Source organism: Manis pentadactyla, chromosome 15 (genome assembly GCF_030020395.1).
Source record: "Manis pentadactyla isolate mManPen7 chromosome 15, mManPen7.hap1, whole genome shotgun sequence".
NCBI classification, from domain to species: domain Eukaryota; kingdom Metazoa; phylum Chordata; class Mammalia; order Pholidota; family Manidae; genus Manis; species Manis pentadactyla.
The window spans coordinates 12088415-12160503 of NC_080033.1; the positions used below are offsets into that span (position 1 = coordinate 12088415).

Genomic DNA, 72089 nt, shown 5'->3' on the forward strand with positions numbered 1-72089 from the left:
AATCTCCATCTGCCTCATTCTTACAAGTATACCTGTCATTGTATTTAGGGCTTACACTTAATCTAAAATGATATTATTTCAAGATTCTGAACTTAATCCTTAATCAATATGTAAAGACTCTTTTCCCAAATTAGGTCATATTCACAGGTACTAGGAGTAAAGACTTGGCAATATCTTTTTGGAGGCCCCCATTCAACCCACTGTGTCTGGGAATAATGACTTTTATTTTCTTCCTTTCTAATCTTTATATCATTTTCCTTGCCTTATTCTACTAGCTAGGACCTACAATATAATTATGGAACAGAAATGAGTTTGAGCATTTGTAGAATGAGTGAATGTCTTGCCAATGGGTTTCAGCCCTGGGCAAGTTCACTATGGATTCACTGTGACCAAAGAAATGATAGTAGAATGTTCTTGGGGTGAAAGGGTTTATTACCTGGCTTGTTCTCCCGGCAGTAGGTCGAGCACTAGTGTTTCTCCCTCTGCCCAGAGCACTGGGCTGAGCTCTCTAAATAGTGCAATAATAGCTTATTGCCTATGGGTGTGGAAGCAGTAGCCTAGCGACAGGCCAGTTACATCATCAGGTGGTTTAAGTTCAGTGAGGATCCTGGCCATAGGAACCCCAACTTCCCCACAGTGAATAATAAAACTCAGTTGACATTTACTAAATGAATCATCTCAGTACTTCAGTTGGGGACAAAGAAAAGCAACACTGGCCATGCACAGGGAAATTGTAAACAGTGGTAGAGATATCTTGTGTTTGAGGGAACAACAGGTAATTGGAGAATGTGGAGGTATAAAATTGACATTTTTCCATTTATGCTTTTGACTGAGCAATGTTGGATGTACATTTGCTCCCCTTTGTAAGGTAAGTGATGTAGGAGAATATATTTAATCACTGTAGTAGGGTGAAAGAGTAGGGAAGATATAATTGTGATGTGATTTGGGGAAATTATACTCAGCTGCCTTCTTCAGTGACTTGTAGTATTTACTTTTATTCTCATCCTAAGTACTTTTTAATACAGTGGTTTATTTGTTCTACAATTATTTAACATTTACTGTGTGTTAGAGGTTGTTATTCAGTGGCAGGAATTGAAACAGATTGTGTCTGTACGTAAGGAATTTTAAGTATAAGAAAGTGCACAGAACAACAGATTAATGAGAAAATTAATGAGACATAATTGAGAAAAGTCATAGTACTAGGGCTGGAATATGGAATCAAGAACATGCACTGACTTAGATGTGCTTAGTAGGGACAGCCTTTCTAAGGAAGTGATATTTAACCTGAGACATGAGGGTAAGAAGGAGCCAGCCAGGCAAAAACAAAAGTCAGAGGATTCCTGGGAGAGGAAGTAGCCTGTAAAAAGCTTTAAGATATAGGAAAAGTTGTGGCATATTATAGGATCTGAAAGGTTGCATTGCAATAATAGATTGAGAACAAAGTTGAAGTGACTTCCACAGGTCTTACAGATCAGCTGGGTAATATGGTGGTAATATATTTATCTGTGGTAATACATTTGGATTTTATTCTAAGAGCAAAGAGAAACCTTTGGGGAAAAAAATTTGAGTACAGAGTCTTAAAATGATTTGCATCAGTATCATCTGATGAAAATGATTCAAGATATCCAGGACTGTTTCTACAGACTTTGATTCAGTTTGTCCAGGTTGGTGCCCAAAGAGCAGGTGTAAGGATATGTAAGGATAAGTGTATGTAAACAGCCACCCTAAAGAGGAGGACCACTGACTTGACTTTTTCCTCTCATCACCCAGTTTACCTTTTTTTTAAAGTCACATCATTTTCTGAGGTCTTTTTGCCTTCTTTCAAATTGCATTACAGTAATTTAGAGTTCTCGAATCCAGCAAACTACAGATAACTCATCATCTGCTCCTGTATGGCTCAGGCTAAAACTGGTTTTTACATTTTTAAGTGGTTGAGAACAAATCAAGAGTATTTTGTAAAACATAAAAATGTTATGAAATTCTAATTTCAGTGCCCATAAAGTGTTACTACAACACAGCTGCACTCATTCAATTAAATATTATCTATGGTTGCTTTTGTGCTGTAACAGCAGAGCTGAGTAATTGTAACTAAGACCATATGCCCTAAAATGCCTAAAATTTTTATTATGTGGCCCTCTCCAGGAAAAGTTTGCTGACCTCTGCCCTAAACCTTTACTACTGTGTTACTTTTAGTTTATCTTTTATTTTTACTCTGAGATGCAACCTCTCATCCTACCCACAACACAGAAAAACCACATTAGGGAATTTGTTTCCTTTTTGCTTTTTTCAGATTTGGAGTCTAAGTATGTCACCAAGAAGTTATTTCTAGAAAAGGATATTTGTGAAATATATTTATCTCAATTGCAGACAGTGGAAAAAAGTAAAGCCTACCTCCTTGAGGATAACATTTTCAGAAATGATTTGCAGTGTAAACATAAATTTGAAAGACAAGAAAGACATCAGATGGGATGCCTTAGTCAAATGATAATCCAAAAACATGTATCTCTTCCTCTACATCAGAAAATTCATTCTAGAGAGAAATCATATGAATGTAAGGAATGTAGGAAAGCTTTCCGACAACAGTCATACCTTATTCAGCATCTAAGAATTCACACTGGTGAGAGACCCTATAAATGTAAGGAGTGTGGAAAGGCCTTTTGTCGTGTGGGAGACCTTAGAGTGCATCAGACAATTCATGCTGGGGAGAGACCCTTTGAATGTAACGATTGTGGGAAGACATTTAGACTTCATTATCACCTTACTGAACATCAGAGAATACATTCTGGTGTGAAGCCCTTTGAGTGCAAGGAGTGTGGGAAGGCCTTTGGTCGTATTAGAGACCTCAGAGTACATCAGACAATTCATGCTGGGGAGAGACCTTATGCATGTAAAGAATGTGGGAAGGCCTTTAGACTTCATTATCAACTTACTGAACATCAAAGAATTCATACTGGTGAGAGGCCTTATGAATGTAAGATTTGTGGAAAGACCTTTAGAGTGCAACGACATATTAGTCAACATCAGAAAATTCATACTGGTGTAAAACCCTATAAATGTAATGAATGTGGAAAGGCCTTTAGTCATGTCTCTTACCTTGTTCAACATCAGAAAATTCATACTGGTAAGAAACCTTATGAATGTAAAGAATGTGGTAAGTCCTTTAGTTTTCATGCAGAACGTACTCGGCATCAGAGAATTCATACTGGTGAGAAACCCTATGAATGTAAAGAATGTGGAAAAGCTTTTCGTCTTCAAACAGAACTTACTCGGCATCATAGAATCCACACTGGTGAAAAACCCTATGAATGTAAGGAATGTGGGAAGGCCTTTATTTGTGGCTATCAACTTACTTTACATCTGAGAGCTCATACTGGTGAGATCCCCTATGAATGTAAGGAATGTGGGAAAACCTTCAGTAGTCGCTATCATCTTACTCAACATTACAGACTTCACACTGGTGAGAAACCCTACGGATGTAAAGAATGTGGGAAAGCCTTTCGTCTTCAAGCAGAACTTACCCGACATCACAGAATTCATACTTGTGAGAAACCCTGTGAATGTAAGGAATGTGGGAAGGCCTTTATTCGTAGCAATCAACTTATTTCACACCAGCGAATTCACACCAATGAGAACACTTATGAATGCAAGGAATGTGGGAAGATTTTTAGTCGTCGCTACAATCTTACCCAACATTATAAAATCCATACTGGTGAAAAACCCTATAAATGTAAAGAATGTGGAAAGGCCTTTCGTTTTCAAACAGAACTTACTCAGCATCACAGAATTCATACTGGTGAAAAACCCTATAAATGTCAGGAATGTGGGAAAGCCTTTATTCGTAGCAATCATCTTACTCAACATCACAGAATTCATACTGGTGAGAAACCCTATGAATGTAAGGAATGTGGGAAGACCTTTAGTCGTCACTATCATCTTACTCAACATCACAGAATCCATACTGGTGAAAAACCCTACATATGTAATGAATGTGGGAATGCTTTTATTTGTAGTTATCAACGTACCTTACATCAGAGAATTCACACTGGTGAGATTCCATATGAATGTAAGGAATGTGGAAAAACCTTTAGCCGTAGATATCATCTTACTCAACATTTTAGACTTCATACTGGTGAGAAACCCTATGGATGTAAAGAATGTGGGAATGCCTTTCGTCTTCAAGCAGAACTGACTCGACACCACACAATTCATACTGGTGAGAAACCTTATAAATGTAAAGAATGTGGGAAGGCCTTTAGTGTTAACTCAGAACTTACTCGACATCACAGAATTCATACTGGTGAGAAACCGTATAAATGTAAAAAATGTGGGAAAGCCTTTATTCGTAGTGATCAGCTTACTTTACATCAGAGAAATCATATTAGTGAGGAAACCCTATGCATAATGTAAAGAGGACACAATGGCCTTTAGAAAATGCCTTGCCTTTCATAACAGCAGAGAACCCATACTTAATTTTTTAAATGTTTTACTTGTTAGGGAAAATATGGGACTCCCTTTTATTTCATACTCGAATAGTTTTATACATACTGATTTAGAGTTGAAAAATTATAATGTCTACTCAGTCTTGTTTAAACTTGAGCAGACTGATACTGGTGCAGTGCATCTCAAACCAAGGTGAAGGACCTTTCCAAAACTGTAGTTGCCCATTACCTTTAGAAAATGCAATAGAATTGGATTATCAGAAAAATGCAATGGAAAGAAAGACATACAAAATGAAAGCCCCTATTTTTTTTATTACTGAATTTAATGGACATCAATTAGCTCTGTCAAATTGCTGTAAAGGTTACTAAATGCTCTCAGTGTCTATGCACCTTACTTAACTCATTGTAAACCAGAAGCAATCTGTGCAACATCAGTACATGGAATACACTTCATATAATACTGTAACAAGATATTTGTTAAAGTAATGAATGTGGGAAAAGATTTATGCCACAGCACATTTTTACTATAATTCTCATAATTCCACCTCTGCCTGTGTGGTATTTGGCAAAACACTTCTCCCCTCTGTGCCTCAGTTTTAAAATGGTGATAATAGTACCTACCAGTAGAAGGTTTGCAAGAATGACGTTAATAAAAACAAGACTTTTAGAAGAGTATGTGCTTGATAAAAGTTACTATTATCATTACTGAAATTAGTAAATTCATGTGAGAAGACCCTATGAGTGTAAGGAATGTGTAAGAACCTGTTACCTTTCACTCCTTACTTAGGCTGAAGTAATTAGTTGTGGATAAAATCCAGTAAAATAAAGCAAATCTCCATTTCTAAAATCAAAGCCAATCTCTGAAAACTAATGTGACAAAGACTCCTCTAGAGTTTATGAATGTAAAGATTACAAGAGGAAGGCTTTAAAAAATTTTTTTAGAATTTTGGTATCATTAATATACAATTACAGAAAGAACATTATGTTTACTAGGTTCCCCCCTTCACCAAGTCCCCCCCATACCCCCTTCACAGTCACTGTCCATCTGCGTAGTAAGATGCTGTAAAATCACTACTTGTCTTCTCTGTGTTGCGCAGCCCTCCCCGTGCCCCCCCCACACTATACATGCTAATCGTAATGCCCTCTTTCTTTTTCCCCGCCCTTATCCCTCCCTTCCCACCCATCCTCCCCAGTTCCTTTCCCTTTGGTAACTATTAGTCCATTCTTGGGTTCTGTGATTCTGCTGCTGTTTTGTTCCTTCAGTTTTCCTTTGTTCTTATACTCCACATATGAGTGAAATCATTTGGTACTTGTCCTTCTCTGCTTGGCTTATTTCACTGAGCATAATATCTTCTAGCTCCATCCATGTTGTTGTGAATGGTAGGATCTGTTTTTTTCTTATGGCTGCATAATATTCTATTGTGTATATGTACCACATCTTCTTTATCCATTCATCTACTGATGGGACATTTAGGTTGCTTCCGTATCTTGGCTATTGTAAATAGTGCTGTGATAAACATAGGGGTGCATCTGTCTTTTTCAAACTGGAGTGCTGCATTCTTAGGGTAAATTCCTAGAAGTGGAATTCCTGGGTCAAATGGTATTTCTATTTTGAGCATTCTGAGAAACCTCCATACTGCTTTCCACAATGGTTGAACTAGTTTACATTCCCACCAGCAGTGTAGGAGGGTTCCCCTTTCTCCACAACCTCGCCAACATTTGCTGTTGTTTGTCTTTTCGATGATGGCCATCCTTACTGGTGTGAGGTGATATCTCATTGTGGTTTTAATTTGCATTTCTCTGATGATTAGCGATGTGGAGCATCTTTTCATGTGCCTGTTGGCCATCTGGATTTCTTCTTTAGAGAACTGTCTATTCAGCTCCTTTGCCCATTTTTTAATTGGATTATTTGCTTTTTGTTTGTTGAGGTGTGTGAGCTCTTTATATATTTTGGATGTCAATCCTTTATCGGATCTGTCATTTATGAATATGTTCTCCCATACTGTAGAATACCTTTTTGTTCTACTGATGGTGTCCTTTGCTGTACAGAAGCTTTTTAGCTTGATATAGTCCCACTTTTTCATTTTTGCCTTTGTTTCCCTTGCCTGGGGAGATATGTTCATGAAGAAGTCACTCATGTTTATGTCCATGAGATTTTTGCCTATGTTTTTTTCTAAGAGTTTTATGGTTTCATGACTTACATTCAGGTCTTTGATCCATTTGGAGTTTACTTTTGTGTATGAGGTTAGTCAGTGATCCAGTTTCATTCTCTTACATGTAGCTGTCCAGTTTTGCCAGCACCATCTACTGAAGAGACTGTCATTTCCCCATTGTATGTCCATGGCTCCTTTATCAAATATTAATTGGCCATATATGTTTGGGTTAATGTCTGGAGTCTCTATTCTGTTCCACTGGTCTGTGGCTCTGTTCTTGTGCCAGTACCAAATTGTCTTGATTACTGTGGCTTTGTAGTAGAGCTTGAAGTTGGGGAGCAAGATCCCCCCCTCACTTTATTCTTCCTTCTCAGGATTGTGTTGGCTATTCGGGGTCTTTGACGGTTCCATATGAATTTTTGAACTATTTGTTCCAGTTCATTGAAGAATGCTGTTGGTAATTTGATAGGGATTGCATCGAATCTGTATATTGCTTTGGGGAGGATGGCCATTTTGACGATGTTAATTCTTCCTAGCCAGGAGCATGGGATGAGTTTCCATTTGTTAGTGACCTCTTTAATTTCTTTTAAGAGTGTCTTGTAGTTTTCAGGGTATAGGTCTTTCACTTCCTTGGTTAGGTTTATTCCTAGGTATTTTATTCTTTTTGATGCTATTGTGAATGGAATTCTTTTCCTGATTTCTCTTTCTATTAGTTCATTGTTAGTGTATAGGAAAGCTACAGATTTCTGTGTGTTAATTTTGTATCCTGCAACTTTGCTGAATTCCGACATTAGTTCTAGTAGTTTTGCAGTGGAGTCTTTAGGGTTTTTTATGTACAATATCATGTCATCTGCAAATAGTGACAGTTTAACTTCTTCTTTACCAATCTGGATTCCTTGTATTTCTTTGTTTTGTCTGATTGCCGTGGCTAGGACCTCCAGTACCACGTTGAATAACAGTGGGGAGAGTGGGCATCCCTGTCTTGTTCCCGATCTCAGAGGAAAAGCTTTCAGCCTCTCGCTGTTCAATATGATGTTAGCTGTGGGTTTATCATATATGGCCTTTATTATGTTGAGGTACTTGCCCTCTACGCCCATTTTGTTGAGAGTTTTTATCATGAATGGATGTTGAATTTTGTCGAATGCTTTTTCAGCATCTATGGAGATGATCATGTGGTTTTTGTCCTTCTTTTTGTTGATGTGGTGGATGATGTTGATGGATTTTTGAATGTTGTACCATCCCTGCATCCCTGGGATGAATCCCACTTGGTCATGGTGTATGATCCTCTTGATGTATTTTTGAATTCGGTTTGCTAATATTTTGTTGAGTATTTTTGCATCTACATTCATCAGGGATATTGGTCTGTAGTTTTCTTTTTTGGTGGGGTCTTTGACTGTTTTTGGTATTAGGTTGATGTTGGCTTCATAGAATGAGTTTGGGAGTATTCCTTCCTCTTCTGTTTTTTGGAAAACTTTAAGGAGAATAGGTGTTATGTCCTCTCTGTATGTTTGATAAAATTCTGAGGTAAATCCATCTGGCCTGGGGGTTTTGTTCTTGGGTAGTTTTTTTATTACCGATTCAATTTTGTTGCTGGTAATTGGTCTGTTTAGATTTTCTGTTTCTTTCTGGGTCAGTCTTGGAAGGTTCTATTTTTCTAAGAAGTTGTCCATTTCCAAGAGGAAGGCTTTTGAAGAATCAGAGAGAGTTGTAGTGTTTTTTCTTTTCATAATTCGAAAAGCAAGCAAGTTGCAGTGTGTTTTTTTCTGCCCAAAACATGATAAATTAGAAACTAACAACCAGCAGACCATTATCCTTTTGGGAAAATAAAAGAATGGTACAATGAACACTGGTATAGCCTTTCTAGATTCAGCAATTGTTAATACATTGTCATATTTGGTTTGCTTCTGTATAATTTTTTATATATTTTTGCTGTAGTGTTTGAATATAAATTATAGATGTCATGACATTTTGCCTTTCTATATAATCATGCAACTCCTAAGAATAAAGGTTGCCTCGTAATCACTGTAACTTTACAACTAAAGAGATTAATAATTCCATATCTGTAACACTACAGATAGATACCATTGACTTAACCCAACCTACTGAAAGAATGTTTCTGGGAACAGTAGTGTTTAATGCTACAAATCTTCCTTAACTTAGGATGCATTACTTCCCAATAAACCCATTGTAAAATGCATTTAATACACCATACCTAGCAAATATCACAGCTTAGCCTAGCCTACTTTAAAAGTGCTCAGAACACTTAAATTAGCCTACATTTGGGCAAATTCATCTAACATAAAGCCTATTGTATAATAGTGATGAATATCTCATGTAATTTATTGAATACTGTACTGAAAATGAAAACCAGAATGGTTGTATGGATACAGAATGGTGGTATGTGTATGGTTGTTACCCTCATGACTGTGTGGCTGACTCGGGCCTGCAGCTCACTGCCCTGCCCAGCATCACAGGATATCTTACCACATATCACTAGCCTGGGGAAGGATCCAAATTCAAAACTTGAAGTACAAGTTCTATTAAATGTGCGACCATTGTAAAGTCAAAACATTGTAAGTTGGGGATCATCTGTGCTTGAAACATGTTTTGTGGTCACAGGAGCTTACGAAATTTTGAATATTAAATTCCTTCTAAAGAAAAAATGCTTGTTACCGGGCTATCAAAAGACTAAGTATTCTACAATAAAGCATTTGCTTAACTTTATCACAGTGTATCTTAAACTTTACTAAGAAAAGTCCCATTCACAATAGCTAATATCTTTGGTATGTGAACCCACACTTAAAGTGCTGTCATAACCAAAAAAGAATAACCCTCAGGACAAACTATTCAGATATAATGGCAGATGGTTAGCTATTTTGAAAAAGGAAATGGATGGTGTATTTCTTTGCTGCTCACACTTGCCTCTGCAATCAATTGCTTGCTCTCTGAATGTAGAGCTGATACTTTATACAAAATTAAAAACCCATTTGGCCCAGTTTTTATATGAATATACCATAATGTATTTAAACCTTACTATTTAGTTTAGGTTTCAACCGTTTTCACTATTTCAGATATATGTCAGTGACAATCCTTGTCTGTGATCACTGGTTTCTGTGACCTAGAGTTTCTTTAATTGTATCCATATAAAAGTATAATTGCTCATACATTATATATTCTTTCAGTTATGTTAGTATTGCCAAGCTGTTTTTTTAGATTCCTGACAGTACTCAATTTGGCAGGAATACTCATCAAATTCAGTATTCCTATAGCCTCACTTTAGATAGATGTTTTAACATACACATATTTTTATAAATTCCAGTTTCAGTTGAGCATTTTTTCAAGTGTGCTTCTAGGTCAATCAACATTCTAATTTGACCTTCCTATTCTTGGCTTTTTTCACTGTTTTTGTTTTGTTTTCTATTTTGTTTTCTAATTTGCTTGAATGTAATTCTGGATACTTCATTTGCTATACTGATGCAATTATTTTCTGCTATGTTAAATATATCATTAGTTATAGATTGTACACTCTTTCTCTTTTTAAGAGAGATTTCTGGGTTATAAATTACATAACCTGGAAATAAAATTTATTTTCCAATACTTACATTTATTACTTTTACTTTTCTTATTATGATAGCTTAACTCTTCAGAAGAAGGTTGAATATTATGGTGATGGCAGGCATCACTTTCTCTACATTAAATGGGATTTTTTCTAACATTTTATCTTTTATTAAAATGTTCTCTATTTGGAGATAAATCCTCTTTGTTGTCTCTGAATAATTTCCTTCAATATATGTAGGGGATGCCTACATTGTTTGGTAGTGACTGCTAAATTTTGTCCAAGGCCATTTTGTTATCTATTGGTATAATCTCATATTTTTCACCTGAAGTTTATTGATATATTGATTTGCACTTAATAATTTCTTGAATTTTAAACATTTCTTGTAATATACTGTGATTTTTGTCATATTGCTTGAGTCCATTTGGCAATTATCTTATTTACAGTTTTTCCACCTATAGCATATGTGAGGCACTATTATGATTTCCTTTTTCTTTTATTGATAACATTTTGGAATGGCAATGAACTATTTAAAAACTAGAAACAAACTGTCTTTAAAATACAATGAATTTTTATATATTGGCCTTGTATTTTATGACCTTGCTAAATTCAGTTAGTTCTAGAAAGGTTTATTTTTTGTAGATTACTTAGAGTTTTCTGTAAGTACAATCAAGACATCTGTGAAGACAGCTCCTTTTTCATTTTTAGTTCCTTCACTTGCCTTGTTGCACAAGCTCGGACAGTGTTGACTAGCACTCAGACGAGCCCTTGTTTCTGGCCTTAGGGAAAATGCATTAAATATTTTATCATAAAGTGTTACATTAGCCATTCATTTCCATAAATATACTTTACCAAATTGTGAACATTTTATTTTAATTCTAACTTAATGAGAGTTTAATCATGAATAGTGTTCACTTTTGTCAAGTACATAAAAATCAACTACTGACATGATCTTTTGGTTTCTCCTTTAATGTGGTAGATTACTTTGATTAATTTTACAATGTCATTCTAGCCTTGTACTACTGGGTTATGCCCCCACCTCATCGAGATGTATTATCTTTTATATATGTTGCTGAATTACATTTGCTAATCTTTGATACTTTTGTATATGTTTATTATTGATACTGGTCTGTATTTTTTTCCCTTATCTTTCTCAGGTTTTCGTTGTCATAAAATGAGATGGGAATGTTCCTTTATACTTTCTGAAAGAAATATTGTAAGATTCATATTATTTCTTTATTAAATCTTGAGTCAAATTGCCATTGAAACCATCTGAGCCTGGAGTTTTCTTTGTGGGAAGGATTTATAGTTTCAAGAACAACATATGCCCCCAAATTGAATTTTTATATCACAGGAAACAAATGAAAATTAAATTTAAAAGTGAAAAGTTCCATTTTTAAAGGACATAAAATACTTAGGAATAAGTTTAACAAAACACATGCAGGACTATTACCTGAAAATTACACAATTTTGCTGAAAGGAGCTACAGAATACCTAAATAAATGGGAAGATATGCCATAATCATGGATGAGAAGACCCGAAAGTATCTGGAAGTCAGTTCTCCTCAAACTGATCTATATAGTCAATGGAATCTAATCAAAATCCCAAGAGGTTTTTTTTATTTTTGTAGGAACTGCTAAGTTGATTGCAAAATATGGAAATGCAAAGGAATTAGAATGCCCAGACAATATTTAAAAAGGAGAACATGGGGGCGTGTGGGGTGGGTGTTTGGGCTCCGCGCAGCAGCAGCAGCTAGTGCCCTAACGCTTGCTCGGGTGGCGCGGAGCCCCAATCCTTGGGCCCCAGCCTGGGGTCCCCAGCCATGTGTGAGGCAAAATGTTGCGGTGCAGCTTGGAAAACCGGGATACCCAAACCAGACAACTGCAAGATGCAGTCACAAATGTGGAGAAGCACTTTGGAGAGCTGTGCCAAATCTTTGCTGCTTAAGTGCGGAAAACTGCCAGACTGCAAGACAAAGCAGACCTCCTGGTAAATGAAATCAACGTGTATGCTTCTACAGAGACCCCAAATTTAAAGCAGGGCCTGAAAAACTTTGCTGACGAGTTTGCCAAACTTCAGAATTATCGACAAGCAGAGGCTGAAAGACTTGAAGCCAAATTAGTTGAACCTTTGAAAGCTTATGGAGCCATTGTAAAAATGAAATGTGATGACCTCAAAGCAGCATTAACAGCAAGGAATTGAGAAGCTAAACAATTAACTCAGAAAGAACACATCAGCAAAACCCATCTGATCGATATGTAATTTCACAGGCAGAAACAGAACTACAGAGAGCTACAATGGATGCTACCCAAACAACTTGTCATCTAGAGGAAACTTTTGGTAATTTTGAAAAGCAGAAAATAAAGGATATAAAGACTGCATTTTCAGAATTTATCACTACTGAAATGTTATTTCATGGCAAAGCTTTAGAAGTCTACACTGCTGCCTATGAAAATATACAAAAGATTGATGAAGAAGATGATTTAGAGGTTTTCCAAAATTCTCTGTATCTGTCAGATTATTCATCTCGTTTAGATATCGTAAGAGCAAATTCAAAATCACCTCTTCAGAGATCACTGTCAGTCAAGTGTGTATATGGAATAGGACAGGTATCCACCTGTCGATGAAGAAAGGATCAACAAGCAGAACATGATAATGAAGAGGATGAAGACTTAGATGTTACAGAAGAAAAAAATTAATTTTTGTAAGTAAACTTCACATTTCCATTTTCAGCTTAAAGGATCTGGAATCCAAAATTACTAAATTCTAAAACATTATATTGGCTTGATATGTTAAACCTATAAATGAGATCCCACTGAAAATGGAAAATAATTAAAGGCAATTTATTCTGAGCAAAAATGAGGGTGTTAAAAAATACTATAAACCAGTCATTTCAACATCCTATCTAGCATTATATAATCTTTTTGTATAGGTTCCATTTAAAAAAATTGTATTTCAAAAGTACTTCATATTAATGTACTATGCCTAGTTGAGGTTTCAATATAATTAGGTGAGAAAAAAAATCAAACAATTCTACTCATGGTTAAGATACAATGTTTTCATCAGAAAAGGGTCCTGGATAGTTATGGTTAAATAGAAATTCTGTTCTATAAAGCCTTAATCAAAAAAGCAAGTTTTTCTCCTTTCCTCTCCCCCCCACTGTTAGTACTTTAAATTTCATCTGATAAATAAATTTACTTTTACTTATTACTTTAAATTACCAACAAGAGGGTAATCACTCTTGATTAAAGGAAATGGGGCACTAAGATATCAGTGTGTTACAACTATACATAAAACATAAATTTTAGCTTTAAAAAAAAGCAACATTCAACACTCAGCCCAATTCTGGTTTTAAAATGAAAATTCTGTCATAATAAACCATTATACATGGTAGTACAATTTTGGAAAGCTCTAATTTGGTGGAATGTTGCCTAAGACATGGGAAACCATGAATCATTAACAATTCTATAAAAACCTTACCAAACTACCATCTAACTAATAAGAGTATACAGTCACTTTTATTTCTGAAAATATTAAACAATCAGAGCCTTCAGTGTGTCTGATGCTTTTTTTATTTGGGTGGGGAATTGTACTGTTGTTATTTCACGGACCCCAGTCAAGCACATAAAAAATTTTTTAACTTATAAAATCATAAAAGCAGTTAATTGTAACAGAAAAATAAAGACTTTCTACAAAAAAATAAATGAATAAATAAAAAGGAGAACAAAGCTGGGGGGTTTATACTATCTGAACTCAAGATTTACTATGAAGCAAAATAATCTATACAATGTAGTATTTCTATAATGATATATAAAGTGGAACACAATAAAGAAATAAGAAATAGGCCTGCACTTACACAGTTATTTGATTTTCCTAAAAAATTCTGAGGCAATTCAATGGGGAAAAAGACAAATTTTTCAAAAATGGTGCTGGAGCAACTTGGATACAGACTAGGTGGTGGAAGGGTGGGGTTGACTTCAACTTATACTCACACCATACACAAAACTTAAGTTGAGGTGGATTATAGATATATAAACAACTATAAAGCTTCCAGAATAAACTAGAATATCTTCATGACCTTGGAGTAAGCAAAAAGCTCTAACCTTAAAAAAAATAAATTGAACTTCAATAAAACTAAAAACTTCTCATCAAAATATACTAAGATAATAAAAATGAATTTTTATTCTGTCACAGACAGGAATACAATACATATATCCCCCCCCCAAAAGACTTCTATCTACAGTATCTAATGAACTCATAAAACTTTTTAAGAGGATGCAATTTTCTTTTAATGGGCAAAAGATGTGAACAGACACTTCAAAAATGAAGATGTACAAATGGCCAATAAGCACCCCCACCAAAAATCCACAGCATGAGTATTTCAAACATATGTTGAGTGAGGTATGGTGGTGCAGATCAAGAAAGAGAAACTGGAAAGATTTTTACAGTTTATTATACTCATAGTTCCCTGGGGAAAACACAGAACTCCACCAGCATCATTCAACAAAGTGTCAGTATTATATACAGGACAGAGGGAGAGAGGAAAACTGTGGCTAGGCACCTTTATTGTGGTTTCTGTGGGTAGGAATGGATGATGCAAGGTAGTTATGTTTAGGGTTGCTACTTGGAGTAATTTCAGCAGGTTCTGGAGAATAGGGGCTATCCCTGGCTGTCTGCTACCTGACCCTTGGGCAATGGGGACCAGTGTATAGTGGCCTGGAATGTTAGCCCAATAACGGAGGTGTTTAGGGTGTGGACTTAACCAGCTGCTCAAGAAGGGGAACTGACCAGCCACTAGCCAGGGTCTAAAATCTGGAATATTTATAAAAACTACATTATGATGAGTCATCAGGAAACAAAACCACAACGAGCAATGACAACATATAAACTAGAATCGTTAAAATTTAAAAGACTGGCCACTGCAAATGTTAATAAGGATGTAGAGAAACTGGAACTTCCATTTACTGCTTATGGGAGGGTGGTTTACAGGGTAATTTTAGTACAGAGTTCAGGGTCTTTTCTTCACAGGAGGAGGTAGAAGGAATCACATACAGTTCTTTATTACAGACCTACAAAAAATGATAGAATTGTATTTTTCCCTTGTTCAGGTTTCCTTTTCCTTCTTTTTCTTTTTATAGAAGAGCAACAGGAAGGGCAGAAAAAGATTGCGGCATGAGAAGTGAGGTAGAAACCTCCTACCAAAACCACATAAAACACAAAAATACAGCAAATACAACTAATCCTGAAAGATTGACCTGAAGACTGCCACAAACTGCCTATATCTGGGGAAAACCTCACAGAAAAAGGATCATAGCAAAGTCATGATCCAGTGAGACCCAAGCCCTCCCCCAACCCTAAATCACAGGCAGGAGGAAGAGAAATGGAGTGGGGAGGGAGTAGAAGCCCAGGACTGCTAAACACCCACACCTAGAGATCTGCTCCAGAAGCATAAACTCACATTACATAATGCTCTGAAGATTAGAGGGGTTGGAAAGCAAAGACAGGTGGAATACTCAGAGAGACTGAGATTCCAGCTGCTTGTGGAGAACAGGTACCCACAATCAGCTGCTCCGGGACAAAAGAAAGGTGGGTACTTTGAAAGACCTCCCAACAGCAAGAGGGGTGCTAAAAGAGCAAGGATTACAGAGTTTGCTGCTCAGGAGAAAGGACAGAAGGACTAAATCGTATTGGCACACTCAGCCCAGCAGGTTGGGAACTTTCAGGAGCTTCAGGAGCTCCATCCCCCAGGCTGGGAACGCAGCACTGAGATCCCTCACTGCCATATGCAGCCTACTGCTCCTTCCTCCTCTCCAACACCAGTTCACATACCTGCTGCCCCCGCCATCGCGCCAGGCTAGCCAGAGGGCAGCCCTGCCTATGGTAGCTATAGGGGCATAGCACAGAGGCTCCTCCCTATGTGCTCAGCCCACTGGCACTGGCAGTGGAGGGAGGCACTGCAGCTGGAAAGCAGGAAAGAGCTCTTTCCTCCCAGCAGGTGCCAACGCAGGAAGCCTGTGACCCCCGCCATCACTCCAGGTGCTGGGCAGTTCCAGAGAATAGAAATTCTAGGCACCAGAGGGCAACACCTATACAAAGTTATTATTCCATAGTAATCACTAGAAATATGAAACAACAAAAGAATCTTGTATAAACCACAATCCCTCAAACACTAGAAAGAGGGCCAAGTGAAACTGAAACCACCAATCTTCTTGATAAAGATTTCAAAATAAAAATCATAAACATGCTCATGGAGCTACAAGAAAATATTCAAGATCTCAGAGAGGACTTCCAGAAAGCGATAGAAACTTTGAACAATAGTGTCTGAAATGAAACTTAGAATGCCGGGAATTAAAAGTAGATTAGATGAGGTAGAGGAGATGGTAAATTAAATTGAAATCAGAGAACAGGAATGCAAAGAACCTGAGGCACAGAGATATAAAAGGATCTCTGGAATGAAAGAATGATAAGAGAACTGTGCGACCAATCCTGTCAGAACAATATTCGCATTATAGGGGTACCAGAAGAAAAAGAGAAAAGGGATAGAAAGTCTCTTTGAGGAAATAATTGCTGAACATTTCCCCAATCTGGGGAAGGAAATAGTCTCTCAGGCCATGGAAGTACAGAGATCTCCTAACACAAGGGGCCCAAAGAAGACAACACCAAGACATATAATAATTAAAATAACAAAAATCAAGGACAAGGTCAGAGTATTAAAAGCAGCCAGAGAGAAAAAACATCACACACAAAGGAAAGCCCATCAGGCTATCAAGTGACTTCTCAGCAGAAACCTTACAGGCCAGAAGGGAGTGGCATGATATATTTAATGCAATGAAACAGAAGGGCCTCCAACTAAGAATACTCTACCTAGCAAGATTATCATTTAAATTTGAAGCAGGGATTGAACAACTCCCAGATAAGCAAAAGTTGTATAAACCATCTCTACAGTGTATTTTCAAGAGACTGCTCTAGATGGAAGTGCTCCTAAGGCTAATGGCGATAGGCAGAGAAAATAAAACTACAGTAATGGAAGTAGACCAAATAATTACTAAGCAAATGCAAAAGTAAATCAACTACCCAAAATGTCAATCAAGGGATATACAAAGAGCACAGAATATGACACCTAATATATATGAGTGGAGGAGGAAGAAAAAGAAGGGAGGGAACATAAAAATAGAACCTTTAGACTGTGTTTGAAATAGCATAATAAGTGAGTTAGGTTACACTGTTTGTTAGACAGTAAAGGAGATGCCCTCGAATCTTTGGTAACCACAAAAACAAAGCCTGCAATGGCAATAAGTAATACCTATTGATAATAACCTTAAGTGTAAATGGACTGAATGCACCAATAAAAAGACATAGAGTTACAGAATGGATTAAAAAAAAACAAGACTCATCTATATGCTGACTATAAGAGACTCACTTCAAACAGAAAGACATTCATAGACTAAAAGTGAAGGGATGGAAAAGGTATTTCACACAAAGAATAGAGAAAAAAGCAGGAGTTGCAGTACTTGTATCAGACAAAATAGACTTCAAAACAAAGAAAGTAACGAGACAAAAAATGACATTACATAATGATAAATGGGTCAGTCCAACAAGGAAATAACCAATATAAATATCTATGCACCCAACACAGGATCACTTACATATGTGAAACTAATACTAACAGAATTAAAGGGGGAAAGAGTATCAAACCATTCATTCTAGGAGACTTCAACACACCACTCACTCCAAAGGACTGATCAACCAGACAGAAAATAAATAAGGAGACAGAGGCACTGAACATTAGAACAGATAACAGACATCTACAGAACTGTACACCCAAAAGCTGCAGGATACATATTCTTCTCAAGTGCACATGGAACATTTTCAAGAATAGATCATATACTAGAACACAAAAAGAGCCTTGGTAAATTCAAAAAGATTTAAATTGTACAAAATAACTTCTCAAACCACAAAGGTATGAAACCAGAAATAAATTACGCAAAGAAGATGAAGAAAACAAACACATGGAGGCTTAACAACATGCGCCTAAATAATCAATGGATTAATGACCAAATAAAAACACAGATCAGGCAGTATATGGAGACATATAACAATAATTCAAAACCACAAAATATGTGGAATGGAGAGAAGGCCATGCTAAGGGGGAAGTATATGGCAATACAGGCCTACCTCAGCAAAGAACAATCCCATATGGACAGTCCAAACTCACAATTAACAAAACTAGAGAAAGAACAAATGAAGCGCAAAGTCAGTAGAAGGAGAAACATAATAAAGATTAGAGAAGAAATAAATAAAATTGAGGCGATTAAAACAATAGAATCAATGAAAGCAGGAGCTGGACCTTCACGAAAATAAACAAAATAAAGCCCAAGAGAGACTTATGAAGGAAAAAGGAGTCTACACACATAAAAACAATCAGAAATGAGAAAGGAAAAATCACTACAGACACCACAGAAGTACAAAGAATTATTAAAGAATATTATGAAAAATTATATGCTAACAAACCGGATAACATAGAAGAAATGGACAACTTTCCAGAAAAATACAACCTTCCAAGGCTGACCCAGGAAGAAACAGAAAATCTGAACTGTCCAATTACCGGCAACAAAACTGAATTGGTAATCAAAAAACTACCTAATAACAAAAAGCCTGTACCAGATAGCTTCACAGCTGAATTTGATCAAACACTTAGTAAAGACCTAATAGGCATTCTCCTTAAACGTTCCCAAAAAGTAGAAGAGGAGGGAATATTTCCAAACTCATTCTATGAAGCCAGCATAACTAATACCAAAACCAGGTAAAGACACCACAAAAAAATAAAATTACAAATATCCCTGATGAACATAAATACAAAAATCCTCAATAAAATATTAGCAAACCGAATTCAAAACTACATGAAAAAGATCGTATGTCATGATAAAGTAGGATTGATTCCACAGAATCAAGCATGGTACAATATTCGAAAACTAGGAGGGTCATACACCACAACAAAAAGAAAGACAAAAACCACATGATCATCTCCATAGCTGCTGAAAAACCATTCGACAAGATTCAACAACCATTCATGATAAAAACTCTCAACAAAATCGGTATAGAGGGCAAGTACCTCAACATAATAAAGGCCATTTTTTAAAAACCCACAGCAAACATAATATGTAACAGTGAGAAGCTGAAAAACTTTTCCTTTAAGACTGAGAACAAGACAAGGATGCCCATTCTCCCCACTTTTATTCAACATAGTTCTGGAGGTCGTAGTCATAGCAATCACACAACACAAAGAAATAAAAGGCATCCAGATTGGTAAGGAAGAAGTTATACTGTCACTGTTTGCAGATGACAAGATATTGTACACAGAAAACCATAAAGTATCCACCCCAAAACTACTAGAACTAATATTTGAATTCAGCAAAGTTGCAGGACACAAAATTAATACACAAACAATACACTAATGATGACCTAGTAGAAAAAGAAATCAGGAAAACAATTCCATTCACAATTGCATCAAAAAGAATACCTAGGAATACTCCAAACCAAGGAAGTGAAAGACCTATACAATGAAAACTACAAGACACTGTTAAGAGAAATTAAAGAGGACACTAATTAATGGAAATTCATCCCATGCTCTTTGGTAGGAAGAATTAGTATTGTCAAAATGGCCATCCTGCCTAAACCAATCCAGAGATTCAACGCAATCCCTATCAAAATACCAACAGCATTATTCAATGAACTGGAACAAACAGTTCTAAAATTCATATGGAAGCACAAGAGACCCTGAATAGCCAAAGGAATCCTGAGAAGAAAGAAAAAAGCAGGGGGGAATTTCACTTCCCAACTCAACCTCTACTACAAAGCCTACAAATCAAGACTATTTGCTACTGGCACAAGAACAGACCCACAGAACAGTGGAACAAAACAGAGAGTCCAGATAGTAACCCAAACATATAGGGTCAAATAATATATGAAAAAGGAGCCATGGATATACAATGGGGAAATGACAGACTCTTTTAACAGCTGGTGTTGGCAAAACTGGAGAGCTACATGTAAGAGAAGGAAACAGGATTACTGTCTAACCCAATAAACGAAAGTAAACTCAAAATGAATCAAACATCTGAATGTAAGTCATGAAACCATAAAATTCTTAGAAAAAAAACACAGGCAAAAATCTCTTGGACATAAACATGAAAAACTTCTTCATGAACATACTCCACAGGCAAGGGAAATAAAAGCAAAACTGAACAAGTGGGACTCTATCAAACTAAAAAGCTTCTGTACAGCAAAGGACACCATCCGCAGAACAAAAAGATATCCTACAGTATGGGAAAATATACTCATAAATAACATATCCGATAAGGGTTTGACATCCAAAACATATAAACAGGTCATGCACCTGAACAAACAAAAAGCAAATAATCCAATTAAAAAATGGGCAGAGGATCTGAACAGACACCTCTCCAAAGAAGAAATTCAGATGGCCAACAGGCACATGAAAAGATGCTCCACATTGCTAATTATCAGGGAAATGCAAATTAAAACCACAGTGAGATATCACCTCACACCACTCAGGATGGCTAACATAGAGAAGACTAGGAACAACAAATGCTGGTGAGGATGCAGAGAAAGGGGAACCCTTCTATACTGCTGTTGGGAATGTAAACTAGTTCAGCCATTGTGGAAAGCAGTATGGAGGTTCCTCTAAAAACTAAAAAAAGAAATACCATTTCACCCAAAATTCCTCTCCTGGGAATTTACCCTAAGAATGTAGGAGCCGAGTTTCAAAAAGACATAAGCATCCCTATGTTTATCGCAGCACTATTTACAATAGCCAAGAAAGAGAAGCAACCTAAGTGTTCATCAGTAGATGAATGGATAAAGAAGATGTGGTGGTACATATACACAATGGAATATTATTCAGCCATAAGAAGAAAACAAATCCTACCATTTGCAACAACATGGATGGAGCTAGAGGGTATTATGCTCAGTGAAATAAGCCAGGCAGAGAAAGACAAGTACCAAATGATTTCACTCATCTGTGGAGTATAAGAACAAAGAAAAAACTGAAGGAATGAAACAGCAGCAGACTTACAGAACCCAAGAATGGACTAACAGTTACCAAAGGGAAAGGGACTAGGGAGGATGGGTGGGGAGGGAGGGATAAGGGCGAGGAAAAAGAAAGGGGGTATTACAAATAGCATGTATAATTAGCATGTAGGGGGGGCATGGGGAGGGCTGTGCAACACAGTGAAGACAAATAGTGATTCTACAGCATCTTACTACGCTGATGGACAGTGACTGTAATGGGGTGGGGGGGGGGGACTTGGTGAAGGGGGGAGCCTAGTAAACATAATGTTCTTCATGTAATTGTAGATTAATGATAACAAACAAACAAACAAACAAAAAAGAATGGACTAACAGTTACCAAAGGGAAAAGGACTGGGGAGGATGGGTAGGAAGGGAGAGATATGGGGGGAAAAGGGGCATTACAATAATCACACAAAATGTGGGGGAGGTATCATGGGGAAGGCAAGTACTGATTCTACAGCATCTTACTATGCTGATGGACAGTGACTGTAATGGGGTATGTGGTGGGGACTCGATATGGAGGGAGTCTAGTAAACATAATGCTGCTCAAATAATTGTACATTAATGATACTAAAATAAATAAATAAAAATACACCAGTCATTATTTTATCAAAATGCTTTATATTAAAAACAGAAGACTGACTTACTTACTCTGATAGTGTATTTATCAGGAACCAACAAACACAAAAAGGCAAACTGGGAAAAATATTAACATCTTATCAAAAAATACTATCTAACCAACTGTATGGGCCAGAAACTTGGAAGTCACCACCACTGTCAGCCATTTCTTCCTTACCCTCCTCCTCCTCAACCCACCACCAAGTTGGAAAAGGGCATTACCTAAGGATCTCCAGAATATGTTCACATCTTTCCACCAAAATGACCACCCCACATCCGAGCCACCATTATGCCTCTTCTACAAAAGCCTCCTAACTTGTCTCCTTGCTTCCACTCTTTCCTCTGCAATGTATTCTCCGCTCGGTGGCAAAACAATAGGTTGAAAATGCACATCTGATCATAGGCACACACTCACCCTCAACAAGAAGAGTTCAACAGTTTTCTGTTACTCTTAAGACAAAGTCTAAAACCTTAAAGAGGGGCGTGCATGACCTAGCTCCATACTTCCAGCTCCATTTTAATGCCATACTGCCCAGGTCCAGGCCCTTGGCCAGTCCCTCCAACACAGCACATGCTTTCCTGCTGTCAGTCTTTGCTCTTCCTCCCACCCAGGATTCACTCCCCAGTGTCCCTATCTGCTTAATACCTACTCCTCTGTCAGGTATCAGCTCAAATATCTGTATGGAAACCTCTAATCTCCATGATGAGGCCAAATCCTCCTATGAACATGTCCTCACTGTACCATGTCCCGTCCATCTTGGCAGTTGCTAGGGTTGTAATTCTACAGGCAATTATGTGATTCTCAAGTATCTAGTTCCTCCCTAAACTGGTAGGATTCAGTGAAGGCTGGTCAAGTCTCTTAGCCCACAGTCTCACAAGTATTACACATAGAAGATGCCTGAAAATACTTTCTGAATGAACATAAATTGGCACACTGTAGCAACATCCACAAAAACACAAGGGTATAAATTCTCTTACTCAGAAATTCCAATCTGAGTGAAACTGTCTTTGAGAAGAAGATATAATATTTACTGAAAGATGTTCATACAGGAAATATTTATTACTTCAATATTTTATAACAACTTGTGACTTTCATAAGTTCATCAGTAAGTGAAGGAGCAATGCAACCTTAAAAAAGAATGAGGTCTCCAAATACTTTAATAGGAAGATATCTAACATAAACTAAGTTATAAAGCAGGATATCTAAATATTATACCATTAACCTGAAACTAGTATGTCAACTATACTTCAGTGAAAAATTTTTAAATAAAAATAAAAATAAAATCCCTTCTCAAAAAAAGTAAATATTACACCATTAAAGTACATGTATTTGCTTGTGTCTGCATTTTTAAAGTCTGAAAAAATAGGTTAAGAGATCACTGGTGGTGTCTCTGGGTGGGCTTAAGACTGCTTTCTCCTTCATAAATTTCTACACTGGGTTTTGCAACTAGCTTACATTACTATAGTAAACCAAATAGCTCAAATAGGATTTCCCTCTCGCGGTTAGCAACTCACCCGCAGATGAGGTAGCCCGTGCTGTTTACACCATGGGTACAGTGGGCACCAATAAGTTTGTCTGTAAAACAGGGAATAGAGTTATATAAAGTCGAATTGACACACTACCAACAAGTGACGCACTTTTCTGAGGAGCAGCATTTCTTTGTCACACAATACTACCACTACCATGAAAAGGAGTAACTCTGAAGAGGAGTGTGTGTTTTTACAAACATACTATAAAGAATTATCTCACACAAAGTAAAAATTCACTGTCTCTGGGAAATTGTGCAGAACCCCCAGTTAGACACAAGCGTACAGATGGGAGAAGGTCTGGTCAGACCTAAGCAGCTAAACCATACTGAGACAAACCCATCTGTCTTAATAGGGAATGCCCATCAGTAATTGACTTAAGTACAGGAAAAGCGACTGGGAAAAAAAAACAAGCTAGAAGAAGAATGAAATTTGGTTTGAGTGACACAAATGGAATGCCCTCACTTTTGATGCTGAGTATTAAAAAGAACAGCTCCTGCAGTGCTCCCTTCAGGCCCCAAGGTCCTCCCGCTACTCCTCACCAGCGGCTCCCTGACCACCAGAGACCCTGTGCCCCATGAAGTACCCAAGTGAACACCTCTGTTCCTATTTTATGAAGAAAAAGCAAGACTTGGAAAAATGTAGGTCCAAGCTACACAGCAGGCAAGCAGAACAAAGACTAGAATCAAGTCTAACATTTCTCCAAGTATGCCACAGTATTACTTAGTCTATCACTTAAAATATATAGAGAGAAATTAAATTGAAAAACAGTAAAGTTTTCGGGAGTAAAGATGGTGGCATGAGAGGTGAGACAGGCCTCCTCCCAAAGCCACACAGAATATGAAAATATAATTAATACAATTAATCCTGAAAGATCAACAGGAGAGAAGGCTGTGACAGACTGCATAAACCTGGAGAAAAGAACAGACTTCACAGAACAGGGCACCAGGGCTGCTCCCCTGCGACCTGCATCAGGGGCTGAGCGGCTCCAGAGAGTAGAGTTTCTGGGCATGAGAGGGCGCCACATACAAATATGAAACGTCAAAGGAACCTGGTTCAACCCAAAATCCCACAAACACCAGAAAAAAGGGCCAAGTGAAACTGAACTCATTGATCTTCTTCAAGGAGATTTCAAAATACAAATCATAAACATCTTCATGGAGGTACAGAAAAATATCCAAGAACTCTGGGAAGAATTCTGATGGAGACTCGATCATTAAGGAATACAGTATCTGAAATGAAAAATACAATGGAGGGATTGAAAAGCAGATTAGATATAGTGGAGGAGACGGTAAGTGCAATAGAAATTAGAGAACAGGAATACAAAGAAGCTTAGGCACACAGAGAAAAAAAGGTTCTCTAGGAATGTAAGAATAGAGAGAAAACTGTGTGACCAATCCAAACAGAATATTTGCATTACAGGGCTACCAGAAGGAGAAGAGGGAGAAAAAGGGATAGAAAGTGTGTTTGAGGAGGTAATTGCTGAAAACTGCCCCAATCTGGGGAAGGAGATAAGTCTCTCAGGCCATGAAGGTGCACATATCTCCCAACACGAGGGACCCAAGGAAGACAACACCAAGATATATAATAATTAAAATGGCAAAGATCAAGGACTAGGACAGAATATTAAAAGCAGCCAGAGAGAGAAAAAAGACCACCTACAAAGGAAAACCCAACAGCCTATCATCAGACTTCTCAACAGAAACCTTACAGGCCAGAAGGGAGCGACATGATACATTTAATGCAACGAAGAAGAACAGGGGGAAAAAGAACTTTACATTGTGTTTGCAATAAAGTAAGTTAAGTTAGACTGTTAGATAGTAAAGAAGTTACCCTTGAACACTTGGTAACCACTAACCTAAAGCCTGCAATGGCAAGAAGCACACACCTATCGATTATCACCCTAAATGTAAATGGTCTGAATGCACCAATCAAAAGACACAGAGTCACTGAATGGATAAACAAAAACAAGATGCATCAACATGCTACCTATAACAGACTCACTTCAAATCCAAAGACATACACAGACTGAAAGTGAAGGGATGGAGAAAGATATTTCACGCAACTAACAGGGAGAAAAAAGCAGAAGTTGAGGTACTTGTATCAGACAAAATAGACTTCAAAACAAAGAAAGTCACAAGGGACAAAGAAGGACATTACATAATGATAAAGGGGTCAGTCCAACAAGAAGATATAACCACTACAGATATCTATGCACCCAACACAGAAGCCCCTACACATGTGAAACAAATACTAACAGAATTAAAGGAGGAAATAGAATGCAATGCATTCATTTTAGGAGACTTCAACACACCACTCACTCCAAAGGACACATCAACCAGAGGGAAAATAAGAAAGGACATACAGGCCCTGAACAACACACTAGAACAGATGGACCTAGCAGACATCTCCACAACTCTGCACCCAAAAGCAGCAGGGTACACATTCTTCTCAAGTGCACATGGAACATTGTCCAGAATAGCCCACATACTAGGCCACAAAAAGAGCCTCAGCAAATTAAAAAAGACTGAAATGCAACCAACCAACTTCTCAGATCACAAAGGTATAAAACTAGCAATAAATTGTACAAAGAAAACCAAAAGGCACAAAAACACATGGAGGCTTAACAACATCCTCCTAAATAATCAATGGATCAATGACCTATTTAAAACAGAGATCAAGCAATATATGGAGACAAATGAAAACAACAGCACAATGCTCCAACTTCTGTGGGACGCAGCAAAGACAGTTCTAAGAGGAAAGTGTATAGCAATGCAGGCCTATTTAAAGAAGGAAGAACAATCCCAAATGAAGAGTCTAAATTCACAATTACTGAAACTGGAAAAAGAAGAACAAATGAGGCCCAAAGTCAGCAGAAGGAGGGACATAATAAAGATCAGAGAAGAGATAAATAAAATTGAGAATAAAACAAAAGGAAAAAATTAATGAAACCAAGAGCTGGTTAAGAAAATAAATAAAATAGAAAAAGCCCTAGCCAGACTTAAGTTTAAGAAAAAAAGAGAATCTACACACACAAACAGAATCAGAAATGACAAAGGAAAAATCAAAACAGACACAACAGAAATACAAAAAATTATTAGAGAACACTGTGAAAAATTATCCACTAACAAAGTGGATAACGTAGAAGAAATGGACAACTTTCTAGAAAAATACAACCTTCCAAGTATGACCCAGAAGGAAACAGAAAATCTGAACACAACAATTCCAAGCAATGAAATTGATCTGGTAATCAAAAAACTATGCAAGAACAAAACACCCAGACAAGATGGATTCACTGCTGAATTTTATAAGACATTTATAGAAGATGGAACATCATACTTAACAGTGAAAAGCTGAAAGCTTTTCCTTTAAGAATCAGGAAAAAGAAAAGGATGCCCACTCTCTCCTCTTTTATTCAACCTAGTACTGGAGGTCCTAGCCACAGCAATCAGACAACACAAAGAAATAAAAGGCATCCAGATGGTTAGGGAAGTTTAACTGTCACTGTTTACAGATGACATGATAATCTACACAAAAAAACACTAAAGACTCCACTCCAAAACTACTAGAATATCTGAAAACAGCAAAGTTGCAGGATACAAAATTAATACACAGAAATCTGTTGCATTCCTATACACTAACAATGAACTAGTAGAAAGAGAAACCAGGAAAACAATTCCATTCACAATTGCATCAAAAAAACCCCAAAATACTTAGGAATAGACCTAATGAAGGAAGTGAAAGACCTATACCCTGAAAACTACAAGACACACTTAACAGAAATTAAATAAAACAACAAGAAATGGAAATACATCCTGTGTTCATGGATAGGAAGAATTAAAATATTGTCAAAATCACCATCCTGTCTAAAGCAATCTATAGATTCAATGCAATCCCTATCAAAATACTAACAGCATTCTTCAATGAACTAGAGCAAATAGTTCTATAATTCATATGGAGCCACAAAAGACCCCAAATCGCCAAAGCAATCCTGAGAAGGAAGAATAAAGCTCAGGGGATTATGCTCTCCAACCTCAAGCTCTACTAGAAAGCCACAGTAATCAAGACAATTTGGTCTTGGCACAAGAACAGACCCACTGACCAGTGGAACAGACTAGAGAGACCAGATATAAACCCACACATATATGGTGAATTAATATACAATAAAGGAGCCACGGACATATAAAGGGGAAATGACAGCCTCTTCAACAACTGGTGGTGGCAAAACTGGACAGCTACATGCAAGAGAATGAAACTGGATTATTGTCTAACTTCATCCTCACTTTTGACAGTTATTCTTCTATATCATACAGGAATTTTTAGATGTGATAACATATTACAATCATAAACCCTAGTTGTAAACACTAATATAGAATCAATACATATATTTGGAGTTCCAATCATACGCAGATACAATGTCATATAGTTTCAGTAAGGAAACACTTGTAACTAGGATGCTTTTTACTCACACTCCAGAGCAGTGTCATAATTTTCACTAAATACTCTGAGAGTCCCAAAGGCAATTTCCCTGGAATACAGTGGGATACATGAGATCTTCTTTTAATATCTGAAGTATCAAAAGACTCTCAAACCTCTGGACAAACAAAACACAAGAGCCAGACGACTTCACTGAAGAGCTCCACCAAACATTTAAAGAAGAATTAATACAGAACCCTCTCACCGTCCACAAAAATAGAAGAGGAGAAACACTTCTCAACTCATTTTAAGAGGCCTGACACCCAGAAAATTGCAAGCCAATATCCCTAATGAACATAGATGCAAACCCTCCAAAATGCTAGCAAAATGAATTCAACTATACATTAAAAGGATCACACATCATAATCAAGTGGGATTTATTCCAGCAATGCAAAGATGGTTCCACATCCACCAGTCAATGTTATACACCATGTTCAGAAATGAATAATAAAAATCATACGATCATCTCAACAGATACAGAAAAAGCATTTGAGAAATGCTTCAACATCTATTTATGACAAAAACTTCAAATAAAGTACGTATAGAGGGACTATATACCTCACCATAATAAAAGTCATATGTGGTAAGACAACAGCTAACATCATCAACAATGTGAAAAACTGAAAGCTTTTCCTCTAAGATCAGGAAGAAGACGAGGGTGCCACTCCTGTATTTTATTCAACAAAGTACTAGAAGTCCTAGCCAGAGCAATAAGTCAAGAAAAAGAAGCAAAAGGCATCCCAATCAGAACAAAAAAAGCAAAACCATCATTATCTGTATATGATATATTATATATATAATACCCTAAAGACTCAAAAAGCTGTTACAACTAACTGAAGTCAATAATATTGATAATGTAAAATCAATATACACAACTCAGCTGTGTTTCTACACACTAATAGTGAACTATCAGAAAGATATTAAGAAAATACTCCCATTTATACTTGCATTGAAAATAATAAAACACCCATGAGTAAATCTAACCGAGGTGAAAAATCTGTATGCTGAGAACTGTAAGACACTGATGAAAGAAGGTGAAGAATAAGTAAAGAAATGGAAAGAGTGTGTGCTCATAGACTGAAACGATTATCATGACATTCTACCCAAGCAATCCACAGATTCAAAACCCAGTGGCACTTTTCATGGAACTAGAACAAACCTAAAATGCATATGGAACCACAAAAGCCTGAATAGCCAAAGCAATCTTGAGAAGAAACAACAAAGCTGGAGGCATCAAGCTCCCTGATTTCAAACTATATTAATAGAGCTATAATAATCAAAACACTACAGGACAGACACCTGGATCCATGGAACAGAATAGAGAGTTCAGAGATAAACCCAATCATAGAGGGTTAATTAACTTACAACAAAGGAGCCAGGAATATACAGTGGGAAAGGACAGTCTTTTCGACACATGGTTGGGAAAACTGCACAACAGAATGAAACTGGATGATTATCTTACACCATACACAAAAAATCAACCCAAATTGGATCAAAGACTGAAACATTAAGACCTGAAGTCATAAACTTCCTAGAAGAAAACATAGAGCATAAGCTCACTGACACTGGTCTTGTTGATGGTTTTTTGAATTTGACACCAAGAGTGAAAAGGCAACGAATGTAAAAAGAAAAAGTAGGATTATACCAAACTGAAAGGCTTCTGTACAACAAAGGAAGGGATCGACAAAATAAAAATACAATCTATAGATTGAATGAAAAGATTTTCAAATCACATATCTGATAAGGGATTAATATCTAAAATATAGGAAGAATTAATACAGTTCAGTAGGGGGAAAAAACCCACCAAACAACCCAATTACAAAATGGGCAAAGATGTACATAGACATTTTTCCAAAGAAGGCATACAAATAGCCAATGGGTACATGAAAATGTGCTCAACATCACTAATCATCAAAGAAATGCACATCAAAACCACAATGAGATTATCACCTCATACCTCTTAGAATGTCTATTATCACAAAGGCAAGTAATACCAAGTGTTGGCGAGGATGTGGAGAAAAGGGTTCCCTTTAGATGCACTGTTAGAATGTAAATTGGTTCTGCTACTATCTAAAACAGTATGGAGCTTCAATAAAAAATAAAAATGGAACTACCACATGATCCAGCAATTCCACTTCCGAGTATTTATCCAAAGGAGGTGAAATCACAATCCTAAAATACCTGCTCTGTTCACTGCAGCATTGTGTACAATAGCCAGGACATAGAAACAATCTTAAGTGTCCACTGATGGATGAATGGACAAAGAAAATGTATATATATACACAATGGGATATTATTCAGTTACAAAAAAATGGAAATTCTGCCATTTGTAACAACATGGATGTACCCTAAGTGAAATAAGTCAAATACTGTATGATATCACTTACATTTGGTATATAAAACAAAACAAAACAGAGAATTCATACATACATAGAACAGACTGGTGAGTACCAGACAAAGCAGGGTGAGGGGTAGGGGTAGGCACAATGGGTGAAGGTCAAGTTACAAACTTCCAGTTACCAGACGCACAAGTCCTAGGATGTAATATATAGCATGGTGAATATAGTTAACAATGTTGTATTTGTATATTTACATGTTGAGAGAGTAGATATTAAAAGTTCTCATTCCAAGAAGGAAAGAATCCTAACTATATATAGTGATGGATGCTAACTAAACTTACTGCTCTAATCAGTGCACAATGTAAAATACATGTATCAAATCATTACGTTGTACACCTAAAACTAACACAATTATATATGTCAATATATCTCAATTATAAAACTATAATTTTAGAATTATCTAGCAGCACTTAAAAACTTACAATTACAGGCGCGCCATCCGGGAGGTGGGCGCAGGCAGGGCCGAGGGCGCCCCGGAGCGGTGCCAGGCGGTGGACAGGGCGGGCGCGCCGGGCGCGGCGAGCCGTCGGAGGCAGCTCGCTGCAGAGAAGCCTCGGTGGCTGTGCTCTCGCCGCCGGGCGCAGGCCTTCAGGAAACCTCGGCGGCGGCGGTGTGGGGGACGAGGCGGGCCGCCGCTTCCTGAGGAAGGAGGCGCGGGCGTCTGGGCGAGGCCAGGAGGGAGGCCTTCCCTCGCGCGCGCCCGCGCCCGCCTCGCTCGTCCCAGCGGCCCTAGCCGCCCGCTCCCGCTGCATCCCCGCCCAGAGATTCCTCGAGCTCACCCCAAAGGCTGGCCCGGGCGGCGGGGCCTCGGCGGCCAGCGCGACCTCGGGGTAACGAAGGCAGTAGGGTGCGTGCGCGCGCGTGTGAGCAGACGGGCCGGAGGGGCTGCCGCGCAGGCGCTGTGGTAGAATGACCCCGGGGTCAGCGCGGCGCGCTGCCTGAGGGAGGAGGCCGAGGAAGCCCGGCGGGAGCTCAAGCTGCTGCTGCTCGCCTCTTCGATCTTACCGGATGAAGACAGACCGGAATTACTGACTGACCTGTAGATGGTCACACACCTGTTTGATACCAAGCCTACAATCCTTTCACCTTTGTTAGGGAGGAAAATAGATATGAGCCGGGTGGAAGGAGAACAAGTTCAGTACACTAGAAAGGACTCAGTTAACCAGTTAAAACTAGAAATCCAGAAAAGACTCAGAGTTAATCAGTTAATCAGTTACAGTTCAAAAGGTGAAGAGCAACTTGGCGTTGAATGTTTGAATATTCCCCAGATAAAAGTATCTGAGCACAGCTCGTGTCTTCATTGTGTCAATTAGATTATTCTAAGATTTACTCTAGCCAGCTGAAGGCCTACCTATAAAAAGCATAATAAAGACAGGGAGATCCCACCTTAAAAGCCACAATTTCATTTTGAAAAAAACTCAGGAAGTTTAAGAAAGATTATTCTTAACATACTCTTAGCAAACCACAAATAACTCTCCCCACCTTGGAGAAAGGGCAGACAGTCTTGATTGATAAGCTAATTTTGCAGAATTACCTAGGGGGCTGACAGATAAGAAACTTAACATCTCATCAAAGATACTTAAGACCACTTAACAAGCCCACACCCTAGCCCTTTGTCAGATACCTGAAAAAATCCTTAAAAGGAGGAACCCTCAACCTCTCAGGGCGCTTCTCTCTCTGAGGTCGCCGGCCCTTAAGAGTGTGTCACTAACTTTTTCCAACCGTTCAGGGCGCTTCTCTCTTTGAGGTCGTGCGCACTAAGTGCCTAACTTGAAACACCAGTGTGGAGCCCCTGATATCAGTTTACTTAATTGTTTACAGCGTGCAGCATGATTGAAATTGTTATCAAATGATCCTGAAATACTAGCAGCAAGTCAGGGACAAGATGGGGCAGCTGCTACAGCAACAGTCCTGGGACCAAAAGTGAACCCAGAATCTATTGCAAATGTCTGTTTTTATCTCCCCATATGAGCACTTCTGTTTAATGCACCGTAATTTGGTTTAGAGCTATTCCTATTCCCAGATAATAGGAGTGCCTTTCAGCTTCTGCTGTAAGGTGATTTTTGGCCTCAGAATGCAAGATTATTTATATCTGTCTCTATAGAATTATAGCAAGGAACTAAAATTACTAGTTACCCCTGGTGATATAATGAGTTATAAGAAATACATATTTGGTCATTCAAATGACCAAATATGTATTTCCTAGGTGTATTTGGTCTTCATCCACAGTTCCTGAAAACACTGCAGTCTTAAAGGTAAAAGGGGTACTTTGTCATGTTAATGAGACTTTTGGACCCCCACCCAAGGGCAGGGGCTGGAGGCTGGATCAGCCAATGGCCAATAGTCAATCAGGACTTTGCTGTGAAGCCCTCACAAAACACATGAGATCACCTCTCAGCTCTCAGATCACTCCTCTGCTCTCGCTGTAGCTTATATTCTCTGCTACGTTGGATCCTGCTTCTTGGGAGAGTTACTATGCTTGGGGAACCAGAACACCTACAGGTGCCACCAAGCCAAGCCCCAAGCTTCACGAGGATAGAAGCTTCTTTGGGACCTTGTCCTGTGTCTCTCTTCATCTGGCTGTTCACTTGTATCCTTTATGGTGTCCTTAACTGGTATACATGTTTTCCTAAGTTCTGTGAGCAGCCCTAGCAAATTAATCAAACCTAAGGGGGAGGTCGTGAGAACCTCCAATCTGTAGCCGGTAGGTTAGAAGCACAGGCAACTGCCTGGGGCTTGCAGCCAGCATCTGGAGTGGTGGGTGGAGGGGAAGTCTTGTAGGACGTGGCCCTTAACCTGGGAATCTGGTGCTGTGTCTGGAAAGAGAGCATCACAATCAAACTGAGCTCTCCAACACCCTGCTGGTGTTTGAGAATTGCTTGGTGCACATATGTGTGGGAAGACCCCCCCCAACATATTTCCACACACTGGAATAGGGTCCGGTACCCGAATGAAGTTATTATACATTATACACTACAATTACTGCTGTGTATAATATTGTTACTGTTATACATATGTCTAGGGAAAAAATACACCATGGTATTTGGTGTCAGAGACGTTGCACTCCTCTAATAATGTATCCTGTTACCTAAGGCTGGGAATTCTTTTATTTAATATTTATGATTTTACAGACGGCCTAAAGATGGTAACAATGGACCTGTGTCTCCAACCTAGTCTGGGAGCTGCTTTACAGGAGCCACACACATCGCTATTGCAGGGATACTGGTCAGAAGCTGTGTTTGAAGCAACAAGTACACTGGATGCTGTGTTGCTTGGACCAGGAAAATTAGAATGCAGGATCATGATCTGTGGATGAGACTTTAATGCCTCAGAATAGCTACTGCTGACGTGGTAGAACAATGAGCCACTAAAGTCATTTGCTGGTGGTGCCCATGAATCATGGCATTACGAATTTCCTAATGTGATACTTTTCCATTAATTAGAACAAAGAGAAAGTAATCAGAGACAATATTTCAGATACATGTTGTAATATCATGGAACACATAAAAAGAATGGTAATAAATATGTAATTACCAAGAAAATCAGCTATTTATAACAATGACAAACATGGGTGAATCTCAGAAAAATAATATGCAAAAGAAACCAGACATAAGAGTATATATATAAAAAAAACACTACAGTATTGTAACCTCACAGGTAGCTCCCAGCTGATGAAGCCCTAAGACTTCTCATTGATAAAGAGAAGCCCGAGTTCCTTAATCATTACCCAGAGTGTAGGAATAAAACTGGGTGGTCAGAGATGAAGAAAATGGGAGTTTGCAAACCAGACACAGGCCTCTGAGTACCCCCTGAAGGCCACTGATAAGCTCTTGACTTGTGTATCTTTGAGATACTTTGCAGGACTTAGGCTGCCACCAAAGGGGCCACCTCCTGACAACACGTACTAAGCCCCAGATTGGGTTGATCCAGAAGACGGATAACCAAGACGCCTGAAAGATGCTTCGGTCATTTGACTTACGACCAACCAGAAGAGTGTGCACGAGTGGATCACACACCCTGCAACCCTTTCTCATAATTTTGCCCTTAAAACCCCCTGCTTGTAAGCCAACAGAGTTTGGGATCTTGAGCATTAGCTACCCATTCTCCTTGCTTGGCACGTGCAATAAACGCTCACTTTCTTTCACTACAACCCAATGTCAGTGTTTGGCATTGCTGTGGGTCAGGTGAGTGGACCCAGGTCAGGCAAGCAGAGCCAGGTTTGTTTGGTTTGGCATCCGTGTTAGGAATTCACCCCTAGGTGGTAAATCAAAAAGAAAAGGAAATGATTACCATAAATATCAGGATAGTAGTTACCTCTTGGTGGAAAGGACAGGTGATAAGAACAAGGGAAGGGTTCTGGGATACTGGAAACATTCACTTTTCAGTGGTGGTTACACGCATGTGCAGTTTGTGGTAAATCATTCAGCTGTGTATTTATTTTTGTATACTTTTCCGCATATATGTTCTATTTCACAAATAAAATTTAGAAAAACAAACATGCCCAACAATAGCCAACGCAATTTTAAAGATAAGTAGGGAACAGTATAAAGTTTTAGTAGTTAATAGGGTTGATATGGGTGAACACACACAAATGAATAAGTGGAAAAGAATAACGAACACTCCCCCTCAAAAAAAAACAGGAATCTAGACTACCTTGGTATATAATAGAGGTAGTATTTTAATCACCAGAGAATAAGGAGCTTAGAGGCGTTTTAGGATGAAACACTGGGAAAGCCAACAGGAAGCACTTTCGTGAGACTCTTCTTATAAACGTGAAGCTGGTGGAAAAGTAAAATATGACTACGCCTCAGACGTTTCTTTAGACCCGGTTCGGCTTCAGATGTCTTGGCGCTCCCGGCCGCTAGGTGGCACCTGGAGGAGTGCAGGCGCCATTGTGACGCAGGCGCAGTGCCCTTAGGTTTAGCCGTTCGCTCTACGTTCGCGCACACGTGTTCGCACACCGCCTTCGCCGGAGCGCTCCCCACGCGCCGTCACGGGCGCTCTCGTAATCGCGCCGCACTCCTCTTTCTCTGGGAGCGACCGAGCTGATCCCGAGCGACCCGAGATGTCCGAGCTGCCGGCGGACTGCAGTGTCCCGCACGACGCGGAGGACGGGGACCGCGACGCCCCGCAGGCGGAGGTAGGCGGCGGGCCGCGAGAGCCGTTCCGGGCGCAGCCTGAGGAACCCGGGGAAGGTCCGATGGCGGCGGCCAGGGCAGCTGGGGTGTCAGAGGTCGCCCGACTGTTGGCGGAGCTAGCGGAGGAAGAGCGTCGGGAGGGCAGGCCCGGGAACGGCCCAGGCCTGGCTGCGTCGCCTCATCGCCTTCGTCGCCTGTTTAGCCTTTTTGAACTTAATTACAGGCATTTTCCCCGCCTCTATCTGCCGCTCTCCCTGATGCCTCTGGCCAGAATGCAGGTGCTTGAACGCCGCAGGAGATCTGTGGAAGCCCGCAGAGCCAGGGAAGCGGCGTTTGATGCCGAGCATCTGTGGAATCCCCAGAGGCTGGCTTTTGGTAGTTTAACACATACCATAGCTCTGACTGCATCTGAAGTGATCGATCCTCTGGTAGAAGACTTGGCTGTGATAAGTTTATCAACAGAGAATAGTTTGGTGATGAAACTGCTTGCAGAAGAACCTCTGTACTTAAGACAACTTTATGCCAATCCTGGAACTTGATTTAAAAAAGGCAGTTGTATGCGCGTAAGGCAGTGCACAGTTGAGAAAACAAAGAAGGAAGCTTCTTGTGAAAAACATCAGAAAAGAAAAAAGCCGAAAGTGTTAGGACTCCTCTATTGTTCTTTGGGTTGGTGACTGATGGGGATTCTTCTCCGTGCGTTTGGAAGTGTGTTTCAAAATTGCTTCACTAAAAAGTGAAGAATGGTTCTATAAAATTGAGACTTTCTAAAGAAATGTTGCCAGTAATAAAACTCATAATAAGGAAAGTATCAAGTAGCAATAGTAGGAATAGGGAGTCAGCTGCGTTATCGGACTGGAAGACAGGAGCAAACTTGAAATTGTCAGAAAATGTGCTGTCTTCGTGTCAGATTGAACAGAAATTTTTAGTGTAAAGATAGATTTTGTTTTCTGAGGCATTTCCAATGACAAACAGTAAATGCTATATAACAAAATAAATCGTCTGAGAATATCTGAAATTGCTGATTCTTTTTTCTTTCATTCAATTTCTAATTTAAACTTTTATGGTAAATCTATTCACAAGCTCCCCCAAATATAAAATATGCAGTGAAAAGTCTTCCATCCCTGTCCCTCCACCCAGGACTACTGCAGCCCCCATCTGTGACCACTCCCTCTCCTGTCCTTCCGGTTTCCTCAGGTACACACAAGCAAATACAAACCTGGGTTTATTTTCTTCACAAAAGTTGACATATTATACTTATATATATCAATACTTTCCTGAGTAAGAACATGGCTTGAAGATCCTTCCAAACCACTACATTTTCTCGTTCTATTTAAGAGCTGCATTTTATTCCATTCTGTGATTATGTTGATGGGCATTTAGGTTCTCCCTTTTTTTAGATTATTATGTCAGAATGACCTCATTTATTTTAGAAAGTAATTCTTGGCAAAATCTAATTTTCAATTCACCAAATTACTTTTTAACTTTGAATTCCTTCACCTGTTTTCTATTGGCAAAAAGCAATGTGTGTGATAGAAAATACTTTGTGCATATCACATGGCATGTGCACAAATATAGTGTTGCTTCAATTCTAAATGCACTTTTCCTACTTTGGCATCTCTGCCATTGGGGTACACCTTGCATTTGATGGTATAATGAGCATTTTTTCCTCCAGTTTTCATGTTTTAAAAATGGTGCATATTATAATCAGCAATGTATCAAAGTCTGTTTTGTACATCATCTGTAGTATGAATTAACTGATAACTTTAGGCCAGAGGCACTCATTTTATAGATATTGCTAAGTCTTCTTCCATATAAATACCACTTTTCATTCCCACCAGCAACTGGTAAACATGGACAGTCTAGCCAACACAGTGAACCATCAAATACGTGGATTTTGCCCATCTATATAGCTGGAAAACTGTGTATCGATTTTGCTTCTCTTATGAGTGAAGTTGAGTATCTTCTCAAGAGTTACACAGTTGAACTTTGAAAGATGTGGGGGTTAGGGGCACTGATCCCCAGCACAGTGGAAAATCAACTTCTGACTTCCCAGAAACTTAATAGCCTACTATTGACCAGAAATCTTTTCCATAACATAGTCAATTGACACATACTTTGGATGTTTATGTATTATATATTGTCATCTTACAATAAAGTAAGCTAAAGAAAATATTTCAAATTGTCACAAATTAAAAAAAAATTCCCAGTTGTATTTGTTCAAAAAATAATCTGTGTAAGTGGACCCTTGAGGTTCAAATGCATGGTCTTCAAGGGTCAACTATATATATTCCATTTTCCATGAACTATCTGGCCATGTATTATCCATTTATGTCCTGAGTCCTTTCTTTACTAACATTAGTGTCTATGTGATATGTACTATGATAATAGCTGGAGTGTGAGTAATGGATATTTTTGTCCCATTTTGTTACTTGTCTTTGGTTTCCCTGGAAGCCTTTTGGCATGGAGAGTTATGCTTTGCTTTCGTTTCCTGTTTTATTTTAAACCTGCAAGATTTTGACTCTCAAGAAGGTTTGCTTCATGTATGTGTGCTGTTACATTGTTCATATTTGAATCTTTGAACCACTTGGAGTGCATCCCGATATACTTGGTATAAGTATGAGGTAGGAATCCAAAATTTCTTTTTTGCATGGCTACGGGTTGTCCAGTTGTCTAGTAACTCCTTTACTATTAGTCCATCTTTTCTGAACTTTCTTTAAAGATGCCTCTTCATCATATACTAAGCTGTTTTAAATGTGGTAATGCTATAATTACTTATTTTTCAGTGTTTCTGAATATATTCATTCATCTTTTATGTCAACCTCAAAGTCAGCTTACCTCATTTAAAACAAACCTTTTTTATTAGAATCACATTACACTTATTGAATTTAGGGATAACTGCTATCCCTAGTGTGCAAACCTAGTACTCAAACCTCTAAGCCTCAGTTGTTCTTTTCTTCCCAAATTAATTCACAAAAACCTTGGCCTAAGCACCTGAGAACTGTAGAAATCTGTTATTACAATTGTTACTGCAGTCAGATGGACCTGGAAAACCTACTCAAACCTCTAAGCCTCAGTTGTTCTTTTCTCCCCAAATTAAAATTAAATGATCTGTTTTTCAATTTTTTAAGAGACCTCCTTTATGTCCTCTGGAAGGCTGTTAATGTTTGTCCTTGAGTAATTCCTAAACTAGGGCTTTCACAGATCCAGTTATTCCAAGGTATTTTGTTTTTAGATAGTACATGAGGATTATTCCCATTACATTTCCTAAAAGCTTGCCTATGTATTTGAAAATAATTTCTGCATACTTATTGGATAGGCTGTTAACACACTGAATTCTCTTAATGTTTATGGTAGTTTTTCATTTTGTTTTCTTAGTTTGGGGAACCATGAAATGCAAACAATGATAGTATTAACTCTTGTACAATTTTGATATTTCTAGCTTATTTCTTTTTCCCTTGCTTAGTGCCTTTTGTCTAATGTAAAATAATGTGAGAGGTAGTGAAGCACCTTGTCTTGTTCCTAATTTTGTGGAAATTCTTCACATATCCCTCTATTACACTGTGTGTGTGTCTTATTAAAAATGACTGTTGAATTTTGTCAAAGGCCTTTTCAAAATCTATGAGGGTGGTCTTGGGGCTATTTTTTATATCCACCACCACCATGAGTTATATTTAGAATTATTGATAGTACATGATGCTTGCATTACTCAAATGATCCTTATATACAAATGGTCCTTATTACCCTTTTAATGTGCTGGATCTGTGGTTCCTTTAAGGATGTTTGCATTAGTGTTCGCGAGATTGCTATGTTGTTTTCTTGCACACTTTTAGACAGTAATGTTATCATTGTATCATATAAGTAATTTGGAAGTTTTCCTTTTCTAAGTTCTGGAATACTTTAAAATCCATTGGAATTATCTTTTTAAGGTTTAGTGGAACTTCCCTGTGGAACTGACTGGCCTGGTGCTGTAGGTGGTGAGGGGTGAGAGCCCTTTCACAACCTTCTGTTTTTTTCCCCACAGTAAAGCAGTAGATTGTTAGGTACTTTGAAGACAAACGTGTCCTCACTGAATCAGAATGTAGTACGTTTCTTGACTTCATTGATCACCTGCCTTTCTTTACACTTATTAGTAACAGAAGGGAGTTGTGGAACTTGGAGGGTGTTAGGCAATAAATGTCAGTGTATAACATATATACAATTCTGCAAAATAGTCTTCATGAAGCTTGGCTTTAGCCTTACCATATCTTTCTCTGCTATGGTGGGTATCTCAGGGTCATATCAGTCTCCTTCGATTCAGGAAATCAGCCCAGAGTTCTGCTTGTCAGGTTATGCAGGGAGGCTGCTTATTCTGAGAGTTCTTTGAGTAACTGGCTGAGACAGAAATTGCAGGTTTTTCCCTAAGGGGAAGTTGAACTCGCATTTCAAGAAAACGGGTTGTTGCCCAAACAGTAACAATTGTAATAACAGATTTCTACAGTTCTCAGCTGCCTAGCCCAACATTCTTGTGACTTAATTTGGGCAGAAAAGAACAACTGAGGCTTAGAGGTTTGAGTAGTTTTTCCAGGTCCAGATGTCTGCAGATCATGAGTTCTTCCCTCCAAAGAGCCCCAAGTACAGCACTTCCCTGAGTTCTGAGTCATCCTAGTGAATTACCAAATCTGATGGGGTAGTGGGAGCCCTCAACTTTGTAGCCCACTGGTCAGAAGAGCCAGTGGCCTGGGGTCCTGGAGCTTGTGGCTGGCGTCTGGAATAAGGGCAGCCTTATGGAGGACTTTGCCCTCAACCTGTGAGAGTCCAGGTCGTTAAGTGTCACCGCTGCATTGTAATGTCTATTGTGAATTTACACACCAGAAATTTGAGGAGGTTTCCCAGTTGGGGGTGTCGGGAGGGGCAGGCAAGGTCTGAACTCCTCTCATTAAGCATCGCCCTCTCCCTGAGAAATGCCATGTGTTCTGAGTCCACAGGTTCACCCACAGACCCTCTTCTTGACTGCAGCTGCTCTGGGTTAGCAGTGCCGATTCAGGAAGCTCCGAGTGGGGAGGGCTAATGGCAGCTTATGAGGCCTCACCTTGACCTTGTGTTCTGGGACCCAGAAGAAAACAGAACTCATTAAGTCCAACCTCCAAAGGTTCCTGTGGGGCCTCTATTTCCATAAGATTCTCTGGAAACACAGGATCCCTTGGGTCCTCAACTTTTCCAGCTGCCCTTCTCCTGCCTATTGCTTACTGAATTCATAATCTTTGCATCAGTTACCCTACTTCTGTCCATTGCATGTAAAAGTTCTTCAGAGAAATTCCAAAATCCTCAGAGTCATGGTTACAGGGCCGGAGTTATTATATGAAGAAGGGAGATATGCAGAGGCCTCCATTCTAACAGGGAGAGGGGTCAGGCACCAGAAAATGACCTCATATTCAGAGGTCACTAACTCGAATTTCTGCAGGAGTTAAGCGGACTTGAGTGTGGGAACAAGAGGGAGTGGTGGGGACTCTGGCAAACCAGGACTCAATTATGGCCAGTTGTGCCCTGTGTAAATACAACCCCAGTGCTGCTGCAGCTTCAGAGAAATTGAGAAAATAGATTTTGTGTGAAAACTGTTTATTTTCAAATTTTGGGATCTAATTCCAAAAAAATTTAAATACCATGAGATTAAAAGAACAAGTCATCTGAAACAGATACTGTTGTTGCTAATCTCAGGATTACTTCCTCCTACACTTTCTTGATTTTTGAACCACACACAGTATTGTATCGTTGTCCATATGCCTGGCCCAGGGAATGAAGCAAGATGGGTTGAACCAGCAGTTCTCTTGAGTGTAGTCTGGGAACCCCTGGGACTTTTCAGGAGGTTCACAAAGTCAGTACGATTTTCATAATAAAAATAGGATGGTATTTGCCTCTTCATTCTCATATATTTCATTGTGCACATGCCCTGGACTTTTCCAAAGGTTGCATGACATGTGCGATAGCAGTAGACTGGTAAAGAAGGAGACATGAGGATCAGCTATCTTCTTCTCAGCCAGGTATCAAAGAGATTCACAAAAATGTAAAACAATGCCACTGTCTCACTAAATTATTCTTTGTTTTCGAGAACATATTTTCCTTAAAAAAAAGTGTTATTTATATTAACACGTGTTGGACTTAATACTTTTAAATAAATTATTTTTAGAATTTCTCAGTTTTAATTCCTAAAATACAAATAAGAGTACATGTAATCCACATAAACAAAAGCTGGGGTCCCCAATAACTTTTAGAACTGTTAAGGGGTTCTGAGACTGAACAATTTTAGAGTGGCTGCACTGAATCTGGCAACCCATTCCCATTATCTAGGGACTGATTTCCCGGGGATGGGCATGTGACCCCACTATGGCCAGTCAGATTTAAGGGCAACTCTGCTAGGCCTTCTGGGAAGAATTTTCTTCTTGAAAAAGCAGAGTTTATTTTTAAGCCAACCAATAAGCAAGCCTTCAAGTGACTCCAGCCCCAGCCCTGAACAACCACCAGCTGAAACTGAGTGAAGCACACACAAGCTGACCCCACAGAGCCCTGCCCAGATTACAGACTTGTCAACAGAATAAATGTTATTCTTAAGTCACCAAGTTTTGGGGTGAATGGTTTCTCAGTTCTAGTAGCTGGAGCAAGCAAAGAAAATACCTGAGAATGAAGCCAACATGAAGTAGGCAGACTCAAGAGATGGAGAGACATAATCTGATGACAATGTTTAAGCCTCCTGATCCAGCCCTGCCTGAAACCAATCCTACTCCTGGATTCACTGGTTACATGAGTTGAACATGCCTTCTGTTCTTGCAAGCAGATGTGCCATAAATGATTTAACTTCCACATAGTTCTCATGCTGTGCTCTTCTAAGATTTTTACATACATAACTCATTTCTGCCTTCCAACGACCCTGTGAATTAAGTACTTGTAAGGAAAATGAAAGTTCCAATGGCCAGGATCCTCACCTGACTCTTAACTACTTGATGACGGAATTGGCCTACTTCTAGGCTAAGGCTTATACATGCTTTGGCAATGAGCCATTATTTTCAGTGTTACTATATTGAGAGCTCTGCTGGGTGCTCTCCTCTGGAGGCAGAGACAGGCTTGCTGTATGCAGACTGCCCCAGAGGCAGACGTGATTCCAGCACTCTACCTGCCACTGTGAGAATATAGCTTGATATAAACTCTTTTACCCTTAGCATTCCATTGTTATTTGGTCTCAGTGAATCCAGAGGAAACCTGCCTAGGGGCAATGCCCTGCAGGAGAGACAATTGGCGTCCTCAGCAGGATTTGCTGCAGACTAAAACAAAATGGAATAAGCTGCCCTCATGGGTACTTCAGAGGGCTGCCCCTATGGCTGGGGAGACACTTGGGTATCCCCCAATGGGCATGTGCTTCAAGGTGGCTTGTCTCTTAGTGGATTGGGCCCCTCTCCAGACTGGGGGGAGGTGGAGGTGATGTCTAAGGCAGTAGAGGAGACCCTCAGCAAAACAGGGAATTCCTTAAAGAAACAGAGTGCCCATGAGGCAGCAGGAACCATGGGTTGGCTATTCTTCAGTGTCAAGAGGACCATAAAGGAGAAGAACCCACCCCTGCAAGAAGCACAAGAAGAGGTAAAGGTCATGCAGGGAGAAAAAAATTCCTTGATGACTGCGATGGTGTCACCGCAAGGTGCAATGAAGACAGTAAAGGATACAATGGTAACAAAAGAAGAGACAGCACAAGAATGCAGGCTGTTAGGTACTGAGGAAAAGGTAAGAGTGCTGTTGAAGACTGAGACAGTGTCACTGTAAGGCACTGTGGAAAAGGCAAACAATCTACCAGAGGAGTTACTCTGCAGAATGAGAAAGCTGCCATCAGCCCCAGAAGTGGTGCAGGAACCAGGGGAGAACAGGGAGGTAGAGGTGGTGCTAGAGACATTAACCCCTTCTCTATTGAAATCTGGCCCAACTGCAGTCAGGAAAATGAAGACACAGCAACTGCAGGTCCCTCCGGGGCAGGCACAGCCCCCTCGCCAGGTCTTGGAGCACTCTCTGCTCTGCCACTATACACAGGCAGAGTTGCTGGATTTGGGATCCTGGTTTTGGCAGAAATCCTCAGAGTCCATATCAGCCTGGCTCCTGTGCCTTTGCAATGTAGGAGTGGATGGGATCATTCTGTCTGGATCAGAGATGCCTGGGGATTTTTCTGTCTTGAAAGCTGCTTTCCCTGACAACTCATCGTACCTTGTGGCAGCAGCTGCAGAACATGCACCAGGCCCCAGGGAACTATTCACTTCTCAAGGGGATAATGGCTACACTTCACACTGTATGGCCCCATCAGGGTGACTTCCCTTCTTCCCCCACTGTCTGGCAGATGTATACCAAGCTCCAACAGGTGTTATGGGAGGTAGGCATGAAAAATGCCATTTATAACCCAGTAAATTATGACACAGATGAGGAGCTGTTTATGGCAGGGATGAGGGACATGGTGCTGAAAACAGCTCCCCCATCCCTCTTTGGGTCCACAGTGGCCATTCTCCCCCTCACTTAGGACAGCCCATAAGTGCAGTTACCTGTACTGTGGCATATTTGGGGGAGGCTGAAGCAATGGAGGCACAGAAGGGAGTACAGTTCACTGTTCAGAGGAAGGCCTTAAAGTGCTCCGTGAAGGTCACAAGGACCCATATGTGGGTTGATTTGACAGGGGCAGGAGCAGACAGAGAAATTGGATGTGAAGCCAAATAAAATCTCACTGGAGATGTGGCAACAATTGAAGCTGGGCAGCAATTTCAGCCACTGTGAACCAAGAAACGGAGACTAGAGACAGAGCCACAAATCCAGCCTGTGCTCCTGCAAGACATCCTGCTGCAGGGTGAGCAATCTTGCCTGAACCCACACAGGAAGATGATTGGGTGATACGGTTTGACTGAGGGGCAGGTTGAGGCATGTGGCTTGGGGACCAAGTGGGGACTGGAGACCACATATTGAAATATCAATTCATTCACCCCCAGTGAATGTATAATATTTCCTAGCTCTGGCAGACACAGGAGCTGAACGCTGACTAATTTATGGCAACCCCAAGTGGTTTCCCGGGACCCCTGCTGTTATAGATGGATACAGGGGCAAAGCTATCATAGTGAAACAAGCCCAAATCCTGCTGGGAATAGGGTGTCTACCCCCAAAGGAGTATACTTTGTATATCTCTCCCATCCCCAAATATATTTTGGGGATAGCTATCCTGCAGGGCCTAGGTTGCAGACCACTGCAGGTGACTTCAGACCGAGGATACCAGTTCTGAGGGGACATGCTAGGCACCTGCCCGTAGCTTTGCCTGTGCCTTGGTGGATGACTAATACCATGCAATACAAATTGCCTGGAGGGCATAAAGAAATTGGGGAAACCCTCCAGGAACTGGAGTTGGGTATTATAAATCTCATCCATAGCCCTCTTAATTCCCTGATGTGGCCAGTAAAAAAGCCAGAGAGCTCCTGTCATATGACCATGGACTAAAGAGAACTGAATAAAGTCATACCCCCTCTGCATGCTGCCATGCCTTTTATTGCAGGCCTTATGGACACTGTCAGTCATGAACTAGGGACATCATTTTGTTCTAGATCTTGCTAATGCCTTCTTTTCCATTGACATGGAACAGGAAAGTCAGAGAACAGTTTGCCTTTACATGGGAAGGATGGCAATGGACTTTCACTGTTCTTCCACAGGGGTACTTCCACAGTCCCACCATCTGTCACAGACATGTAGCCCAGGATTTGGCAGCATGGGAGAAACTGCCAACAATGAAGCTGTACCGTTATATTGATGGTATCATGTTCATGTCTGATTCTCTTACAGAACTGGAAGGTGTAGCACCTGAACTGCTGCAATGTCTACAGGAAAAGGATGTGCTGTGCCAAGGTTCAGGGACCTTGTTTATCAAATTCTTGGGGGTTGTCTGGTTGAGTAAGACTAAAGTTATCCCACAGGCAGTCATAGATAAAGTCCAGGCTTTTCCTGTCCCTACAACTGTGGCATGGTTATAGGAGTTTTGGGATCCTTTGGGCTACTGGAGAGTGCTTATCCCACACTTGGCACAAATTTTGAAGCCCTTATAGTGTTTGGTACAAAAGGGCATCAGGTGGGACTGGGGGTGAGATGCGTGTGTCTGCTTTTACTGCTGCAAAATGGGCAGTCAAGGCTGTGCAGGCCGTGAGTGTGATAGACTCACCAAGGCCCTGTGAGCTGGATGTTCATGTTACCGAAGACAGTTATGGCTGGAGTCTCTGGCCAGCAGCTTGAATGAACTCGCCAACCTACTGGACTCTACTCACAACTCTGGAAAGGAGAAGACATATGGTACACCTTAATAGAGAGACAATTGGTTGCTGTGTACCATGCCTTGCTGGCTATGGAGCCCATCACTGGAACAGCCTCAGTAAAGGTAATAACCACTTATCCTTTCATAGGGTAGCTATGAGACTGGACCCAGTAGCCACAGAGTGGTGTGGCACAGACACCTACAGGAGTATAGTGCCCTCTCTACTAGCCCCTTGAGTGAAGAACTCCAATGCTTATTTGGGCCAGCGACATATACCAGTGAAAGGCAGGAAGAATTTGCTTTAGAGCCATTATTAGCAGAGAGCACTTAATGGGAGGAAAGAGCCCCTATACCCAAAGACGCATGGCACACAGATGGCTCCAGCCATAGGCAGCCCCTAAAATGGACGGCTGTACCTTTCAAGCTTAAGACTAAGCCATTATTGATGGAAGATGGTGAGGGGAAGAGCAGTCAAAGGGCAGAGCTGCAGGCAGTGTGGCTCGTGATCACCCAGGAGCCCTCCCCATTAGTTGTTTGCACTGACAGCTGGGACACCTATCGAGGGTTGACTCTGTGGCTACTGACATGGTATCATGCCAACTGGATGACCCCTTTCGGGGCAAGAATTGTGGCAAGACATGGGTCTCTAGTCAAACTAAAATAGTTACAGAATATCATGTGACAGACCATTTGCCACTGGCATCCTCAGAAAATGATGCAGAAAAATTGAGCCAGGTACACTGGCTAGAGGGAAAGCCTGCCTCTGATGTGGCCCAATAGTTACATCAACATTTGTTGCATGCAGGGCAGAAGACAATGTAGACTGTAGCCCATCAGTGGAGCCTGCCTTTAACCTTTGCAGGAGTCAGCAGAGCCTGGGCAGGAGTGCACTGTATGCTCTAAAAGGGACTTACACCAAGTCTCACAGAAACTTGGGATGATAGCTCAGAGGCCGATATGCCTAGTCAGGTGGCAGATAAAGACTATGTCGGGCCTCTGCCTGTGTCAGAAGGGTATCAATATGTCATGACTTGTGTGGACACAACTACTCTTCTTGCATGTTGCATGGACCAACAAACAAAAAGAGGCCTAGAGCACCTCTTTGTAGCCTATGGCCAACCGCAGGTAATTGAGAGTGATCAAGGCACCCACTTTACTGTACATGCACTACAAGAATGGGTGCAACAACTAGGGAAAAAGTGGAAGTTTCATATACTATATAATCCTACATGGGCAGGCATGATAGAGAGGTACAATGGTTTGTTAAAATCTGGCCTGAAGTCAGATACCAGTAGTCTACAGGGATGGTCAGTTGGCTTATGGACAGTGTTCTAGCATTTGAATGAGAAGCCCCAGAAGAGGGCATTGAACCCCACAGACATGCTAACACATGCTTCTACCTCCCCTATACAACTGCACATACAAACCAAGGAGGAATCTTTGAAGCCAGGGTTTGGCCACCAGAATATCTTGCTACTAGCACCAACTACAATAAATGCCAGAGACTGTTCAGTGGGCCTTAGATGTTTGGACACATGAACAAGTACTGCCTGGCCCTCCTGGCACCTTAGGGACAAGGCCAGGAGTCTTCCCTCCTATGTATTCCTGGAAGAATGACAGGGCTCTCAAAGACCGTGATAGTGTACCCTAAACAGCCAGATGGTAAGAGCATCCTACTGGGGAATTTTGTTTTATCTTTATAGCCCCACCTCTACAAGCACTATACATAAATCCCTCAGTAACCCCCACAGGGAGAGGGGTAAAGGTGTGGTATATTAGACCCTGACAGGACTCCCTTCCTGACATGGTCCTATCACAGGACCCTCTCTTGCATGCATCCTACCTGAAACACAAGATTCGCCTATGCTGGTGTCACTAGATCGTGTGTCTTATTGCCTCCTCTAATGTCTGTGTGGATTGGGTACACACCCTAGCAAAAACTCCTGCTTGCTCAGTGTGCACAGCAAGTGTGAGTCATGAACTCATCTGAGTAGAACTGGTGTGAGTACAGCTGGAATGACCACTTGGTGGCAATCAACCTCCTCAGGCTTGAGGATCATAATTTTCATTATATGTATGTTGTTATCCTCTGTTGCTGTTACAGAATCTGGTTACAATGCTCCAGCTTTCTCACAGAGACCATTGCGGAAGACTCAGGGAGCACAGATTGTGAAGTGAGCATTTTGGAGGGGTGGAGTGTAGGGAAAATGAATGTTCCTATGGCCAGGATCCTCACCTGACCCTACACTACTTGATAATGTATTTGGCCTACTGCTAGGATAATGCTTACAATGAGTCATTATTGTTGGTGTTACTATATAAAGAGCTCTCCCAGAGGCAGAGGCAGAGATGGGCTTGCTGCATGCAGACTGCCCAGAGGCAGACATGATTCCAGCACTTGGCCTGCAAGAATAAAAGCTTAGTATAAACCCTTTTATGCCTGATGTTCCATTGCTATTCAGTCTCACCGAATTCAGAGTGACCTTGTGCAGGGCAATCCCCCTCAGGTGAGCAGACTATTATGTTCCCTATTTTGTAGATGGAGCAACTTAAGAACAGAGAGGTGAAGTCACTTGCCAGAGCTAGAAAGTAGCAAAGCTGGGATTCAAATCCAGGCAGGGGTTTGGCTCCTGACTCTGTGCCCTTAACCATTAGGATGCAGTGCCTTCCATCTGCCCCACCATCTGCAGCTGGTACTTGTATACATTTCACAGGAATAGAAATACTATCCAGACTCTTGGTAAATGTGTAGAGCTTCACTTGAAGAGTCCGGGAAGCATGTCTGATCTTTCTCTCCAATGATAATCTGCACCCCAGTGTTAAGGCAGATACTAACCATCAGGTGCCTGCCCTCTATCCATCCCCCTTCTACTGGAGCCAAACAACGTGACCAGACCATGAGCTCTTGCCGCCCCACTCTGGACAGTGCCTCCCGAAGAGGACAGCCCACCCAGGCTGCAGGAGAGTCTCAAGTGTGTGTGGGCAGTAAACTGATCCATTCCAAGAAGGTGATTCTGAGCAAGGGCCTTGGACAGGGAGGGAGGATGGTGCCTGGGTCCCGGGGTTGAGAGACATACATGTCTGTGCTCTTTCCCCTGGGAGCCCAGAAAGGTGACAGCTTTGTGGATGAGGTCAGGCTGCAGAAAATTGTGAGTACTATCAATGAGGAGATCAGGAAAAGGCAGTGGGCAGCTGGCAAGCTGGAGGTGAGGTGAGGGAGGTGAGGTGGGCGGAAGGAGGCTGGGCTGGGGCTTCCAGAAGGTTTTGCTTTCCTGATAACGAGAGTAACCCAGCAGGATGTCCTGGCCTTCTTCAGCCCTCTTTCCCCTCGAATGCAGATGTAACTGGCCTCTACCATGAAACAATGTGCAAAAGCCAATATGTTATCACATAAATGATAGTAAAAGAGAAATAGAAAAACTCTGGGTCCCAGGGGCATGGCTGGACAGCCAACTCCAGCCCCCTCCCAGCCGTTCATGAGAAAAACAGTGTTTTTCTGATTGTGTGAGCCATCAGCAGACCAGTTTGCTGTTACTTACAGACTGACGCCTATGTTCTCTCTGCCAGGCCTTGGAAATTCCACGATGAAGTAATATTAAGACACTTATTTTTCAGAGGAGGAAATGGAGGCCTGGAGAAGTGGTGTCCCCAGCTGGAAGTCACATAGCAACTACGTTGTGAAGGTCTGGCTCCCAGGCCTTCCTTTGGACCTCCTGGCACATGCCCAGTGACCTCTGCCCAGTGCCAGGTACACAGCAGGGAGCCTGCCATGTATCTGCCAAATGCACAAATGACCCTCTCCTAGATCACTGACAACCCCTCCCAAAGCTGGGATCCTAAGCTGGGTTTAGAATGTGGGCTCTGGCATGAAGTACTGAAATTTGGGTTGTCAAGGGCTTGAGATTTGCCACAAGCCCTATTTCTGTCCCACCCCCTAAAAATGCCAATAAGAAGGGAAGTTTACAAAATGTATCCAACACCAGGGTGTGGGAAATAAAGATGCCACAAAAGGAAAGATACTGCCACTGACAGCATGAGGAGTCTAGGCTAGATCACCCTGGGCAAACCTGGGAGCAACAGGACTGGCCTCCCTCCCCACCCTGAGCCCAGAGCACTGGAGGTGCCAGGACCACTGTGGCAGGGGATGCCCACAGACCTCAGGAGCGAACGTAGCAACAGCAGACGCAGTCAGACAGGAACACAGGGAGGATGACTCCATGCATTTCCTCCTTCTCCCATCCACAGCCCCACCCCAGCCCCAGCCACCATCAGAAATAGACCTGACTTGGCAGCATTTCAGCCCGTCTTGGCATCCTGCTGAGGCTCCTGAGGTGGGGAGAGAAGAGAGAAAAAAAAATTTTAATAACAATAACAATGACAATAGCTCCATAAAACAATAGCTTTCATAGAGAGCTCACTGTGGGTCAGGCACCACTCTAGCACTTTCCATGGATTACGATCCCCACCCCAGGCTCCTTGACATTTTTTAAACACACCAGACACACTTGTACCACGTTGCCTTGGCACTTGCTGCTCCTGCGACCTGAAATACTCTCCCCCAGATATCTGCACGTTTCAGTCCCTCACTTCCTCCAAGTGTTTAAATATCACCTTCCCAATGAGGTCCTCCCTGACTACTCAATTAGAGTTGCAAAAAACTCTTTGAGTGCTCCCCATACTCCTCCCTTGCTTTCTTTTTCTTCTCACCACTTATCTCCTAAAATGCCTTCTGTTTGCCCTGTGTCTGGCTTGCTGTCTCTCTTCCCCAGCAGAGTGTCAGCTTTGCTAGGGCAGGGTTTTGTAACTGTTTTGTTTACTATTCTATCATCCCCAGGACCTTGAAGAACAGTATCCAGCACCTAGTAGGTACTCAGCAAATATTTGTTGAATAAAATGAAATCCAATGAAATAAAGCTAATAGTTTCTGCTTTGCACAGGCACAGGGAGGTGAACGTATTTGCCCCAGGTCACACAGCCAGTAAGTGGCAGAGCTGGGATTTGAAGCCAGGCAGCACTGACTTAACCATTACCCATCCTCCAGATCTGTAATGTGCTTGGTTATGGATCTTGACCACCCAACACTCTGCTTCATCCAGTTTTCCCTCCCCATCTGGCTTGGGGACCAACTCCACTCCAACCTCCAAAAATGGGCACAACACTCAAGATTGGTGGATTGGAACGCTATATTCCCATGGGCCTCTGATTGGTTCAAGTATGGACTGTGACCTAATCCAGGCCAGTGAGAACCTTCTGCATGACTGATGTCCCCAGAATAAGGAGCCTCCCTGAGAACAAAGCCCAGGAAAAAGGAAGAACCCAAAGTAAAAGAGAGTCAGATTCACAATGGCAACCCTTTGATGCCGAGATCCAGCCATGCCTAAAGCTAATCAGCCCCTAGACTTTTATTCCCGTGAAGGAATCTTTTTTCCTTAAGCCAGTATGAACTGGGTTTTGTGCTGCCATCAGAACAGTCCTGACTGACTTTAGTAAAGGCAGCTATCACTGAAGAAGAGTTTTGGCTGGCCTTACCTCACAATATCCAACATCACCCCCACTTCAGCCTTGTGAGGCTGGCAGACCCAGAATTTGAACCTAAGTCTCTGTGAGTCTGGAGGCTGCACGCTTAACCACTCTCCTCTTCTGCATATTGGCAGACATGAGAAAAAGACCTCTCCTCTGCCTCCCCTGCCCCCACACCCACCTTGGATGCTTAAAAATAGACCTCCTAAGAGGCTGACACATAGCACAGTTTCCCCAAACCCTGTTTATAATTTTTAAAAACACCTAATATAATATGGACCTTGTCTGAATCCTGAGTCCACAAACCAACTATAAAAATATGTGGTTGAGATACTTGGGTGGATATCAGATGGGACTGAGACATTTTAAAATTTTTGTTGGGTGTGAGAATGGCCTTATACTTCTGTTTCAAAACTTGCTAGAGATGCATACTAAAGTATTTTCAGCTGAAATAACACGAGGTCTGGAATATATTTGCAAATACTACAGTGTAAAAAAAACTTTTTTAAGGTGGGAAGGAAAATAGACGATATGAGACAAGAGAAAGTTGGTGATAGTCGACCTGGGCGATGGGCCCGTGGGGCTCATTACACTGAGTCTCTCAACCAGTGTGTGTGCCTAAAACTTTCCACCTAATTTTTTTGAAAAAATTATAGCCTCCATTTATATAAAGCTCTAGAAAATGCAAACTAATCTATGGTGACAGAAAGAAGATTAGAGGGGGAAGATGGCCTGTGATGGGGCAGAGGGTGGGAGAAATTGCAGAAGTTCCTGGGGAAGCTTTGGGGGGTGATGGATATGTTCCTCATCTTCATTTTGGTAGTGGTTTCACAAGTGTATTCATATGTCAAAACTCATCAATGTGACGCTTTAAACACTTGCTGTTTTGTATACATCAAGGAAAACAAATGTAAAAACAGAGATGGACAACAGAGGAAGTATTAAATCAGTAGCAGATTGCAAATGTGTATGAAATGTAGTAAACGGTTTTAAAACCCAGTACCGATAGCTAATAAATTATTGTGCATATGTTTTAGTTCCTTAAAGCAACGTTAGCCATAGAACTTTCTGCAGGGACTGATTCCCTTCTACATCTGTGCTGTCCAATGAGGTAGCTGCGTGCGGCTGCACAGCACTTCAGATGGCGCTAGTGGGACTAATCCTGAACGTTTAATGTATTTAGTTTCAATTAACTTAGTTTTAAATTGAAAAGCCACATGCTCTTATTTGATAGCACAACTTTACAACTAAAAGCTAAAAAAAGAAATTGAAAGCTTTTTTGAAAAAAATGAGTTGTTGGTATACACTGAGCCCTACTCTGAGATGTGTGCTATTTACTACCTTATTCAAGGCATTTCACAGAATCAACAACCCCATTTTACAGATGAGGAGACTGAAGCTGGGGAAGAGTGTAGATGATTAGTCCTGATTATAACAGTGAGGACTGGCTGAGAAAGGACTGGGACTAGTGTGTCTACACTGCAAGGCTCTGCCCTGCCCCACCTCCAGCCCAGCCTCCCTCCTCCCACCTCACCTCCCTCACCTCACCTCCAGCTCGCCAGCTGCCCACTGCCTTTTCCTGATCTCCTCATTGATAGTGCTCACAATTTCCTGCAGCCTGACCTCATCCACAAAGCCATCACCTTTCTGGGCTCACAGGGGAAAGAGCACAGACATGTATACCTCCTGCCCCGGGGGGACCCCAGCACCACCCTCCCTCCCTGTCCAGGACCCTTGCTTAGAATCACCTTCTTGGAATGGACCAGTTTCCTGTCCACAAACACTTCAAACACTCCTGAAGCCTGAGTTTCAGATATGTTCTCCTCCTGGGGAGAGAAAGGCCGGGGTAGGGGAGGCTAAGAGCTGCCCTCCAAGCCCTGACTCCCACTCACTCCCCCAGGCCACCAGCACACTCACAGAGAGTAGACAGTTTGGAAATTGCTGCTCTAGGCTCTTTTTCAGTAGAATATACTGCAGGGAGGAGACAGGACCACATAGTCACAGGTTTGGGGGCGGGGGAAACAGGAAGTCCCCGCGGCTTCATGCCCCACACTCTCCCCACCTCCAAATCCAAAACTACTCATCCGAAGGCCAGAGCTTCAGAGGCCACTGGAGGCCAAGCACAAGAGGAGAGAGGTAGAGAAAGAGGAGGAAAGACACGTTAGTAACTCCCTGAGCCCAGAGGGGCCTGTGGACACCTGAGTCAGATCACATCCCTCCCCTGCTCAGGTCCTTCCATGGGGCCACGTCACTCTCAGCAAAAGTCATAGTCTTCTCCATGGTCCACAAGCCCCCACAGGACCTGCCCCATCACCTTTCTGCCCCAACTCCTCCCACTGTTGCCTGGGTCCACTCTGCACTGGCCACAGGTGAGACAGGGACGGTGGGTATAGTCAGAGTAGGGTGAGGGCTCCGGAAAAAAGCAAGGCAGGATATTTGCAGTCAGAGCAAAGTAACTACATGCAAGGAAACCCCCTACCAAAACTCTGTGTTAAACATTCAGCGCTAGAGTCACTCTTCAGTGAGATAAGTTGGTATACCCCAGATAAAGAAGAATAGCACATGTTTATTTTATGCTAATCATTTATAATCATGTGTAAGATTCACTTTAACATGCTAAAAGGCCCAGGCCTATGTTGCTGTCTTTCCTCCTTCAGATCTGAAGTGATTTTGCAAACTGGGCAAACTAATTTAGCATGCAAGCCCAGCCATAACACAGTAAAAGGCAAGAAGGATTCCACCTTAAAGATAAGATTGCACTTAACTCACTCTTTAGTAAACAATTGGGGCCGAGCAGGTGGCCTTGTTTCATATGCCCCTAGACCAAGATGCTGGTATCTCAGGAAGAAATCAACAGAGCAGGAGGTTACTTGTATCAAGCTAATTGTAAATATCCTAAGACCACTTAATAAGTCCACATCCCTAAGCTTTTTTTCATGTTCTGGAAAAATCCTCATCTGCCTATAAAACCCCCTAGACAACACCCCACCCCAGACTCTCTTGTCCCCTCCTGGTGTGAGCCTGGAGCTCTGTCCTTTCACTTTACCTCTCAATAAAAGCCTGTACCTTGCTCTCCTACCTTGAGTGTTTGTGAAGCTCATTCTTTGGCTTCATGAACAAGAACCCCATCATCACAGGAACCTCCTAGCTCCTCTCCCAATACTTAGCCTTACCTCAGGGCCTTTGCACGGGCTGTTCCCTCTGCAGAATGCTCATTCCCTGGTATCTACATGGCTCCTTCTCTCCCCTGCTTCAGGTCTTTGCTCATATATCACCTTCTCAGTGAGGCCTTCCTGACTGCCTCAGCTAAAACTGTGACCACTCCCCACAAGATGCCTTCTGTTCATAGCATGGGTCACCTTCTAAGACAATAGAAAACTTACTATGGGTCATATTTATTGCTTATTCCTAGCCCTCCATACTAGAATGTCAGCACCGCCAGGATAAGGCTCTCTGTCTCATTCACTGCTGTGTCCCTGATGCCAAGAACAGTGCCTGGGACCTGGTAAGCACTTGATAAACAGTTGTTGAACGATTTAACGATCCATGGAGTCAGAGAAAGAGATAGAAATGAGGTGTGCAGAGGAGGGGATTGGGGAGATGAGGAAATAAGGAGGAGACAGAGATACCCACACCATGGGGAAAGGAAAAGAGACAGCTGGAGAGAGACAGAGAGTGGGAGAGATGGCCAGGGCAGAGAAATGAGGGGAAAAACGAGACAGGGAGAGTTAAGTGGGAAAGAAACTTGTAGAGCAGGAAAGAGGCAGGGAGGATTGGAGGGAAAGAAAAAGCACACACATTCCTCATCTCAGGAAGGCCAAGAAAGGTCACTGCTGTCACTGTGTTTCTTGCTACAGTGAGACTCAGCTCTGGGACCACACAGGAGAACACAAGCCAGCCTCCTTTGACCTCTGCACTCGCCGCTCCTCCCTCTCGCTACCTGGTTCTCCTCCCCCACCACAGCTCCTCTCCCTCTCACTGAGAAGTGGCCCCTCAAATGCCACCTCCAGAGAAAGGCTGTCTGCAGCCCCCCACCCGTTGCCTTCCTTCTGGGCACTCTGGCTTTGGAAGAGCTGGCAGCCTGTCCTGGGGAGGGAAGCAGGTGGCTCTGCTTAGCACTCTGTCCCCAGCGCAGGCCTGGGCCATGGTGAAAGGGGCACTTGGAAGTGAATGAATGAAGCTCAAAGCAGAGGTTTGAACCTAGAGTTCTCCAGCCTCAGAGATACTGGCAGGTGGGGTCAAGTCTCCAGCCGGGAATCAGGACTCCCTCCCCTCACCCTACCTTCAAATCCCCTGAGCAGACCCCGTGCATCCCTTTCCCGGGAGGGGGGGCGATGAAGGCAGGCGAGACAGGGGACAACTCCTCACCAGATCACTCGAATCAGGATCCTGCTGTTCGCTTGGAAGCTCTTGCTGATGGAGGCCAATGTGTTGGTAGAAATGGGAAGGGTGACGGGCAACTGGACCGTTCCCCCGATGGGCGTCCAGGTAGGTCCAATAGTGGAATCCATCAACGTGGGAGCCAGTGGGTCCGCCAGCGGGGTGGACACGAGGGTGCGCCCCAGCAAATCACTGGGCGGTGGGGTGAGCTCAGGAAAGGGCTCTTGGGTGAGCTCGAATCCACGGACGACCGATGGGACATGCGTCTCCCTCAACGGCGTGGGTGCAGGATTCTCATCAGGAGACAAAATGGGCTCCGGGGCAGGTTCTCCGCGCAGACCCAAAGGTGGGGCCGGGCTCAGGAAGAATTCCGAGGCACGGACCGCACCCGGACCGAAGCTGGCGCTGCGGCTGGAACCAGAACCGGGACCGGGGCTGATGCTGTGGCTGGGGTCCGAACCAAGTTCGAGGTTTGGATGGCAGTGGGGCCCTGGCTGGGAGTCGGGGTCCTGACCGGGGTCGCAGCCTGGGCAGGGGCCGCAGGCCAGGCCGGAGAGGGGGCTGGGGTCCGCGCCTGCCTGTACACGGGGGTTGGGGCCAGGGGGTGTGGTGAGGCCGGGGGTGACCCGGCTGGGATCCTGCCCCGTCCTCCTTCCTGGGGCGGTAGAAGCCTCACCAGCCCGAGTTCTAAAACGGAAGGCGACCACAAGGGGATACCTTACACCGAGTTCCACCCGCCCCGCAGGGTCTCGTGCTCAGGGCCGGCGATGGGGCAGGGCCTCTCGATCTCGCCTAGTAATTCCCTGCCCTGAACCTCAAATGCTGCACATGTTAAGGAACACAGACTGCCCAGCGCTCCCCTCACTATTGCTAACATTCATGCGTTCAGTATGTTTATTGAATGCCTGTTGTGCTCACTGCTCTGCACCGGATGATTCTGGAGACAGCAGTGATGAGGCAAGCCCTGGCCTAGTGATGAGGCTCCCTGTCCTGCAGGGGAGATACACCCATCACCAAACATTGAGCGCCCACTGTGGTCAGGGCTGGCGGGGGTAGGCACAGGCAGAGGCGGCAGAGATACGGTGAGGGAAGCCTGGGGACCTTTGGGATCCCAGAAGAACCAGTGCTAGAACCAGTTTGGGGTAATCTAATAGGGCTTCCCAGAAGAAGGGACAAGTGAATGATCTGGAGAGAAAAAAAATAGCAACAATAACAGAAATGATGTACTATACACATGCCCACAGCTGGTGAGCGGCAGGGCCAGGACTCACACGGAGGCTGGCAGGCTTGAGAGTTCTGGGCGACCTGACCCTTAACCACTATGTGAATGGCTCTATCACACTGTGAGCTCCTCCAGGATGGGGACTTCTTTTGTTAACCAAATACCCAGCTCATAGCACACAGTAAGTGCTCAATATTTCTATTTTGACATAGCTATAGAATCACTACTTGTCTTCTCTGTGTTGTACAGCCTTCCCTGTGACTGCCCTACATTATGTCTGCTAATCGTAATGCCCCCTTATCCCTCCCTTCCCACCCATCCTCCCCAATCCCTTTCCCTTTGGTAACTGTTAGTCCATTCTTGGTTCTGTGAGTCTGCTGCTGTTTTGTTCCTTCAGTTTTTGCTTTGTTCCTATACTTCACAGATGAGTGAAATCATTTGATACTTGTCTTTCTCCAACTGGCTTATTTCACTGAGCATAATGCCCTCTAGCTCCATCCATGTTGTTGCAAATGGTAGGATTTGTTTTCTTCTTATGGCTGAATAATATTCCATTGTGTATATGTACCACATCTTTATCCATTCATCTACCGATGGACACTTAGGTTGCTTCCATTTCTTGGCTATTGTAAATAGTGCTGCAATAAACATAGGGGTGCATCTGTCTTTTTATTAAACACTGCTTTATAATAGGCTTTTGTGTCAATGTCCATTTATTCTTTAATGGTAGAGTTATTCCCCACGACACAGAAATTCAATATAGTGGAACTCAAAGGAAGAATTTATAGGTTTAAGTATGTATTCAATATGGTACCTGTTGGCTGAATTCAAGGAATACGCAGATCCCTTGGCTGATGTTCTTGGCATTGTTGCTGGGCATTGTCCAAGCCGACTTTCCCCTGGAAAATATGGGGAAGGAGGGTTGGCAGAAATTTGCTGATGTAGGCCTATTTTTTCCCGTGGTAGAAGTAGCATTAAGTGTGTAATTAACTGTCTTAGGATATTCCCAAAATTAGGGAAGATTCCCCTCTGCTAGATCCTCTGCTTTGTTCTATCTCACTTGGAAGGAAATCTCAGGACATGGAGAAGCAGAGACAAGTCCAAGTGTTTGCCCTTTATCCACACCCAAAGCAGTGCCATCAACGTCCCTAGTCACTGCCAGTCTTGCTTCCTACCATTTGTCAAGGACTAAATAGCTTCTTCAGTTGTCTGAGATCCACACCCCGTCTTATTTTTTGTTTTGTTTTTCTCAGTAATTTGAAGGATGAGAAGGGAGTGTTTTGTGTCCAACAGCCTGGATGGTTTCACTTCCAAAAGGGGAAGGTATTCTAGTGTTAAACACTGATTGTGAAAGAGGTCCCAATTCTCCATCCAAACTCCATCCAGGCCCTTGGAATATGACTCTGTACCTTCTCCCATCAAGAGATGGGGGTTTGTTTCCCCAATCCTAGAAACTGGGCTGGCCTTGAGACTCACATTGGCCAAGGGTGGGGGAAGTCATGACATTCCTCAGGGTCCACTCTCTCTCCTGGATCCCTGCCTCAGCCATGAGAAAAGGCCAGGGCTGTCCTTCTGGAGGCTGAGCGGCCCTGCGGAGCACAGCAGAGCAGCCAGCCCCAAGCCAACCCTTGAGTTTACTACACACACACTCATGAGCCCCTCCCAGATGAGCCCAGCCCAACCCAGAGCTTCGTGAACCCCAGTATCCTTGTGAGCAAAAATAAGTGTTTAGTGTTTTATTCTACTGGATTTATGCAGCATTATTGTGGCAACAAACAACTTAAACAACTGGCTGTGTTGTTCTTTCACACATTCTGTGGTTAAATATAACACAAATGCAGAAAGCTGCATAAAACTTACATAATGTAATGACATATTGTAAGGCAAATATCCCTGTAACCACCACCTGTATCAGACGACAGAAGCTTCCCCTTATCCCTCTGCACACCCCCTGCCAAACACAATTCTCAAGGTCGCTCTACCACAAGGAACCATTATGCTGAACTTTTACAGCAAACACTTCATTGCATTCTTTCTAGTTTTATCACACAAATGTGTATGCCTCACACTATAGTGTTCTGTTTGTTAATACATATTTTATGTCTCTTTTCCTCTATAGGTTGCCCCTTTGTTCTTTTCTTCCCTTGCTAATTATTTTTTAAAAGAACTTGATTGAGGGGTAAAGGTCATAAAATCTGTTTTAATGCACACCTCAAAGATTTTTAGTAAATTTAGCAAGTTGTTCACCATTACCACAATCGTTCTAGAATATTTCCACCCCCCAATAAGATCCCTCCTGCCCATTACAGTTAATCTCCATTCCCACCCCAAGACCCAAGCAACCACTAATCTACTTTCTATCTCTATAGATTTGCCTCTTCTGGACATTTCATATAAATTGGATCAATGTGACTGACACCTTTCACTTAACATACGGTTTTCAAGGCTCATCCATGTCATAGCATGTGTCAGTACGTCATCCCTTTTTATGGTTAGGTAATATTCCATTATGTGGATAGACCATATTATTTTGCTTATCCATTCACTAGGTGACAGACATTAGGGTTGTTTCCATATTTTGCTGGAAATGCCATAAGTGGAATTCCATATAGTCCATTTTAAAGACACAGATGAAGCACCCTGTACATTCTTTTGCATCTTGTTTTTTCAGATTAGCACAAATATATCTGCCTCATCATTTTAACAACTGTATAACAGTATATTTATAAGTGGCCCATAATTAATGTAACCAGTCCCCTCTCATCAGACATTTAGGCTGTTTACAGCCTTTTGCTATTATAAACAATGCTGCAATACAGACCCCTTTGTGTACAAGTGAAAATACATGTATGAGGTAAAGTCCTAAAAATGTAACTACTGGATTTAAGAAAATGTGTATTTTTCATTTTAGAAATTCTATTAAATTACTCATGAAATGTTTTGTGTAATACCTTATAAACATCATCAGGGTGTTGCAGGCAGCCAACATAGTTTTTTGTATTTTTAGAAACAACTATGCAGAGCACGTCCACAAAATTCCTACAAGCTCTTTAGCATAAAGGCATCTTACAGGATGACTCCATCCCAACTCCCACAATGACTTTCTCTTTGCGGCAGTTCCTTCACTCTCTGAGCCTCAACTTCCTCCTCTGTAAAATGGGTCCTTTCTGCTCTCACTGACTGCTCTCCTGGTTTGCCTGCCAGGTTTAGCACTCACGTCCATTAACAACCTCCGACTCTTGGTATAGGTGACGCCAGGGTTCTTGTGCATGAAGCTGAAGAATGAGCTTCACAAACTCTCAAGGAAGGAAAGCAAGGTACAGTCTTTTATTTAGAGATAGTGAAAGGACAAAGCTTTCCCTCTGGTTCTTCTACGCAAAGTTCTGATAACAGAACTTTGCGTAGAAGAACCAGAAGTAACTCATATTACACCCTGGGTCCTCAACATCAGATGGTGACAAAGCAGGACTCTGAGATACTGTATGATACTCCAGGGCCTTCAATTCCACCATAGGAAGATAGCCACCAACACCCAGCATCACTCTCCTGCAGCTGTGAGGATAGCGTGGGTCCAGCAATACTGTGAACAGTCTACCCTGCCAGGACCTTATGTTGAGTCCCAACTGGATAGCTACATGCAAGAGATTGAAACTGGATTATTGTCACACACTTCAACACCCGAAATGCAAATAACCTGATTAAAAAGTAGGTGGAGGATATGAACAGTCACTTCTCCAAAGAAGAAATTCAGATGGCCAACAGGCATATGAAAAGATGCTCCACATCACTAATTCTCAGGGAAATGCAAGTTAAAACCACAATGACGTATCACCTCACACCAGTTAGGATGCACAACCTCAAAAAGACTAGGACCAACAAATGCCAGAGAGGACTTGGAGAAAGAGGAACCCTCCTACACTGCTGGTGGGAATGTAAACTAGTTCAACCATTGTGGAAAGCAATATGGAGGTTCCTCAAAAAACTAAAAATGGAAATACCATTTGACCTGGGAATTCCACTCCTAGGAATTTACCCGAGGAAAACAACTTCCAGATTCAAAAAGACATATGCACCGCTACGTGAATACTATTCAGCCACAAGAAAGAAACAAATCCTACCTTTTGCAACAATATGGATGGAGCTAGTGGGTATTATGCTCAGTGAAATAAGTCAGGCAGAGAAAGACAAATACCAAATGATTTCCCTCATTTATGGAGTATAACAACAACGCAAAACTGAAGGAATAAAAGAACATTAGACTCACAGACCCCAAGAAGGGACTAGTGGTTACCAAAGGGGAGGGGTGGGGTAGGCCTGGTGGGGAGGGAGGAAGAAGGGGATTGGGGTGTATTATGATTAGTACACATGGTGTGGGGTGGATCATGAGGAAGAAAGTGTAGCACAGATGAGATGAATATTGCCTCTGTGGAATCGTACTATGCTGATGGACAGTGACTGCAATGGGGTATGGGGGGGACTTGATATTATGGGTGAGTGTAGTAACCACATTGTTTTTCATGTGAAACCTTCATAAGAGTGTACATCAATGATACCTGAATAAAAAGATGTAAGATAAATGCATTCATTCATTCATTTAAAAAAACTAAGTATGGAAGTAGGTTGTACTTATATGAACTTTATTTTAGGATACTAAAGGTTCACTACAAAGTATTTGCAACAAGAAAGGAAAATTGGGCTGTGACAAGGTTGAGAACCACTGTTCTACATGGTGCATTTGCATTTCTGGAAGAATATTGCTTACCTTTTTCAAAGGAACTTTGAAAGCAATGAAACAAGTTCCTGGCATCTGCTGTCAAACTGGGATACAGTCTTTCCACCTGTTAATACATTCTATTGTTAGCCAAATTTTAGGTCAGCCAGTCTCTCTGCACAGAATGAGGTCTCCTTGAAAATGAAAAGCAGAACCCAAAAGTCAATCCTCTCTTCTCTCTACTCTGTACTTTACTGCTCAACTTACTCAACCCCACCTGGTATCAACCTATACTCCCCCTTCTTCCTGCTTCCCCATCTTGAAAACAGACAAGGAAACAGAACAGTGCAAAGAGCTCAACAAATAAGACACATCTAAGACCACAGGTGGCCAGAACTCCTGCGTCCCCAATAAAATCTATCCCAATCCTGAACACTAAGGTGTCAGTAATACACACAGTTTCAGTTCAATTCTTTCACTTTACATTTTATTTTTAGTCCTAATACAACCGATGCCATGAAAAGCAACCACTAGTGAACTTCAAGTTCATATTTTAAAAGAAAACCTGATAGAATGGCCATGAACTTAACTTAATAAGGCTAGGAGTGATAGTAAAAGGTAGTACTTGAGCTGCATTCAGTAGGATTTATATAGAGCTGCCTTTGGTAGGATTAACTAAGGGTAATTCAGTGAGGGAAAAAGTGACACAAGATGGGGCTGGCGAAAGACAGGGGATTGTAGACCCTGCAGAGTCTTAAAGGCCATGGAGAAGAGTTTGTTTTTATTCTTAAAGCAATGTTTTTGTGCGATACTTATGAGAACTTTCCAAGTTGCCTATTTAAAAATGTCTTATGTGAAGAATGGACTGGAAGGAAACAATCGATAAATATATACACTCATTCAGGACCTACAAGCAATAAATAGATCAGGCAAGTTCTATATTAGGATGCTGGTGGAGGAGAGAGGACAGATTCAAAAGATATTCAGGACATAAAATGAAGGAAGAGGATTTAATGAGGTATGTGATGGAGGAAAGCAAGGTCTCAAGGAAGACAAGTTCACTGGACAGAAAAGCAAAGCCTCAGAATTAATCGTTGGAATACACGGAAGCCGATTTCTCAAATGAGACCTCTTAGAAAGCAACAGGATGCCCTTGGCGATTCCTGGGAACAACACACATATTTTTCCGGTGAAAAGTTTAGTTGTACTGGTGGGTTTTTCTTTCAACCTTTGCTCTTACTACTCCTATTTTCTGTGCCAAGATAGCACAGCTTGAGGAATGCGGCAGACCCCCATTTCGGTAAGTAAGGGGTGTCCCCAGCACTCACAGGCCCATCTTCAAGAGCAGTCCGTCTCTCTATTTCACCCGGGGAACCACGGCCCGTGCCTCGTGTTTAGAAGGATGGGGAGAAATCAAAAAACCAGGCTGTCCACGTCACCTCCTGAGAGCGGAGCAGCGAAAGCGTCACAGCCTCCCGGGAAGAGGCGGGCGGGACACGCACGGCGGAAACGCTCAGGCAGCTACCGAGGCCCAGGAGTTGCGGGCGGGACGGGCCCGCACCGGGCCGAGGCTGCTTACCTTTCGGGGGCGTGGCCTGCACCCTTCCTCTTGCCGGAGGGCCGTCCAGAAAAGACGTGTCTCTGGCCTCTCTGGTGGCGAGCACGATGCCATTGGCTCCTCTGCTCCCCAAGATGCCGCCAAGAGCGACAGAGCCGCTGGGCCGGCGCCCTCGGCGAGAACTGGATTTCCGACGGGAAGACTCCACGCCACAGCGCCTCGGCTCCTGCTGCTGCGCATGCGGCACTGCCCGTGGACGGTTGCTGTCGTCCACGCGCCGGCCAATGGGATTCTGGAGGCCACAGCGCCCTCCTCAGCCGGCGGCAGGTCGACGAGGTTGCAAACCCCTCAGAATCCATATACTACAGGTCATGGATGGAATCAAAGTGAAATCCCACCCCTCCATTTCCTTGTGCAGTTCTTCAGACATTTTTTCAGGGGCATACATTCACTTTTGCTGTATATGTTTTTTTTTAACCTTGTAAACTGATGCTTTTTTTGGCTTTTTTTGTATCATTAATTGTATATGTATTTAAATATATAAGTACCTACTTGTACATATATGGGCGTCCTCTATTTTATAAAAAGCACTACACTAGATATATATATTCTTCAATCTATCTTAGATGCTGATTTTCCTGGTCAATTTATGCAAACACGCTTTCTATTCTTTCTAATGGCTGCAAAGTACTCCACTGATCATAAGTACCACCATTTACATAATCTGCCCAATACTGATTAACTTTCAGTTGTTTTCAATTTTCTGTCCTCCTTAAAGACAGGCTGCAATGTGAACATCCCTATACATGTATACAACTATATCTAAATTCCTAGTAGAATTGCTGGAATGAAGGATATGCAAACTGAAAATTTTACGAGATACTGCCTAACTACTCTCCAAAAATATTGTATCACCTTCCCACTCTTAGTGAAACTTCTTTTGGGTTCCTGTCATGTGCCAGGTGTCACATTAGAGGTGGACAAGTAGGTATTTACATTTTAGAAAGTATCAAGAAATAACAGAGAGGTAAGAATGAAGCTTGAGTCTGAAATTTGTACACAGTACCAGGCATAAGGAACTGTACTTGTTAGAAAAACTCTGAATTCTGCCACAGCGGGACAGCAAAGACAGCATGTCCTACAGTACGTCTGAAGGCAGAATAGAGTACTAAATTCCAGATTAAACTGTATAAAATTATAATACTGAATTTTTATTCTAATTTCTGAAAGTACCTTACATACACTGTTAGCGTTCTTCATAACCATTTAGAGCTGGGGAAACAGTCAGAAAAGTCAGGGTTATTAAATGAATGGGTAAAAAGACCACTAACTTTAACATTGCTAGGACAGTCATATTCTGAACAAGTTGAAGCCACAAGCATTTACAATTTTAATAATAACAATTAAAAGTGTGCCAATATTGGTAACTTGATATTTGGAAAAAGAAAAGACATAAAGTAGCACAGCATAGTTTACAGAGTTACAATTAGGCAATTCAAATTTGGTGCTAAATATTCTTTTAGAATTCATGAAAAAATATCCTTTTAGAATAAAATCACAAAATATTAGAGTTCATTAAAGTGATAACCAATAGGCATATAGAGCCAAAAGGTACAATGGTATAAACATCTACAGACATGACAATATACACACTGTGACATAAATCTATCAGAAACTAGAAATACTATATTGATCCCACACTTCCAGTTTGCCAAAAGATAAAGCTGGAATTGGAAAGAAACTCAGTTATAGCTGACATAAGAAAATCCAGACTGAGGCATAACAGGGTTTCCAGAAAGTATGCAAACTGACAAAGACTGGGTGTTTGGATGGGACTGTGTTCAGCATGAGGTAAAAGAATGCTTTAATAGGTATGTAGTGGGATGGGAAATATAGGAATGAGGGATATTTGGAGCACTGAACAACCAAATAATTGACACTAATGAAATCTACTGGCATCTGGTAGGGCCCCAGGTACCAAATCCCAGGGGTTTAATGGATTCCAGTATTTAATCAAATCAAAAAGTGACAGTGGAGAGAGTAAGGAAGAGCCTCAGGGGTGGATGGACTTGTTATGTTATACCAAGACACTCCCAGTTGTCCCGAAGAGTACAAAATGCAGGAGGTGGGCCTATGGGACAAGACAATACCTAACCATAAAAGTTAAGCCTCTAGGTCAGGGTACAGCTTAATGCTACAGAGTGTCAGACCAAAGCTCTTTAGGTTCTTCTTCCTACATTTAAGATTCTCGTGGAGCTTAAGATAGGTTGAGACTGAAGCTAACATCAAAAGGCTAGATCTATGGAAAGAAAATAGTTACAAAGGCTGGGAACTAAGAAAGGCCTAACTAAGGATTTGCCTATGTAGAACTGAATGTTGAAACTGAATATTTTAATATGTAAACATTTTACTGCTACCAGAATTTGTCTTACCTCACTTACCCCAATCTTACACCACGAAACTAACCTGCATTACCTATCGATGCTCTTGATTCCCAAGGAAGCGGAGAAGAGAGAGACTGATGTGGCTTGCAGATATTTGCCATATGTCGTTAGCCTCACATTACACACTAATATCATGGAAGAAGGCTATCTGAGATATGAACCTTACAGAGAAAATTTTCAGAGAAATTTCTAAGCTTAAGTTCTATCTCTACACTTCAATAGCCTTCACAATCTCTTCTCAGATAAGCATCACCCCCATCACTGAAAAAACTCGTTATCTCCTGATAGGAAAAGGAAGCCTATAAGTGAAATATGTCTACAAATGAATATGTGTCTTCTAAATGAAATAGAAGTCCCATCTATGCTATATCTTCATGTGGGTCGTCGGTATCTCATATCACATACCTCCTGCTCATCACACCGGAAAAGTCCCCAGATAGACCAATCTAGGCACCCCTAAAAATGTACCACCAAGGAAAAGATCCATAGAATTCCTCTGCCAAACCAGCTTACACCACATATACAGATGGCAGGCAACTCAGCCCTAGCTCATGTTACCATGGTCCCAGAGCCCTTAGTGAGCTCTACTAAACAGGGGGGCAAGAATAGAAGCTATCCAGCCACTGACTGCAGGCATCTGTCTTTATGGTTGCATGCACGGTGTGACTCGCCAAAACGACCTTTTCAGGCTCCTTTGCAATCTCTCCACTAAATCAATCAAGTCAGGTTAATGCATGATGCTTCATAGGAAACAAGCATCAAGAGGAAAATATGCACTATGTCGTACAATGTTGGGTTCCTTAAAAATGGGACAAGGAGAAACCAGAGCATTTAAACCACCCATAGTGTACACACCTGCCAGTGAGTGAGAAAATGAGGTGCTCTGACATCAAAAGAAGAGGCAAAACATGTTTAAGATTATTCTCTTTAGTGTACAGAATTCATGATAATTGCTGCACTATCGGGGTACCTAAAATGTATGCAATATATATTGCACTGTCTCTTCTCTTAATAGGAGGCCAAAATTGTGTCAACTTGATTTTTCACAGAAACTGAAAAATCCACATGAATCTCTCTTTTCCTGTATTTGTTCACCTTGCCCGTTCCCTATTCCCAAGGAAGGGCCTCCTCTTTCTCAAACTATTCGCCTCCTCAGCTTGCCTGCACTGTGCACAAGCATGGCAGGCAGAGAATCCTAGGGATCCAAGATTCTACAGTGGCTGTTTGCAAGGCGGGAGGAGGCTACTCTGCCACACTGGGTACACTGTGTGAGAACAAGGGAAGATAAAGCAATGCCTCTCGTGTATAAAAGAGTGGGATGGCAGGGTGCCTGTGCAACACAAGGAGCCAGTGGTAACAAATTATTGGCAAAAGAACTGCAACCGAAGGCTGGAAGAGGAAAGGTGTGCAGACAGCGGCATCATCTAGGTGTCTGGCATCTGCATCTAAAGGGCAGAGTTCATTTTGCAAAGCATCAGGCACTGAGAAAGAGCACCCCGGCTGCTGGAACTTGACAGAAAGTAAAACCCATGAGCGGAAGAATGCCAGATCAAGGCTTGTCCCAGAAACAATGCCTAAAAAGAAGAAAATAAGGAAAGCAGAAGAGAGAGAGAGAGATGCAAGTGCGAACTGCCTTCGCCCAGACCAGGCCGGGGAAGAAAGGATTCAAGGGAACAAAACCAAATGGAAACATCCTTGGACCACATCTTTCCTTGAAAGGAACACTCAACAATTTCATCCAATTCTTGGACCAAGTTACAAAAAGAGCTCCTCAATTCCTTCCTGTGCTCCTAAAAAAGGGCAAGTTCATTAAGCAGATCAACTGATACGATGTCAGAACAAATGTAACTAACTGTTCAACCTAAATGTTGCTGCTTCCGAAGGATATTAGTTAACAGTACATATAATGGGTAGTGTAATATCACAAAATGTATTATAAATAATTATTAGTTTTTCTATTAATGAACATCTGTAAGAAATGTTGGGATGATTTCCCTAACATAAGTCCCTGGGGAACAGGGGGGCTATCACACGTGTCCTCTAGCATTCCCCCTTCACAGAGTTCAGCCATTTAGTTATTGTTTTAGGTCACCTACTACTGCCTACACCGAATCGTGGTTTCTTGTCGAGAACCTGACATCCCTATTGGCTAACTCGTACACAATGGGAAAATTGGTGATTTACATTACAAAAGTTATTGAGATATAATTCACGAACCATAAAATTCACCTCTAGAAACTTTAGTAAAATCAGTGGCACTCAGCACATTCACAAGCTTGTGCAACCATCATCATTATCTAACCCACAGCATTTCCGTCATTCCCCAAAGAACCACCCCTGACACATTACCAGGCACTCCTCATTCCCTCCTCTCTGCACACCCAGGCAGCCTCTACTCTGTTTTCTCTGTGTGTGGATTTGCTTGTATGGACATTTCATATATATGAAATGATACAGTACGTGGCTTTTGTGTCTGGCTGCTTTCACTTAGCCTAATGTTCCCAGAACTCATCCATGTTATACCAGTATTTTGTCAGTATTTTCATTCCTTTTTATGACTTTATAATACCCCATTGTGTGGCTCTACCATCAAAGACCTGAATGTAAGTCATAAAACCATACAACTCTTAGAGAAACACATAGGCAAAAATCTCTTGGACATAAACATGAGCAGCTTCTTCCTGAACATATCTACCTGGGCAAGGGAAGCAAAAGCAAAAACAAACAAGTGGGATTATATCAAAGTAAAACGCTTCTGTACATCAAAGGACATCATCAGTGGAACAAAAAAGCGTCCTACGCTACGGGAGAATGTATTTATAAATGACGTATCCGATAAGGGTTTGACATCCAAATTATATAAATAGCTTGCGCACCAGCAGAAAGAAAGCAAATAAACCAATTAAAAAATGGGCGGAGGAGCTGAAAAGACACTTCTCCGAAGAAGAAGTTCAGATGGCCAACAGGCAGGTGAAAAGATGCTCCTCATTGCTAATCATCGGAGGAATGAAAATTAAAACCACAATGAGATACCACCTCAAACCAGTTAGGATGGCCAACATCCAAAAGACAGACAACAACAAATGTTGGCGAGGATGTGGAGAAAGGGGAACCCTCCTACACTGCTGGTGGGAATGTAAATTAGTTCAACCACTGTGGGAAAGCAGTATGGAGGTTCCTCAAACAGCTCAAAATAGAAATTCCGTTTCACCCGGGATTTCCACTCCTAGGAATTTACCCTAAGAATGCAGGAGCCCAGCCCAGTTTGAAAAAGACAGACGCACCCCTATGTTGATCGCAGCACTACTTACAGTAGCCATGAAATGGAAGCAACCTAAGTGTCCATCAGTAGATGAAGGGATAAAGAAGATGTGGTGCATATACACAATGGAATATGATTCAGCCATAACAAGAAAACAAATCCTACCATTTGCAACAACATGGATGGAGCTAGAGGGGATTACGCTCAGTGAAATAAGTTAGGCAGAGAGAGACAAATACCAAATGATTTCCCTCATCCATGGAGTATAACAACAAAGCAAAACTGAAGGAACAGAAGAGCATTAGGCTCACAGACCCCAGGAAGGGACTAGCGGTTACCAAAGGGGAGGGGAGAGGTGGGGCAGGGCTGGTGGGGAGGGAGGGCGACGGGGATGGGGCATGTTATGATTAGGGTACACATGGCGTGGGGGGGCGGATCATGAGGAAGAAAGCGTAGCACACGTGAGACAAACAGTGACTCTGTGGAATCGTACTACGCTGACGGACAGTGACTGCAATAATGGGCTATGGGGGACGCCAGGTCAAGGCTTGTCCACCAAACAATGCCAATAATGAAGAAAATAAGGAAAGCACAAGAGAGATGCAAGTGCAACCTGGCTTTGACAGCCCAGCCCAAGGAAGATAGGAGTCAAGGAGAGGAAACCAAATGGAAAGAAAGATCCTCGTACCACATCTTTCCTCACAAGGTGCACTCAATAAATTCACCTGATTCTTGAACCAAGTTACAAAAAGAGCTCCTTAATCCCTTCTTGTGCTCCTAGAAAGGGACAAGTTCATCAAACGGATCAACTGATATGATTTCAGAACAAATGGAACTGTTCATCCTAAACGTTGCTCCTTCCTAAGAACGTTAGTTTACCATACATATAATTAAAAATGGGTATGATATGTTATAAAATACATTATAAATAAGTACTAGTTTTTTATATCAATGAACATCTGTAAGAAATGTTGGGATGATTTCCCTAACATAAGATCCTGGGGGACAGGGGGGCTGTCACACCTGTCCTGTCGGAGTCCCCCTTCACAGAGCGCAGCCATTTAGGTGTTCTTTTAGCTCACCTACTACTGCCTCCACCCAATCCTGGTTTCTTGGTGAGAACCTGACCTCCCTATTGGCTACCTCGTACCTTTAAACTGCCTGCTCGCGACATCATTCTCCCACCGACCTATCACCACCCGTAGAACCTTGGGGTTTCCACGGAGTTGTCTGTAAGCAGACTTGGAGCACGGCAAGTGACCAGTGACCGGTAATCTTCGTGCCGGACACACGTACTCTTTGGCTTCAGCCACTCAGACATCCTCTAGCATCTTCTCCTCATCTCTGGGATCTACAGTTGGTGTTTCCTCTTCTTCTCTGACCATGTCAGGTAAGGAAAGAAACTCTTAAAAGATTTTCATTAGATGCTTTTGCCCCTAAATTTAGTAGCAGGTTTAAAATAGCATGAAATAATGGGAGAAAGTGTTGAAGTAGAAATCTGGAGACCTAGTTACACTTTTGACTTTGACATTTACTAGCTGTGTGACTTTGGACAAGTCACTGACTCTCCAAGAAAATCTGGTTTTTGCTCTTCTGTTACATTAGGATGGCAGATTGGTTCTCTCTGGTCCCTTTCTTTTCCAATATTGAGTCTTAAAGGGCACCCATGTAGAAAATGAAGTCAGAGGCATCTTGAAAGTGTTTCCACAGAAACAGAGAAAACAAGGCGGTGTAGAAAACTGGCAGCATACACTGAGATGTATCACCTGTAGTGGCCTCCCTCCACTAGTGTTTCAAATTTATTATGTTTTAATTTAATGATGTTTAAAAAGTAATAGCCACACATTCTGAAGTGTTCTATCTAAACCAGGTGAAAAGAGAAGTAGGGGGAGAGGACAGAGAAAAGGCAACTCCAAGCAAGCTGAGGAGGGTAAGCCGTCCAGGAGCAAAGCCCGGGCAGAGGAAAAGCCGACCATGCCCAGGATGAAGCGCAAGAAAAACCAACCTGAGCTCAGCCAAGAGAACTTTAAAAAACATCGAAGCACGCTGGGCATGCACCTGCTGGAGCCTGCGCAGGTTTTTCATGCACCGGGGAAGGCGGCTGATAAGGAAACTCGATTCTCTTCTTCCCAGGCCTTGGGAAATTCAAGGAACCCCAAAGACCCCCAGCCACCCCCGGCCAGCAAACCGTGGCTGAATACTCCACATGACGGTAAAGGCCTTGGGAAGACTCATGCCAGAGCCCGGAAACCAGATGGCAGTGTCAAAAGAGAGTGTCCATCTCCATCCCAGGATGAACGGCCACCTCCTGGGAAGGTCAAGTTGGTGCCTCTGCCTTTTCTGACTGAGGACAGGCCTCAAGCTCGCCGAGTTCCTCGGAGTCGGAGGCCACAGTCTCTGGCCTCACGCCGGCCAGCTTTGCCTTCCTCTGCCCGGCCTGGGTCTACTGACGCCACTCAACCTACTGCAGTCGGTTCGTCCCGGCAAGCACGTGCATCTTTGACGGGTCCTGCCTGCTCATCTCTGGGTCCAGTCCAGACCAACTCAACCCAGCCACACCGGACCAACTCCACCCGGCCCAGGGTCACCCAGACCGCTGCCTCTAGACCTGCACCCTACAGAACATCATCTCGCACTTCCCTCCAGCAGGAGCCCCTTCCCACTGCTGTGCCCCAGCACGAGCCTCCACCCAAGCCTCAAACCCAGCTTCCACCCCAAGAACCCTGCTTCCAACCCCGTCCATGGAGGAAACCCAGTACTTCTGGACCACTCATGTCAAAGCCCATCACCCCGAAGAGCGGAGGCCAGAGCGGGAGGCTATGAAGAGGCGGGCTCAACGAGAGCGGGAGGATGCTGCCAAATACACCTGTGCGGGGAAACTACAGTTTTTCGTCGGGAGGGAAAAGGAAATGGGAACTGCCGACTACTATGGCTACGTCATGTAAGAGCTGATAGGACTGTTGGTGCCACTTTGGTTACCAGCTGTAGACAGACAGATAATACGTTTCCCCACGTAGATAGACAGATATGTTTCCACACGTAGACAGATAAGCTTCCACACGTAGACAGATAGATGTAAGTTCCTCTATTTATTCTGGTAGATTTAAAAACAATAAAACAATAAATGTTAATAGAGGTTAAGAGATGAATAATAAGAAGCCTTTGGAGTTTTGATATGCTTTTAACTGTGGTTTCTCTTTGGTGGGGGTGGGGATGAGAGCCTGTATGAGAAAGAAAGACCTGGAAGGTGGACGGCACGTCAGGGAAAAGGGGTAAGAACTGGGGACAGAGGAAGGAACTCGGCCCAGGGTCAGGA

The 72089-nt window shown here is 41.8% G+C and overlaps 3 protein-coding genes, 1 long non-coding RNA gene and 1 pseudogene across 4 annotated transcripts in view; 3 read left to right on the plus strand and 2 right to left on the minus strand.

Annotated features, from left to right (window-relative positions):
- Nucleotides 1–6379, plus strand: part of ZNF546 (zinc finger protein 546) — a 16882-nt gene extending 10503 nt beyond the window's left edge. The window contains 1 exon segment of the mRNA XM_057493365.1: nucleotides 2291–6379. Coding sequence (XP_057349348.1) covers nucleotides 2291–4407 — 2117 coding nt within the window. The 3' untranslated portion in view covers nucleotides 4408–6379.
- A 2105-nt stretch (nucleotides 6380–8484) lies between these two features.
- LOC130681125 (CBY1-interacting BAR domain-containing protein 1-like) lies at nucleotides 8485–14257 on the plus strand (annotated as a pseudogene).
- Nucleotides 14258–34837: 20580 nt separating this feature from the next.
- LOC118917166 (EP300-interacting inhibitor of differentiation 2-like) lies at nucleotides 34838–36690 on the plus strand. The gene is given in 2 exon segments (XM_036894660.2): nucleotides 34838–35823; nucleotides 35826–36690. Coding segments are annotated over 2 exon segments (540 nt in total). The 5' UTR covers nucleotides 34838–35318; the 3' UTR covers nucleotides 35861–36690.
- Nucleotides 36691–55560: 18870 nt separating this feature from the next.
- LOC118917165 (selenoprotein V-like) lies at nucleotides 55561–56457 on the minus strand. The gene is made up of 2 exons (XM_057493366.1): nucleotides 56442–56457; nucleotides 55561–56330 (listed from the first exon to the last, which is right to left on the minus strand). The coding sequence occupies exons 1-2, from the start codon at nucleotides 56455–56457 to the stop codon at nucleotides 55561–55563; spliced, it is 786 nt and encodes a 261-aa protein (XP_057349349.1).
- Nucleotides 56458–57015: 558 nt separating this feature from the next.
- Nucleotides 57016–63145, minus strand: LOC118917184 (uncharacterized). Its single transcript, XR_005026714.2, has 3 exons — nucleotides 63089–63145; nucleotides 61561–61636; nucleotides 57016–57697 (listed from the first exon to the last, which is right to left on the minus strand). It is a non-coding gene; the product is annotated as an uncharacterized LOC118917184 (long non-coding RNA).
- Nucleotides 63146–72089: the final 8944 nt, after the last annotated feature.